At 35.8% G+C, this 72,089-nt stretch overlaps 1 pseudogene; it reads left to right on the plus strand.

Annotated features, from left to right (window-relative positions):
• Positions 1 to 7,484: 7,484 nt before the first annotated feature.
• LOC145131218 (chaperone protein ClpB1-like) lies at positions 7,485 to 40,869 on the plus strand (annotated as a pseudogene).
• The last annotated feature ends 31,220 nt before the right edge of the window (positions 40,870 to 72,089 follow it).

A 72,089-nucleotide genomic window follows, 5' to 3' on the forward strand; every position in this document is an offset into this window, starting at 1 on the left:
CGATAATATCATATGGTCTTAAAACCTAGATATATGGTTTGTTGTTTGCTAATTGGTTGTGCATTGATAATGCGTAAACGCATCAGTAACTTGATGTTATAAAACGCATTGTTGTGTATGATTTGATTAGTGGATAATAAATGCATATAAGTCGAAGTTTATCTGTTCCTTTTATCCTAAGAGGGTAAAAGCGATATCAGGGCCCCTCGATGATTTTATTTGACTTATGTGTCGGGCCCGGTCAGGACTGAATTGACGTGTTCAATTAAGTTCTATGTCAAATGAATCTGAGATCGAGAAACTAACTGATAGACAATAAGTATGACTATGTTCCATGTAATTGTCCACATGATATCTAGAACAGAGGATTATACGATCCCTTATCTAAAGGACAGGTTACTGATGAGATCAGAGTTCGACAGCATCTTTGAGAGCTACGATTGCTAATCGAATTGTGCTTGCATTTGTAGTTACTAGACTTATCCAAGTGGGAGACTGTTGGATTAGTGTCTAAGCCCGTAACTATATTTGGTAAGTACTTGACCCGGTTGTGCATGGTACTTTTGGGTTGCCTTCACCATAGCAACTTGACAGGGTGATTTATGAAGAGAGAGAGAATATTATGATTTATTAATATATTATGAGAATAATATATTAAAGGAATAATCATATTATTAATATTGGTCATAGATTAATTAAGAATTAATTTGGTGACTAAAAGAGATTAATTGAATAAAGGGGCTTAAACTGTCAAATGTGTGATAGTTGTATTTTGGGCTAGGAAACCCTCATGGATAAGGGGTGGACGAAATTGTGGGAAGGATCCCATCAAGATTTCGTCCAAGGCCTTACTCCAGAAGGTTCCATGGGCTGCTTGGTGATTAAGTTGTCCATTAGGGTTTTGGCTGAAACCCTAGAAGCTCATAGTATAAATAGATCCCTTGGGTTGTAGAAATCGGCTACACTTGATTCCTTGGAACCCTAGGGCCGATTTCTATACCTCTATCCTCTCTCCAAATCATCCTCTTGCTAGTTGGTGCTAGTAATCCATTAGAGGAGTGACAAATGTGACTCTAAGCTCCAAGAACAAGAAGACTCAAGCAAGCTACAAGAGGTAATCATCTAGATCTGAATTTCTTATATCGAATTTGAATTGTATACACTAGATCTAGAATTTGCAAGACTTGGATAAATTGCATGTTCAATTAGAGAAACCTAGATCCAAGCATTAGGGTTTGCATGTGCACATAGAAAAGTTCTTATGGCTCAAACCCATCAATAAGAACGTTTATATAACACCCAAACCTTAAATATTAGGGTTTCTATCTGACGTGAGTACGCCCAACGTACAAAAGTGTACGCACAGCGTACTAGGGCACGCCTAGTAAGCTCCACGTACCTAATGTACGCTTAGCGTACTCTCTTGATCCCCAAAGTTGCAACCTCAGTCCTTAGGCTTCTAATGGCTTCACTCCTCCAACTCCAGGGACTACAAACGACATAATTCACATTCAAGGGAGGAATTTGAAGTTACCTAAAAGATGAGGTGTTACAACTCTCCCCCACTTAAATTTGATTTCGTCCTTGAAATCATTCCTTACCATCCCCGGCAACTCGACATCTTTAGGGGCACATCCACAACCATGACACACGAAGATCTTATAAGGAGACTAAACTCGACAGAAAGTTTCCAATCCGAAGAAAACAACTCCATAATCCCACGCAACAAATCCAGCTCTACTTCACCTGAAAATTTGCAATCTGGAATCTCGAATTCGGTTTGGCTCCCCGACAGACCGCCCATGCTAACGATTTCTAATCTCGTTTCCCTTTATACCCTAAACTGACTACTCATCCTTGAATTCCTGAGGTTCCTACCGGAATACAGACCCACAGATCTTATTCTATTGCCAACAATTCTTTACTGGACAGAAGAGATTCGATAATCCTTCCAGAGAAAACTAATTCTAATGGAAAATTTTCCCAAGGATATGATGAACAATGGGAGGCAACCTGGGAGATGAACCCTTATTGTGCTGACATGATAATGCTTCCTTCAGCTACCGACTCTACATATAGTAACAATCAACTGCTAACGCATAATTACAAACACTGTGACTGGCCCGATCAGCCTCGGGCTGGAATATCAATATGTCGAATCCGATCAACCACCGGATTGAAATCCTCAGGGCTTGTCGGCATACCGCCCCTCCTGGCCTTCGTGCCTACGACTTACAGTTGGCCCGCACCGAGTATCTTGGCCTACTGCATCGAGCAGGACTACCTCACCCCTCCCAACACAATGTGTTGCCATGGATAATCAGGAGCAAGATCTAACCTGGTTCTCAGAACCTAACAGAAAGGGACGCTCTAACCCAGCAACCCTCGATTTCAGTAGATGATATCATACTTTTCGCCTACAACTCGTGATTCACCCTACAAGAAAGAGGTATCTCCTATTTACCTTACTGACCTCCAGAGTGCATGCCTCACACGGATACACTTGCGATCCCCCTAACACAAGTTTCTACTATAAGCCATCTTGAAATGGCCGTCCATGAATCCATCCCAAGATTCTGAATGAAACAACCGCAAATCATGTAGAGAAGACCCTCAAACAGGTCAATAGCGAACCTTTTACAATCTGAATCCATACGATCCACCAAAACCTTAGTATAACCTCTGACTCTTTATCCTGCCGTTACCATTCTCGTCGAAATAAGATGATCAACCAAGAACTTCCGCACTTCATCCGCTTCCTAACAACAACTCCGAACGGACACAACAATGCTGAAACTCTACCATGCGCGATTCACTTATAGAACAAGTTGTTACCCAAGATTTTTCAGACTCTCCTACATAACCACCGACAATCCCTAAGGGCATTCCATAATCAGCGAGCATAAATAACATATAGTTCTACGGGTTGTTGTTACCAAGCAACATGCTCAATACCCGACATAAATCTAACAGAGTACATACGGAGTCTTCAGTATGACTAGACCGCCTCACCGGGCTTTCAGCCTATCTGGACCACTCTCAGAACCTTCAGCATGTCTGGACTGCCTCTCCGAGCCTTCAGCCTGTCTGGATCGTTCTCCGGGCCTTCGGCCTGACTGGTTTGCCCCGATGGGCCTACAGTCTATTCGGACCACCCTAAGTCGGTTGAGCATAACCCTAGACCCATATTGGTGCCCTCTCCCATGTAGTTAGTTCTCCCCCACTTCGGGTTTCGAACTCCTGATCCAATCCGTAGACTATAATCCTGGCCTAACTCTGGACCTCATGTTGATCGCCCACCTTCTGTGGTCTGATCCCTGACCCGTGTATCCACCACATATGTTAAATAGCCCGCACACCCATGCTAAATGTACTGTCGAGCCCTGGAAGCTAAACAAAACCCTTAATGGCTGATGCTCCATCTAATAATTCCCAATTCTCCCCCACTTGGGACACTAACCACTACCTATTGGTTAGAAGTCAACTTGAGCATAGCAAAAAGTCAATCTAGGATATAACTTACCCAATACAGCAACATTCCAACACAATACAAATTCCTGACATCGCCCCGAAGAATACAGGAGATGTCACACTCTTAAGAGTATTCAAAAAAGTACTGACTTCTTCCTACTGGGTTACCCTAACCCTCCTGGGGTACGCAGGAAAACTCCCCCTTCGATCCCAAGTGACATGAACTGATCCCTGTTTGCACTCCAACTGATAATACGGCACCCGGCCTACCCGAGGATATGGTACCTACTTGCCTCGCAAGATGCTCACGACACATCAACACACCTACGCTTACCAGCGCTGAAATACTGTTGCCAACCCTAGCGACCAACAGACCCCGGGCTGGAAATACCACCTGACTCTGGGTCACAATCTTTCTCACTCCGGTGAACTCGGAAGAACTGAAAGGGTACAACCCTTGCTATAGATGATAAAATTCCAGTCCACCAATCAACCATTTTACGTCCCATCCTCTAAGGAATCTCTGAACTCTAACTACCTACAATCCTTTGATAATAAAATTCTCCTAACACTTCTAGAGACCTAACGACTCATGAAGTTCCGCCACACATAGATCAAACAAAACATGTAACTAACCCGAAGTTGTTGCTTACCCATACTCAACGAGATTCCAAGGCAAGACCAATACCGATTGAAGACAATTTGACCATGATATTATTACAGAATGGGGTTTCCGATTACATACCTGAGATTTCCTGCGGCTCGACTTTGACCTCCTGAGGAACGATGACCGTTGGAATCCGAATTCTTTCCGCTCCCAACGTAGGACAGCTGGACCTGAAATGACCAGGCTGGTGACAGTGAAAGCATATATGACCCTTCTTGCAATCCCGTTGCACATGCCATCTCTCTCCGCACTTGTAGCACCTGAATTTGTGACAAGCAAATCTGTGGGTACCCCCATACTTACCACACACCTCCTGACCCTCCTGACTACCAGTACCCAGGTCAGCGACCCCCGACTCTTCATCCTCTATTGAAAAGTTCCTCCTCCTCTTTCCTAGTTGTGGCCCCATAACTGGCACTTCCCCAGTAGTCATCCCCGTAGCAACGTCTCTTACAATTCGCAGGGCCTCAATTTGCTCCTCGAGCTTGGCGATCACCCTGGTGGGGACCTGGTTTACGATATCGAACAATTCTTCTTGAACAATCGGAGATACCTCCACGGGAATCATCTCCCGCATTTGATCAACGGACAATATCAGCCTATCTTGGCCGCTAGCTCCTCCACATGCCGCCGTAATAGCTGCTGCGGCAGCCGTCTCAGCAATGGCTGCATAGCGCTCGTCAAAGTACTCAACGATGGCGGTCTTGATAGACCCAAACACCTCCGGAATCTGACCCCGGACTATCTCAATCACCTCCTCCTGGATAATCTCCCTGACGCGATCCTCTGTCAATGCTGGCCTATCCTGGCTGCCAGCTCCTGATCCTGACCCGGATCCGGCCTCAAATCGTCTCGTAACCACCATACTGGAAATACATACCAGGAAAATATCAGACATTCCGTGCAACAACGGAAAACCAACTACCAACAAAACCCTAGGGGTTGTGACTTCCTTGCTACGCGTGTGGGTCCTGTGCTTTTAGTAGTACGGGCCCATACTACCTTCCACACCTACCCATATTTTGTCTCAAGTATCATCACAACTCCCTAACAATATACGTATGCATGGCGAGCGCTCAATCCTCACTCCTAGAGGAAGGCTAAATATCTCATAACTGGTCGACTGACCCTGCACTGCCCACCCATCCACCAACTTCCACACGACCCTCCATTGGTGCCAGTTAACTATTGCATGAATATAATCAAATGCCGCACGGCTTAAACAATCTTAGACTAAAAGATTTAATCCTACAACGGTTAGACTCAGACAAGAGCTGCGCAGAAGGACCAAATCCCTTACCCTAAGACCATTTAACCCATGTAGAATGTGACTTAGAGTATTCACCCAATAGTTAGTTCACACGCGAAAGAGTTATAAACAATCAATGAGGTACTCTACATAAGATAAGGCATCAAAGATCATGCAATTCTATCATACGATTCCTAAGGATCCCTATCTTAGTACTAGCATGTTGTTCTAACATATCACATAATCGAATAATTGCATGGTATTTTGGGGTCTACTTACTGGCTCCGACTGATCGTACACTCTGCATCCTCCTTTTCTTATTCTGAAAACCATTTAAAAAAATCATTTTGAAAATATTTTCGTTAGTTTGAGACTGGATTCACACGAGTGTTCCTCCAATTCACTCAAACCAAGGCTCTGACACCAACTTGTTACATCCATAAAATTCGAGCCAATTTAAAACTTTTTAAAACATTTATAACCATTCAGTTATTACAATTTGTTTTCAAAATAGTTTAAACATCAGAGTTCCCAGAAATCATAATCATAAATCGAGGAAGTGTACGGTCACGCCTTCGCCTTCCCACGGTCATCCACTGTACCTGAAACAATAATCGATAAATGTAAGCTCGAAGGCTTAGTGAGTTACCCCCAAAATACCAACGACATACAAATATAACCATATCATATAAACAAACACAACATGCATAATGAGCCCTCAGTCTGAATGGACCGCCTCGCAAGCCTTCAGTCTATCTGGACCGCTTTCCGAGCCTTCGGCACGTCTGGACCGCCTCGCAGGGCCTTCAGCCTATCCGAACCGCTTGCGGGCCTTCGGCCTGACTAGTATACCTTAACCGGGTCTGCAGTCTATCCGGTCCGCCCTGGGTATCTTGGCCTACAGCATGAAGCAGGACCTACCTCAACCCAATCCCCCAAACCAACAAACATGTGCACATATATAACATACGCTAGCATGAAATAACAGATAGTCATACAGATCTAACAGATCACTAACATGGCAACCATCCTATGCCCATGATACCGATCTAACCGATCAATAACATAGCAACCATCCTATTCTCAGGATACCGATCTAACCGATCTCTAACATAGCAACCATCCTATTACCAGGATACCGATCTAACCGATCTCTAACATAGCAACCATCCTAACCAGGATAACGATCTAACAGATTACTAGTATAGCAACCATCCTAAAACCAGGATGAAATCTAACAGATCAACAACATAGCAACCATCCTAAAACCAGGATGCAAATCATAAAGGGTCGGCCTTGGTGTCGTAGACCCTATTGATATAGTGAGGAGAACTCACCTCGCAAGTAGTGTTGAACTGGACTAAAAGTCTCCGACCGCTATCTCCGAAAATCCCGAACTATCCAAAATAATGAATACTAAGTCAGCACATGGGATATCAATCTTGACTAAGAATCCACATAGTCCATTTCTCCTTTTTTCTCTAATTTGGGCCAAGGCCCAATATCAAATTCACTATCCAAAAGTCCATATACATAAGCCCATTAATGGCCCAATTTTCCCAATTGGGCCCCACTCCGTAATTGGGCCTTATTCTAAGATCCATTATCAAAACTGGCCCAAAACATCATTGTTCAGAAAGTGGAGCAAGGCCCATGTCAAATTGGCCCAAGAGTGGCCCAACCCCGAAGCCCAAAATATCAAAAGCCCAATAGAGGGTGTACGCGGGGCGTACTCCTATGGTACGCTGGGCGTACTTCCATTTTGCGTTGACCACCATCGGGGTGGTTGACTCAGTACGTTGGGCGTACAGAAACTACGCGGGGCGTACGCGAGGTTTTGCCAAAACTCTAATAAGTGCTTAATGGCTTAAGCACTTAAGCCCAAACTTCAGATCCATTGACCAAATATGCCTAAGAATCATAAAGTCTCGAACTTTAAAACTTTGGACGTCCAGAAAGTTCTTAACACATGGTCTTAATCCATTAAGACCTTCCTACTCCATGCATGAGACACATTTAGCTATTGGGACATCATTTTTATCACTTAGGACCTCTTCAAGGGTCTGAAAGGACATCTTATCTCGTCCAACTCATATCATGCACCAACTTGGGACTTTTGGGACAAGAAATGCTTCCTTAAAGCTAGCATGGCAAGATCTACATCATACAAGTATAAAGTTTGGATATTTTTACCTTCTGGAGCTTCTAGAGCACAAAGGAACTTCAGATCTACAAGCTTGTCCTCCTTCTCCAACTTCTTGATGCAACACCTTCTTCTCCAACTACTCAAAACACACTATTTTAGCTCACACGCTCAAGAAAGAGGTTAGGGTTTGGGGAAAACGGCTCAAATCTATGGAGGTTGAGGTGATGGATGGTTTTGAGCTCATAAGAACGTTTATATAGCACCCAAACCCTAAATATTAGGGTTTCTATCTGACGTGAGTACGCCCAGCGTACTAGGGCGCGCCTAGTACGCTCAGCGTACCTAATGTACGCTTAGCGTACTCTCTTGATCCCCAAAGTTGCAACCTTAGTCCTTAGGATTCTAATGGCTTCACTCCTCCAACTCCAGGGACTACAAATGACATAATTCACGTTCAAGGGAGGAATTTGAAGTTACCTGAAAGATGGGGTGTTACACTACATATCTCGGTTCATCACGAAATCACATATTTAATATTGTAATCCTTCACTAACTACAAAAAATAACAATCATATTACACATTTAAACTTGATAAAATATATGAATACATACAAAAAATACAAAAATAACCAAATATTTATGACACTGCAAATCTATAGTGGAAGGTAATACCTTCCCATGTAACGCAGGGTACGCTAGAAAAACAAAGAAAAATGCATCAACTGATGTTACCGTAAAACCTATGTGATTACCTCACTCTTAAGAGCAAATAAAGCGGTTCCTCTTTGTGAAGGTCTATCACAAGTAACATCTCCATAAGACTGATTGGCCAACTTACAAGAATAAAAAATCTTAAGTCAAAAGAGTAACAACAGGAATATTGGATTATTAGATTCAATAAAATTCATAAAACTTCCGTAATTATTACTCTAATATACAAAAATGATGTCCTGAGAACTTCCAATCTCTCTATAAGCAGCACATGCTAAAGTAAATAATCAATAAGCGTCGAATAATTAACTGTTAAATCAACATTAACATATTAAATTGAAGGGAATTTTAGAAAAGAATCCATAAATCCATATGGAGTGACCAACAGTTGCTTACCTGTGTGATATTGAATATTACAAACTCACTCAAGCAAATGATCTAACACTTGGTGGGCAAAGGAAAATCCAAGACCATCTACAAATGTTCATGTGGAAAACTTTATAAACCACATCCATAAGACGCTGCGGTATGGGTCTGGAATTGCTCATTATGGGTGACGTGGACACGCCATAACGGCGTTGTAATGGGGGGAACACCCCCCCTTCTCGTTGCTTCTCGTTATGGCGAATCTCGTGCCCGTTACCACCAATTGAAACGCGAGAAAAAGATACGTTGGTGTAATGGACCGTTTGCAACGGTCAAAATTAAATTTAAAACAAAAAACTTTTACCCTTTTATCTTTTATATAAATACACATTTTAACAAAAAAAATTTAACCTTTCTCTCATTCTCTCTATATTTTATACTTTCTTCTCAATCAAAAAAATGGAGCAAAACCCTCCATCATCAAATCCAAACACACAACCAAACACAACCTCGCCTCTCGGATTTGCAGGTTATGAAAATTATTTCAACCTTTTATCCTCTCAAGGATCACCACAAATCCCATACCAAGGCGCCGCTTTCAATCCCGCTTCACCACCACTGCAATTTCTCAGCTCACCGTACCTTCAACAAAATCTATTTGGTCAAAACCCAAAATTACAACAAAATCTTTTCCCTACTTTTGCTTCGATGCAACAAACAACCACCCAACCACCACCTCCAACACAGCCATCGGTTGAAGTGGAAGCGGAAGGTAGTAGGAGAGGGAAAGGGAAAGGAAAAACGAAAGGGAAATCGATAGCTGTTGAAATGAAAAATGAAGACGTTCCACAATGGTGGACACCGAAGGAGGAATATGCTTTGACGGCGACATGGTGTACTACTTCAAAAGACGAACTCTGCAGAAATGGAATGAAGAAAGGTGCTTATTGGGGGGCGGTGCGCGAAAAATTCCAGGCTATGTTGAAGAAAAACCCGTATCGCAATAATGACATGTTAAGAAGCAAATGGAGTCAAACAACTAAGCAGTGCTGCAAATTCAACGGTATTTACAATCGGCTTGAGGCGCAACAGCAAAGCGGAACCAACGACTTCGATTTGTTCAAATCAGCAAAAGAACAATATCGGGTTCAAATGGGACATGTTTTCGAGTTTGAGAAATCATGGGAGTTATTGAGAGTGGATCCAAAGTGGAATAAAACTCCTACATCGTCGGAGGTTCAATCCAAAAGGTCTCGCAATTCGAGCTCGGTCGACGTGTCGGACGCACGGATTCACATCGACCTAAACACCGACATCGATGACATCCCGGATGATATCGAGGAGATATCCCCACCACGACGACCGCCCGGACGCGAAAAAACGAGGCATGCAGAGGAGGTTTAGGCGAAAGCAAAAGATGTGACGGAAATGAGAGCGAAATTCGACAAGCACAATTTATTAATAAAAGAAAAAAATGACTTAAAACGTCGTCGCTTGGAGTTCCTAGAAAGGCAAGCACGGGAGAAGCAGGAGCAAAAAGAGAGAGAACTAATGACACATCAGTTGTCAATTCTTCGGACTAGCGAGGAGGGTTTGAGGCCTGAAGATCTAGCGGTGCTACAAGCAATGAAGAATCAAATTAGGAAGAAGTATTTAGGTTAATTAGGATTAGTAGTAAAATGTTATGGTTTTAGGTTTAATTTAAATGTGATTTGGCTCAATTAGGACTTGGAAAAAATGTTAACTTTTGAAATTATGCCTTTTTTATTGTAATCTTAATTTTAGTTTTTAAATATTATGTCTTTTTTTGTTTTTTAAATATTATATTTTATAAAAATGTATTTCTTTTATTAATTTAAAAAAAAAAGACAAACAAAAAAAAACAAACTCAGAAAAAAAAATACAAAAAAAAATATGACATGGAAAAAAGTTGGTGTTACATCTTGTTATAACATGAAAATCATTTCCCCACTTGATGTTATAACACCATTGGTGATGTGACATGTGAGGTGACACCAATTTGGTGTTACATCTAGTTGCACACACCCAATGCTCTAAGTAAAAGATAAGAGAATGGCGTCGAAGATTTATCATAAATTTGCAATTATGAAGTTTGTAAAATTACCTTAGCATGGCTACTTCATCAGGGAATTTAATCTCCAAATTACCAGAAATCGAGGTAGCAGAAGGAGGAATCGATAGAAATTAGAGGTAAATGGAGTCCAACCGGTGAAAAGAACCATCCGTTCCACCATGGCAGGCGATGGTGATGGTGGTTTCATTTGAAGAATGACGGTCAATCGAGGTCGACAACAGCGTTTCTCTTCCCTTCTTCATATGCACTATAGTATGAAGCATGACAACTGAGAGGCAAGAAGAGGGAGTCGAGAATGAAACGGGGAAACCGCCGGCTAAACCATCGCAGTTGATTGATCCTTTCCTCTGGCGATGGTAGACGTGAGAAAAGAGGTAGTTTAGCCGACTTGAGAGCGATGAAGATACCGACGACCAAAGCAATACTCCTTATGTGGAGCAGATGGTGGTGAACACAAACCAATGACAAGCGGTGGGAAGCGATTTGTGGAAGAATTTCATTGGACAAAAAAAAGGTGGAGTAGCATAATGAAACACGTATCACTGAGCCGATTATTCACTAAAACCGTCAACATTTGAAAATAAGGCGGCATGCGTCAAGAAATGAAAATAAGGTGGCAAAAAGTCTAAAAACGGAAAATTTTGTTGGCCAAAAAAGGAAAACCGAAGAAAGTAAGGTGGCAAAAGTAGTAAAAGCAAAAAAGTCATGTAGATAAGGCTCCCCATAATTATGTTATATATAATAATAATATTAACTAAAATATTTTTTAACGTAATTGTTATTGATATCTATATCTACATAAATATATTCCTTAAATATATTCCTGCGGATTCACACAGGACACATTCGTATCCCAGGCGTATCTCTTGGCTATCACAATGCACAACTATAAACCTACGATCACACAGAATTTTCACGGCTTCACACAAGAATTTTTCATTCACTTAAAGGAATCACACAGGGGATTACATGGTTTCTAGTATGTCCATATCTTCCTAATCTATGCGTTTTTATATTGTGTTTATTGTATTTTTTAGATTAAGGTTTTATTGATACAGAGTTGATATTGCATTCTAAGTTGTTTGGCTTTGATAAATTTACACACGGTTAGCTTGCGTTCCCTTTGGACCAACTTTATTCTATGATGGTGATTTGGGGTTTCTTGGTTATTGGGTTTTACAGTTAGGGTTTTTGGAATCATAATGATTTAAAAAAGAAAACCACATGATTCACTAACTAGAATCGTCTGGTTAAACAAAGAAAAAAAAAACTAGGTTCAACCAGAAAAATAATTGTTTTATCATGAATAAAAATTGGTGTTGAAATGACCGAGTCCATACTTGGAGCTAGTCTAAACTAGACATCACCAAGATTATGTTGTAGAAATATGAAAAAGAAGCATCTATTTATACTATGAAAAACCCCTTAACCATTTTTTTTGTTATTGTCGATGTGAGACTCCTTAATCCTACTTATGATATATATGCCTTCTATTGTTAACATAGTCTTACCCTGCGTTTACCACAGTGTTTTTCACATTGCGATTTAGGTTAATTGATATTGATGAAATAAACTCTGTTGGTTTAGTAGATGGATCGACTGATTAACTCTCTGCTGTGGTGATTTGCAGTTTACTAGGTTATTGCGTTTTGTGAAACGTGCATAATGCTTTGGACAAAGTTATTTCATTTGAGGAGTCATGCAAAAAATTCTTGCGGGGAAATGGTTGAAACTGCTTCCGGAGAAACTAATGATCTGGTAGGTCAAGCAGGGAGTGTAATAGGAAGAGACGAAGAGGTTAGGGAAGTGATTAGCATTTTATCTGGAAAAACCAAGAAGAACCCTCTTCTCATTGGAGAACCTGGTGTGGTTAAATTCGGTGTTGTCAAAGGATTAGCTCAGTTGATTTTCAGAGGCGATGTCCCGATACATCTTCATAATGTACAAGTAAGATCGCTGGATATTGTATACACGAAGGACTAACTGAAAGCGGTGTTGAAAGAGGTGCGAGAGGCCCAAGGGAAAGTCATATTGTTCATTGATAACATCCACCTTGCTCTTTACTCTTGGCGCTGAATGGTCAATGGATGCAGCAGATCTTCAACATATGATTGCCACGGGTCAGTTATGGTGCATTGGTGGCACGACTTTAGAGGGTTACAAGAAATTATGTCTTGAAAAAGATGCTGTTGTTAACAAGTATTTCCATCAGGTGTTGGTTACTGAACTTAGTATTCCGGACACCATGAGTATTCTTTGCATGCTTAAAGAGAGATATGATGGTGTTCCAATTCTTGATCGTGCTTTGGTTGTAGCCGTGCAACTTTCGAGCCTATACATAACTGGTAGCTTAATTATAATATATATATGACAAATGTTGTTGATGCTAATTTAAGTGTATATATTAAAATTAGGGAAAATGACTTACGAGCCCAACGAAGTTTCCAAACCGTTCAAAAAACCTAAATCATGTTTTGTCTGTTCAGAAAAAACCCAACAAACTTAATATTTGTCTAAAAAGCTCAACTATGTAACATTTTTATTCAATTCTATGGAAGTCACCATACGGGGAAAATGACTTTAAAACCAACAAAGTTTTAAAACCGTTTAAATAACATCAATCATGTTTTGTCCGTTCAAAAAAAACCCAATGAATTTAACACTTTGAAGAGACAAAAAATGATTGGGATTTTTTGAACGGTTTGGAACTTCGTTGGGTTTTCTTGAACAGACAAAACATTATTGAGGTTTTTTGATCGGTTTGAAAACTTAGTGGGGCTTGTAAGTCATTTTCCCTTAAAATTAATCATTCATTTTCAGCTGGATGTCTGCCTAATAAGGCAATCAATCTTGTTGATGAAGCTTGTGTGAATATGAAAACACAACTTGATGAAATACATAATCTCAAAAGAAAGTTAACTCAGTTAGAGATTGATGTTCAATCTTTGAAAAAGGAGAAAGACAAAGCAACCGTAGCTTGCCTTGTTGAGGTACTCTGATTTTTAGTTGCAGGTAAGAAAAGAGCTAATAATTAATGTCTTGTTGGCTTTTGCAGGTAAAGAAAAAGCTTGATGATTTGAAGGATAAAGTTGTGTACAAGAAGAAGAAGAAGAAAGACGCAAGAGACGAGATCCGTAGGCTAGAAGCAGAAAGAAATAATTTAGCAAGGGCTATTGATTTGAAACTTGCGTTTATAAAAGGTGATGATGAAAACGTAACAACAGTAGGACCTTATGAGATTGCTGAGGTGGTCAGTCGATGTACAGGCATACCTGTGACCAAACTCCTGAGAACCAATGATGATAAAGAGAGGGTGTGTGGGCTAGCCAACAGGCTGCATCAAAGACTGGTGGGACAAGATCAAGCCATAAACGATGTGGTTGAGGCAGTGCTCGGGTCCAGAGTTGGATTTGGAAGGCTTGTGCAACCAATTGCTTCAATCCTTTTCCTAGGACCCGATGGTGTTGCTAAAACTGAGCTTGCCGAGGCTCTTGCAGAAGAATTATTCTATGACCAAAAGTTTCTCTTTACGATTTATATGTCTGGGTAAAATCCAAAAACTATTTCAAGTAGTAGCTTTTTGTTTTAAAATAAATGTTTTAAGCTTCAAGTTTTTTTAATATCTTTGAAAAGGTAGTTGCAGAACATATTGGTATTAAATGTCTTGTTTCCATTAATATTTCAGATATTCCGGAGACGCAATAGACCTGGGGGAAGTCATTAAGCGAGATGATTATGGTATTATATTATTTGATGGAGCAGAGAAAACTCATGAAGCTATGTTCAATACTCTGTTTCGAATATTGGATGACGGATGGTTGAGGGACCCCCCCCCCCCCCGACACCGTGCTCATTCTCAACTGCAACTTTGGAACCCAGTTTTCAGCTTCCAAGGTATATATAATTATAAGACTCTCTCGTGTGTGTGTATATATATATATATATATATATATATATATATATATATATATATAATATAAAAATATATGTTTGTTTTCTTGTTACACCTTTGCTTTTCACGATGCAGGTAGTAGTAACACACTACTTCAAAACAGATCTGATAGACAGACTCGATGAGATTGTGGTTTTTGATGCCCATCCATGAGGCTGATGAAAATTGATGCTAGGATTGCATTTTTTTTCTTTTTATTTTTTTTATTGGAAACACACGTACAGTCAAATTCATACACAATTATAACCTTGTAATTTCAAAGCACCATGTATAAAAAGAAAAAAAGTTGGAAAAAAGAAATAGAATTCAAAGTAAGATGTTATATCATACTTTAAAATTAAAGTACATTGCTGTATATTGCATTTAACCCATGATTGGGACTAATGCTAGAAAGAGTAATGTACACACACAGTCAAATACTTACATGATTATAACATTGCATTTAATAACTTTAGAAATAAATGCCTATATCACTACTAATTTTGGAATCATTTTTCAATCTTAATCTCAAGTCTACGGAGAAAATGATGAATCATTGATGTAAGTTGCATCTAATATTGTGCATCTGATAATGCATCCATAACTAATTTTCGCATCTGAAATCCACAGAAAGGGGAAACATAAGGAAGATGACTACAAATGAAAATTATAATGTGAAAAATCAACCATTTAAGTACTTGATGGTAGTCGCTTTTCATTTTTAGTATGATGCATTAAAGTACCCCAACAAAATACAGATCTGAAAGACAGTTAGTTTGACACCAACTTCATATGACCTTCAAAACTCATCTGATTTAGTGAAATGAAAGTAGACCTGGCAAAATCTGGCACGACATGACAACCCGACACGAACCTGACACGAAGTTAGCGGGTTAGGGTCAGAGATTTTGACCCGTTTATGTACACGGGTTGACACGATACGACACGATAATTAAACGGGTAGGGTTAGGGTCAAGACTTTCAACTCGAAGATGACCCGTTTAACCCGTTTAATTTATATATATATATATATATATATATATATATATATATATATATATATATATATATATATATATATATATATATTTCATATTTTTATATATATTTTCAATATTATACATTTGTAGTGGCCTAAATTCAAGAATTAAAAGTAAAATTCAAACTTTCAAAGTGACTTAATTTTACTCCTCCTCACTACCTATCTCATTTGCATCCTAACTCTTAACTCTTTCCATTTTTCTTTCTAAACTTACCACTACCTCCGTCCCATGTTTATTGTCTAATTTTGACTGTTGAAGTCTTTATTCTTCAAATTTAACCTTAAATATTTTTGTTTTTTATTTATATAACACTTAATGCAAAATATATGAATGGATTTTGTTTGAAATGTCTTTTCATTGTTATAAGTTTTATCAAGTAATTTATAACACAAATAAACTATTTAAGGTCAAAGTAGAAAAATAAAAACTTCAAAAGTCAAAAATGGACAATAAATATGGGACGGAGGGAGTATAATTTTTTTTTCCGTTCCACCTCCCAACTCCAGCATTTCACTTTCTCAGTTTTTTTCCTCCATGAGTCTTATTTTTCAACCTTTAAAATGTTTCAACCCGACATGACACAACATATTTATAAGGTTTAAACCTTAACCCGAAACCCGACACGAAATTGACACGAAAATAAACGGGTTGAAACGACACGACACGATAATTAAACGGGTCGGGTTAGGGTCAAGCACTCTCAACCCGTTTAATGTCTTGACACGGCACGAACCCGACACGACACGACACGTTTGCCAGGTCTAAATGAAAGTAGTAGGCCATGGATTTTGAAGAAGATGTAACTGTCATCACTAACTCCATTTTTGTTCTCTTCCGTGTCTATATCCAAAACTTTACTCCTATTATTTTTCTCCAATTCTGAATTACTTTTACTTATAATGCCCTCTGTTGTAGCAATTTTGATAATAATCTCATAAATCAAATCAACAAACCAATATGTCCTGAAGAAGAAGACGTGAGTGATTAGTGATGGAAAGATGATTTCTATAAACTTAGGCTACCAAACAGAGAATAATCAGAAATTACAACCCACAATATTTGAAGAATGAATCACCAACGTATGCTTCCCCTTTATAAACAAAATAAGAAAAAGAACTTGATTTGAGTTAGGCTTTTTAGTTTTTACAAGTCTAGTCGGTGGTTTAAAAAAGGTTCAAAGAATAAAGAAAATCAAATCACTGGAGAAGAAGATAAAGGATAAAGTAGTACATCGGAAGATGGAATCAAACCAACTTCGAGCGTCTCCATCTTGATATCCAACTGTTCAGCATTATTGTTGCATCGAGGCAGACTGAAAAAGAACACCAATGGCATCATATGGGAGGGATTGAATTGCAACACCAAAAAACTTGCCAGATTTCATAAATAAAATCAGTAATCGCGTATATTAAGTAATGAAATCAGTAACCATGTATATTGCTGATCTCTTGAAAACAGACAGCTGATTTTATGGGAGCTAGTTATCAAATTGAATAGAAATGGTATCCAAATTATAAGTTTGGGGAGGGCTCAGGATATGCCAGGTGGCATTAGAGGTACTATATATATATATATATATATATATATATATATATATATATATATATATATATATCTTTACTATCTTATAAAAGAAATCTCACTATTTCTATAAATAGACTGAATATAATAATATTATTAATATAATAATATTATTTTTTTAAGACGTCCAAACATTTAAGCTTAAAGTACAACGAACTATCAATATAATAATATTAAATTTAAGTTGTCCAAATCTTCAAAGTGAATATACAATCAATCGATGCATATTTTTCCTTAGTTTGACCCAGCCTCTTTAATCGATGAATGAGTCTCGTTGGATCCCTATATATCGGATGATTAATTAAGTTCTCTAGGTTTAAATTTTGAAATCCCTATTTTTCGTCCCTTATCGATATATCTCGATCTTTCCACTTTTTCTATAGACGTATAACTTTTCTTCCCATTAAAAACACACGCTTTTAAAATGGGGGAAAAAGGTGTTTCCTATCAATCTCTCTTGCATCTCTTTCGCTCACAAACCATAGCCGTACCCCTTACTCTTACTCTCTTTCTACGCACCACCTAAACGCGACCATCACCACCACCACCACCATCTCCCCCTCTGTCACTGTAAACTGAAGACGTCGCTGCCTTCTTCGTATACCCTCTGTCGCAGACAAACGTTTATTACCACTCACCGTCGTCTCAAACTTCTGCTAACGACCGCTAACGACCGGAAGTAAGTGTCACTCACCGCATCTTAATTCGGTCGACGCTATCATGTTGATAATGTAAGTATCTAGATCTGCATATATTTTTAGTTGCGTCTTTGCTAACTGTTTACCTTCTCCCACTCTCTCCCTCGAAATCCTATTTCTAATTGCGTATGTGTTTTTAACTGCAGGTATCTATTTAACTATGTGTGTTTGTTGATTTCGTAGGTTATAGGCCAACATGTTTTTCGCCCGGAGACACCTTAATCGGAGACAATACAAAGTAAGTCCACCACCACTTTCCTCTCTGTATATGTCACCCTAATCTCTGTATATGTCACCCTAATCTCTGTGACTGTGTCTACAACTAATTTATCTTTGATGAAGCTTTAACACAAAGTAAATCAAATAGAAGTGATAGTGACGAGAAGCAAAAAGGTCTTCATTGTGTAAGCATTTCGGTATGCAGAACAAATCTTCATAAAAAGGAACTACATCCTCGCTCTTTGGAGATCAGAGACAGCCCATGACGGCCATGGACTGTTGCTTTCTTGTCACCACCCTCCAGGTAAGATTGTACGTAAGTTTTTGATCACACCCTCTATATCTCACCTTTTTACTTACAAAAATCAAGTTTTGACTTTTATCAAATCATCTGCTTCTGTTTTATGGTTTAAGGTGAAACACTCATAAGATTCAAGGTGCTATCGTTTAAAGACACAATTCTCTCTTTCTCTCTCTCTCTCTCTCACATAATATATGTTGATTATTTGTTGTATTTTTTTTTTGTTTATGAAAACGACATTCTAACAAAGCAGGACATTAGCTACGGTCACACAGTGGTTAGTTTATGTACTTTGAAAACATATTGCTCTAACTTCTTTCTTCAAAGATAATACACTATCAACTAATAAAATGTCATATTTGAAATCCCAAGTATATCACTATTATGGTTATGGTTATTTGAAGCCTATGATGTTTTTTTATAGTTATTTAATTTTATATTTGAAACTAAATTAACAACATTTGTTATTTTTTTATTGTATGGAGTAAAAAAGAAGATATAGATGGCAGTCATGATGATTTTGTTCCTCATGTTTGGACCAGTTGAAGGGAGAGTTGGCGTCCATCTTGGCTTGTCCAGAAGGAATATTTTATACAGGCTCAATTCGTATGGGTAGATTGCTTAAGAAATAGATGCATTGTATTTTTAAGCCCCTCGGTCCAACTATGTTAATTGTATTCATATCAAGGTTATTGTGTAGTTGCTTACTCTTTTTTCAAGTAGTGTAAACAAACTGTAGGGAAAAAGTTGTTTTCTGGTTTACAATCACAGACACACACATATGGACATAAATTCCTAATATTTGAACTTACGTTTTGCTATTTACTCATGTTCGGATCAACAACCCAACTGAGGGCTTACCTTTCTTTACAACAAGGCCTATGTGACAAGGAGTAATGGTTGTAATATGCTTTAAAATATTCTCTTTACTAAGTTTCTCAACAATTTTGTCTATATCAAGTTTTGCATAAAGTTTTACACAATATCTAATCGTAAGTTATTCATATATCATATCTGAAATCTTATATTTTTTTTAGTTTTTGTTGATCTTGAAATGTTTAGAGGATGACCAATCTAATAGATATCCATATGAAGCACATCACCATGTCGATTTGCTTCCTAATGAGAGATACTTTTTTTGTATTAGTTTTGATCGAATTGTTCCGATATACTTTGTTTATTTATAGATAATGAGAAAAAGACATTTTACTTATTATTTTTTCATTGAATATCATGTGTGTATAAACTTTGTGTTTCATGTATATATTAAATTATTTTTACTTGTTTTATTTAAATTTATTTATGTTGCAAGTATATTATGTATTAAAATTAAACTCATACACTGTTGTGACCACTTTCCTCCATGAAATCTACCATCGCCTCCTTATTCCATGAAACCGTTGGCTCCATGAAATCGACATTGCACCTAGGAGCCCGAACAAATAGAGGATGGGATTAATGCTAGAGAAATAAAGAGGATGTGGATATGAGAGAAGGATGGTGACACGATAAGATCATCGAAGGGGTGAAGGTAGCATTGTTCTTACAAATGTTTTTCTCCAAAATGTCAAAAGGAAATCATTTGAAGAAAGAAAACTACTTAACTTTTGAAAAGTATTTTCCGAAATGAAACTAATTTTCGTCTGTTCTTAAAAACCCTAAGAACTTTATTATTGTGTCGTAGTTCGAGATAACCAGTAGCATGCAAGAACATTGCGTCCGACCTTTAAGAGATGCAATCAAATTCCGATACATTTCACGTTCTTTGGAAGATGACTTGTTTCCGTATAGAAACTAATATTTGAGACGAATATAATCTCCAAAAGAAACTATTTGACGAAATGAAACTATTCTTGCTGCAAAACCGACTGATAGCAATATGTATTTCTTTTGTGTTCCTTGAAATATAATATAGATTTTCGATGAAAACTAATTGCCGAAAGAAACTAATTGTCCAATGAAACTATTGTTGCCGCCGCATTTCGCGGGTAGACGGCTAGTATATATATATATATATATATATATATATATATATATATATATATATATATATATATATATATATATATATATATATATATATATATATATATATATATATATATAGGGAGTGGTTCAAATGAGAACCACAAAAGATTAAGAACCCTAAGAACCTCCATTTCATAAATAAATATGTATTATGAATATTATTACATATGTTCAAATCCTGATTTTTTTTCTTTTTGGTAAGAAAAGGGCAAAATCGTAATTTTTTAGTCTAATATTTTCATTCATTCATATTCTAACACAATTTATATAAAATACAAATTTATACAGTCCATTTATAGTTTAATATACAAAATTCACAACTTAATACAATCAATATTATACTAATTCACAAATTCAAAGATTTATCAAACTCAAACTCTACCACCACTAACACACCACACGCTGCCACCAACCACATGTGCCAACATTGTAACCATCATTCCTTACAAATCAGATATGTATATAAAGTAATGCAATGACAAGTTAAATACTATATTCATAGTTTAATAAACCTATTACTTTAATCATTTTGAATTTAATACAAAACAATTATAAAAAAATTAATGCATTCTTATATAAGTATACAACACAAAAAATAAAAATATTCACAACAACATTTATACAAAAATTCATATATAAACCATTCATATTTTAACACAAAATTTATTTAAAAAATCACAACAAAATGTAGTCAATTCACAGTTTAATATAGTCAATTACCATTTAATACATAAAATATACATCATAATATACTAAATTATCAATTTAATAGACATAAATGTCATATTCTTAACTTGAACATTTATACATTCAGATCTGGTGGCTAATGTTTTGTTGAAAGCTTAATTTACATAATAATCACAATTTAAATGTTATATAATTTATTTAAAATTAGAGAAAATCATATATGTGTATAATGTTTATTTCTTCACATATTTCATAAGCAAACACAAAACTAATTCATAAAAAAAAATCACAATTTAATACAATCAATTCACAGCTTAATACAGTCAATTCACAGTTTAATACACAAAAATCACAGCTTAATACAATAAATTCACAATTTAATACATAAAAAATTATATATTCACAACAATATTCTCAACTTAAAACTCACATTTATACGTTCATATCCGGAGGAATGTTTGTGTATTAAATTGTAAATTTATTATATTAAGTTGTGAATAAAATTTACAACTTAATATACAAAATTCACAATTTAATACAATACCTTTACAACTCATTGGCAAGTATAATCTCATATTTCAGTGTATAAATAGCTCGTTCACAGTTTAACACATAGATAAATTATCACTTATTTAGAGGCAAACATCAAAATAAAAACATATACATGAATTATAAAAGAGGATAACTTATCTTAAATTGACGAAGAAGATGAAGATGAGTGAGAAATATAACATATCTTTACTCTACCACCACCATTAGCATCAACACCGCCAAGTACCATAGACTACCATCAACCACCTTGACCACCAACCATTTATGCCAAAACCGCCAACATATTTCCCTAAAAAACCATATTTGAATATAAAAAAATTAGAATTCACAATTTAATTCATCATTTTAGACACTAATTCACAACTTAATTCAATATTTCAAACACCAATTTACAACTTAGTGCATCAAAAAATACACATTCACAGCTTAATAACTTATATATTCACAAATTAATACAAAAAAACACATATTCACATTTTAATACATTATATTCACAACTCATTTACATGTATAAAATTCAGATCTGGATAAAAAAAATCATAATTCACAATTTAATACAATATTTTAGACACTAATTCAAAGCTTAATTCAATATTCAAAAAACTAATTCACAAAATAATGCATAAACAAATTAGAATTCATAGAATAATATGCATTTCAAACACTAGTTCACAACTTAATACAAAATTTTAAACACTTATACATAACTTAAAAACTTCCAGATCTCGTTGAGGCATTTCATCAAACACCTTGTGTGCACATTGTTTCCATCGCTTAATTTAATATTTTAGACACTAATTCACAACTTAATAACAAACATATTCACAAATTAGTACATAAAACACATATTCACAGCTTAATAACTTTGCAAATTTCGTTGAGGCATTTCATCAAACACTTTATGTGCACCAAACATACTTTATTCAAAATGATAGAAAATCATATTTATACATAATGTTTCTTTTCCAAACATCAAATAAATAACATCTACATATATAAATAAAATGATAACTAATCTAAATGTTTTGTATTAAATCTGTATTAGATCATAAAAACACATATTCATGCTTAATAACTTTGCGAATTTCGTTGAGGCATTTCATCAAACACTTTGTGTGCACCAAACATACTTTATTCAAAATGATAGAAAATCATATTTATACATAATGCTTCTTTTCCAAACATCAAATAAGTAACATCTACATATATAAATAAAATGAAAACTAATCTAAATGTTTTGTATTAAATCTGTATTAGATCAAAAAAACTTAAAGCACAAAATCAAATTTGAAGTCATTTTACCTGATTTGAGTTAGAGTGTAACATACACGTTTTGAAATCGTGTTTTAAGTAAATAATATTATGAAATATTATGTGATATTGAGTATTGAGTTCTAACGGATAGTTTTTACTAGAAATGAAGTAAAACTAAGTTTAGAATCACTCAGAAAATATTGGAAGTCTTATTAGATTCCAATTAAAAGATAAATATCGAAATTTAACGAAAATATAAAATTTGAAATAAGTAAAATTTTATTATTGAAAGTTGTAGATAATTTCGTTAGAAACATTTAGGCGAAAACCTCATCAAAATCTGAGTTATAACGAAGAAGTTATGACCAATCGAAGATCCGCGACAAAACCGGCACGACGCCGAATGACGTAAAAAGTGAGTTTTTGATAAAATACTTTTTAGCCTTGGTGATCTAAATGAAAGTCATAGTATTTGTTAAACCGAGAATTTTTCATAAAAAGAACGCCCAAATCTGACTTCGTATGAGGAAGTTATGATTTTTCTAAGTTTCAGCTTAGCAGTAGACAGCTAAAAACTCGAATTTTAGATCGAGTGATTTTTAGCCGACACAACCTAAACGAGAATTGAAGGTCTCGTCAGTAGTAGTACAACGGTAAAAAGACAGACGAAAACGGACGTCGGATGAAGAAGTTATGAATTTTTAACGGATTTTCCTGTCCCGATCTGTTAAAAATAATAATATTAAAAATAAAGTCAAAATTAGCCGATGAAATCTAAACGAAAGTCGTAGAGCATAATTTTACCTACCGTGCATATAAAGAACGTCAAAAACGGAGCTCGTATGCGAAAGTTATGGATTTTAGAAGTTTTTGGCACAAAAACGAGAATAATTGCGAAAACCGAGAAAAATCGCATGAACAGTACCCGGACACGTCACCCGGATGCTCGCATGCGTGCCCCGTGTCGGATTGTGATACGACCAAAGGGAGGCCCAACCGAAGCATGCTGCGTGGCGCCCCGTGTCCGACGTCGAAGACCCAGCCGATGACGCGTCCGACGCGTGCCAGGTCCGGAGTCCGAAGCGCACACCTGTTCCGACCCTCGCATCCGAGCCTCGCCCTTCTGTCACGTGTACCGAGCCTCGCAGCTTCGCAGCCACCTGCCCCTCTCCTCTTGCTTCGGATCCGAGGCTCGCACCTATATAAGGGGTGCGAGACCTCCCAGGTAAATGTTAGAAAATGCCTCTTTTTCACCCTTAAACTCATATTTCTACTATTTCAACTTCCCCCGAAGCCCCGGAATTATTTCCCGAGAAGCCTGAGAAATTTATCTTTTCGGTTTGAAGCCCAACCCTCGCAGGGCCCGGTTTTCAACGAAGAAAGCTAATTATAGTAGCGAAGTGTTGCCCAAATTACTATTTTAACCCTCGGTTATTTCACAGTGAGTTTAATATATAGGAACAATTGTATGTTATGTGTTATATGTGTTATGTGCTTTTCAGTGTTATTATTCCGGGTTATTTTCCTGTGTTATTTTTATTCCTGCTATTTATGATAGCAAAGCTATACCTTTGACCATGTGATCAGTGAAAGGACTTAGATTCACGGTGGTACTGGTACGTAGCCTCTGGCCATGTAAAGCATGTCTCCGTAAGAGAATGACTTCTATTCTATGGCATTGGCAGATGGTTAGACAGGGCTATAAGCCTGAAATCTACCGAAATGTTTAAATCAGAAAGTGTATGTCTTCTGTGCCATTTGGGCCGAAGCTTTATTGATGTATATCAAGTATGGAAATTGTCATGTCTCATTGTTCGTATATCCTTGAATCAAATCATTGATTGATATGGAAAGTTTGTCACATGATTCACATATGCCTTTGTTGTTCCTTGTTCCTCTTTGCTTCTGTCATATTGAAGTATATATGGCATAACATTATATTGTATCTATTATTGAACTCACTAAGCGTCACCGCTTACCCCTCTCAATGTTTAACAATTGCAGGCAATAAGCAACCAGTATAGTTATATACTGATAGAAGATTTTGAATAGTTTGAAACTATTGTATATAGTAATCATGTATGTATAACTTATAGTATCCTGGGAAGTTATGTAACATATAAAAATTTGTAATAGTCGGTTTGTATCTAGTCTTATGTAAACAAGTTATCAATGTAAAATATTGTTTTTATGAATATGCAAGTAGCATGTTTTGGGGTAACAATTGTCGAGTATGAAAGTTTGGGTCTTTCAGAAATACGAAAGTTTAGAAAGGAGTTCTTTCATAGAGCATCGAAGTAGTAGATCAAAGATCAATGGCATGTGATATTCTATTAATAAATCACAGGTAATAATAATTTAATAGATACTAGACTCTTAGGTTGTGGCAAAAGAAAACAAAAAGCACGTATGAACTTATGACGCTAAGTAATAGCTAGGAGCTAGGGAATAGTGACAGTACATAAATAAAAAAAAGGAAGATTACCTCTTATGTCTCTGTAATGCAAATTTTCGATCATTTGTTTTCTTCAAAAATAAAACCATTGATAAGCCAACGTGAACTGTCTCTCTCTCATCCAGCATAAAAGCTTTGAATTTGCTTCTTCTCCGACGAGAAGTAATGGCGAGGGGCGATGACTGGTCTAAGGTCAGTTTTGGATTTTTGTAGCTCTGGTTAATGATTGTATTCAACATAACTGATGTTAATCCCCCTTCGATTTCGACTGTATGCAACATAACATTGGTGGTAGAGTAGCGTTGGGGTGGTGGTCGGAGATGAAGCAAATCTGGAAAGAGGCAATTACGGTGGATCATAGCCGTCAGAGCTTGTAAATCAGGCGTTTCCACTCACCGGAGATAGTAGATCTGGACACTCCGGTCGTCAGTGCTCGTGAATCTGGCATCACCGCTCGTCGGAGTCTTATATCTAGCCTCGTATGTCGTCGGTGGTGGCAGTTACCAAAAGAAATCACAGATGTCGAGATGCAAAAGGAGTTACCTGGTTTTGTCTCCGATTGAAGTGCTTCCGGGACAGGAAACCACCGGTGCCAACCTACACAATGAGCTCGGGCATGAATGGTTAGGTGGGTGTCTCCGTCGTTATGTCTAGAGTTAGGATGAGGCAGAGAATGGGGTGTGTATTCATAATTTAAAAGGAACATATGTATCAGATGTGGGTTAGTGGGAATATGGAATTCGGGTAACTAGTATAGTTATTCGTGATGGCCATGGAACTGGAGAGCATCTAGAGGAGGCAAATTTGGGAATTGACTAAGGTTCATTTGAGTTACCGACCAAATCATAGCAATCATGAAATCGATTTAGGTTTATTAGTGGCGATGGATTTCTCCAAAACCTTACAAATACGATGAGAGAAAGTCTGATGAGAATGGATTTGGGATTAAGCTGTGGCGGCATTGACTGGTTGTAGCGGTGGAGTGTGGTTTTAGAGAGAGAGATGCCAACGATGATGGTTTAGTGGTTGCGGTGCGGTGGTTTCTAGAGGCGGAGAAGGAGGAAGAGAGATGGTGATACAGTGGTTTATATATATACCAGAGCTAATAATGACAACAAATGGCCGATACAACGATGGTTTGTTTGGAGATGACTGGTTTGTACCTTTGTGTTCTTGACTTTATATATTGGGAAAATGACTTAAAAAGGTAACTATGTTTCAATTTTGTACAAAAAACACCATTTAAGTATACCATGTTCAAAAAATACCATCTAACTAAAGAATTAGTTCAAAAAATACCATCTAAATTCACATTTTGTTGTTTGATTCTAGTGTGGTAACCAGTTCTGCCGGTGAGGAGGTAAATGTTACCAGGAAGAAAAAAATAAACAATTACGTGGCTTCTCCCTGTATTACGTGGAATAACCCTTTCGCAAAAATCAAAATCACAGAGAACGTTGGAGGTTTTTTCACAGACTGTGAAATTAGGGTTCGCTTTTCACGCCGATTTTTCACTCAAGGCGCAAGGTATGCTTACTGTTGATGTTTACCATGGTGGGAACTTTGTCCCTAAGCCATTAGTGTACTTCAATCCTTTGAAAAAATCTGTTACGGGAGTTGATTTAAAAAACATGGGGTTTAAGGAGTTCATCTTACAGCTTCGAAAATTAACCAAGGAAAGGTGCACTGATGTATATTATTGTCTTCAAAATCGATCTGTGGTAGATGGATTAGGAGAACTAAGAGATGATAATGACTATGTAAGGTTTCTTGATGCTGGGTATGCCAATGATTTTAAAATCAATGTGTACATTGATGAATATCAAGAGCTGGCATGGAGTGGATTGACGAAGAAAAAGCTTGTCACAACTAGGAATTCTGATACATTGTAAACACTTAACAAAGAACGGCATTGTAGCTAGAACTTGAAAACGTGTATGGTGTTTATTCAATGACAACAAAATTCCATCAAATACCCCATACAAACATTCAAATAGTCAACAAAAAATTTGGAAACCCTAAAAATCCCGGTTTAAGTCCATTTTGGACTAGGATGTTCTTATTGGACCCAATGGACCAATATGCTTCCAATTTTGACTATTTTGGGCTTAGAACTCTTAAATAGGCTCTAATTGGACCCACTTTCATTTATTTTAACATTTTGGGCCATAATGGGCCTAGAATGAAATAAAATACCCTTATTGGGCCATAACAAATCTAATTCGCCCTAAAGGGCCATAAAACTCATTCTTTATACAAGTTGGGCCGTAAAACCTCTTAAGGGCCCATTGGGCCGAAAACCATTAGCTTGGGCTTCTCATTAGGAGACTCAAGTACAAAAGGCCAAAATCCTTTTCTCTCTTCTCTCTCTCTCTCTCTCTCTCGGCCCAAGTAGAAGAAAAAAAAGGGAAATTAGAGGATTAAGGAGGATTAGCCACCTCCTTAATACCTATAGGATCTCCATGCAAATCTCACATGTTTCCATGCACCATCCTTTCATCTCTCTCTCTTCTCCTTCTACTACTCTCGGCCGAGAGTATCGACACACACACACACACACTTATTTCACTTAAGCTTCACTCAAGAACTCACAACAACTTCTTCATTTCTCCTTCCAAATTTTCGAGATTTAGAGCTTTTCAAGAAGGTTATTCCACAATAATCATCATCATTGGTAAGTTATTGTTTAGATCCATAACCTAGCCTCTTTATTTCATCAAAACCTCTTCCTAACTCACACAATTTTCGTGATCTACTCCTTAGAAGCTCCTTAAGTTCGAAATCAACACAAGAAAGCTTGCTAGGGCCGAAAAATAGCATCAAACTCTTCCCTTTCTTCTTCAAATCGAAAACAACAAGAAAAGGTGAGTTCATACCCCTCTATTTTTGGTTTTCACAAGTTTTATGGGGGAGAATACAAGTAAAATGTGTAGATCTATGTGTATGTATATGTTATGTGTGATTTCATGTATGCATGTGTGATTTTATGTGTTTATGTGGTAAATATGTAACAAAAAGGAAAGAAATCTCGAGATCTATGGCACAAGAAGGAAAACAAACATGATCTAAGATATATTACACTAAACAAGTCAAGAAAAATTACCCTCTAAAGTTATAATAAACATATTGCAACATAAAACTCATTTTTGGACTATAATTGTCAAATAAACAAAAGTTGGGTTAAAAATTGTCATTTACGGTTTTCCAAAGGACCAAAAGAGTCAAAACAGTTAAAATAAATGTTTTTATGAATATTATGCTCTTCAAAGGACTAGATATGTAATTTGTAGCTTAATGGGCCAATTTTTGGGCTTTTCGGCCCATAGGCCCAAAAATTGAAAAAATATAATTTTCAAGGGACTGAAATGGTACAACTCTCAAAACAGGGGGTAAAAAGGGGTAAACAAAACTATTTCAGGGGTTAAAATGATTTTTTCCAAAAAGGATCAAAAATGTAAAGTTTTTGGAATTTGGGCCAAAATTGTAAAAGTTGCAAAAAATTTAGACTTTAACCGAAAAACTCCTTACTGAAGGGGGCTGAAACTGCCAAAGAGTAAATTTTGAGCTAAAAACATTACTTAAACAAGTCTATGGATCAAAAATGTCAAGAAAATGGTTTAAGGGCCTAAAATGTCTTTTTTTTTAAATAAGGGACTAAAATTGTCATTTTTATTAGAAAAAGGGCTGAATGGGTCAAACCAATATTTTGAATCAATTATTTTATTATTAAGATATTTGGGTCAAAAATACGAAATTACAACTTATGAAAATAGAATGAAGAGTATACATACATTTTCAAATAATCGTTATAAACAATCGACAAGTTACGTGTCGTTGCGAATTTAACAATTGTTCAATCAAACTTCCGACAATTATACTACACCTAAAACAAGTAAATATTCGAATAGTTGGGCTTGAAAGATCCTAATCATGCCTTTTGGGCCTTCTTGGCCCATTGACATGACTTTTGGGCCTAACAATAATAACACATGTCTATTGGGCCTCCTGTGACCCAATTACATGTTTAAGGGGCCCTCAATGGCTTCTATGTGTTATTGGGCCTCAGTGGCCCTTTAGCATTGCTAGTAAGGTCCAATTTAATCAAATGTGAAATGAGCCAACGCGTCCTTCGTACAACCAACAGCCTTAAATAACACACGTAATTAGTAGGACTTTGTAATCCTCTTCTCCTCGTTTGTTAGGCTTACCTTCAATTCAAGTAAACAATTACAGGTTGTTAATCAATGGTAATCAATTTCGTTTGGATTAAGTGAGTAATAACGGGCGACACCTCTAAGTGTCATTCGTAGTCTGTAGTTATAATCAAAGTCTCCTGGAGGGAGAGCGAGAGTTTGTGTATAGATCTATACGGGGGTGACTCCCTCACACCTCAGCTGTTCGCTACAGTTAGACTCGGCCAGTCTAGGGTGACAAAGTCTTAAGATCAATTCCGACGTTCGCTAGAATGCTAAGACAGACGAACTAGTCATTATCATGCATGGTTATAACGACTCACATAAATAAATAAATCCAATACTATCCGAGTAATCAAGGAAAATCATAATCATTCGTTGTGGCGGTATAACAATTTGAAACAATCATATTATATTATCGGAAAACATTGGGTTTTTCGAGGAGATCAACACCATTCACTTGTACTTTCAATAACTATAATGCAAAACTTCCCATTTATACACGTTTTGAAATCATTCATGCACAAACTTATGGATCTTCACACTTTGGTATAAACAATTGTCTTTTCAGAAAATATCGGATTTTCTGGGTTTCATAAACTACACAAAACATTTTTATAACAGCCCTGCTTATGAACTCACCAACATTCCATATGTTGACCTTTTCAAAATAACTTGTATTCTCAGGTAACAAGTAAGCTGAAGAGTAATACCAAGTATGTTAGGATGTTCTGTTTTGAAAACTCTCAAACAATTTATGCTATGGATATGTAATATTTAGACAATGTACTTGATGTGAACAATGTCAGTTGTAATGTATTAATGCATGGTGAAGTTTATGTTGTGTTTCATGTATAATCATTGTGATGATATTCAATTTGAGTCACGCGAGCCCTCGGACGTTTCCGCCGTCTGGTTCGGGGGTGTGACAGGTTGGTATCAGAGCTCTGTTTATAGTGAACTGGCATATCTAACCACACATTGATATGCAACTATAAACCAAAGAGGGACTAAAACAACTCTGAACAAAACAAATAAAACACAACGATAAAACACCTCTACTTGTGCGATATAGGAAAAAGAACATAATCCTAAATCAAATAAGATAATACTGACATCTCTGTTAAGTCGGGACTGTTCCTAGTTGTATTAAGGGGCGAATGTAGCCTGATCAACTACATTTTCTCCGAAGTACAACTATCACATGCCCCGGGGAAACCTCGATGGTCGGTAAACCTAAAAACATACCCCTTTGTTACCAAGAAGAGAACATCAACTCAATTTGCATAATGATTAGAACATCTTAGGAATAATATTAGTACATCTATACACTCTCGCAGACAGTATGGCCGGCTTCCATCACCCCGGAGATCCGTATTTCCCTAATCAGGGGAATAACGGATGGTTGGAGGAGGAACCTGAAGAAGACCCTGAGGAGGAGTCTGAAGAGGAACCTGAGGCGGAGGTCGAGGGCGGACCTGCTGAGCCAGTGGTGGACCTGGAAGAAGAGGAAGTCGAAGAAGACCTCGAGGAGGAACCCAACGACGACGGTGATTCGGACGTAGAGTCCGAAGTCATCAACCCCCTTTACCCAACTAGGGTGCCCGCTCATCGGATGGGCCCGACTGGCCCTACACCCCCCCTGGGGTATCGACCTTTGGAGGTGGAGCAGGCAACAGGGACAGTGACCCCCGTTTGGCATGGCACGCGAGTTCTACGACTTGAGGGAGGGAGGACCAGCTGATCGCGCGCTTGGTGAGACGATTGCGGAACACTGGCGACCTAGCTCAGAGCACCGCCGATCTGATGCACCAGATGCGAACTAGAGTTGAGCGTGCAGAATAGGAGACACGAGAGGTTATCCGAGAGTTCCACATGAGGCAGGTGAGGTGGGAGACTAGACTCCGAGACGCGGAACGACAGGTGGCTCGCCTTCAAGGAGCGTCCAATTCCTCAGCACCACCCCCTGGCACATCCCACCATGACTAGGACTAGTCATATCCGTCTTTAGTATTATGCTTATATGATCTATGCTATGTACCATCGACTCTATGTTTAAGTGATTACACTACTCATAGAGTCGTTACGCTGCCGAACTCGCACCACTTATGTAGGCTCTTTCGAGCAAATTTTCATGTATCAAAGTACGGATATTATTAATGGAGAAATATATGTGTTCTATTGTGATGTTGTTATCTGTTATGTGTAAAGTATCCATGATTGAATGTTAACATGTGAAACTACCTAAGTACGTGCAATACACCTAGTTTATAGGACCACAAACTCACAAGAACCATAGGCACTCAACATCTTTCCGTTCAATGGCAGAAAGATGCCTCAACGACCAACCCGTGGAAACCCTGAGCCAACCCCACCAGAAATCAACACAGCTGCATTTCAAGCAGCTGTATCTGCTGCAGTCACCGCAGCCATGGCGCAAATCCACCAAGGGAACAATGGTGGAGGCAATGGACAAGGGGCTGGAAGTTCGAACAACGGAATAAATCAAGGACCTACCAAGACATGCTCTTACAAGGACTTCACCAACGCCAAGCCACGAACCTTTAATGGCACGGGTGGAATGATAACCCTAAAGAGATGGATTGAGAAGGTGGAATCGGTATTTGAGATATGCGTATGCCCCGAGGAGATGAAAGTGAAGTTTGCCGCATGCACATTCGTTGACCAAGCTCTTACCTGGTGGAATGGACACGTAGAAGCCATGACTCTCCCCGTAGCCAACACCATGCCGTGGGCGGAGTTGAAAGAAATGTTGATGGTCGAGTACTGCCCACGAGGCAAAATTTAGAAAATGGAGCAAGAGTTATGGAATCTTACCGTCCGCAACTCCGACATTGATGCATACATATCAAGGTTTAGCGAACTGTCACTGTTGTGCCCTGGCATGATTACTTCAGAGGGAAAGAAAATCGAACGATTCATCTGGGGATTAACCTCCCCAATTCAAGGGAATGTGATAGCTGCAAATCCTGAAACCTTCGACAGTGCCAAGAGGTTGGCCAAGAAACTATACGACCACAACAACAAGAAGGGCGAGAAGTCAGGGGAAACTGAAGGCAAGAAGGAGAGTGACAACAAGAAAGGAAAGAATAACAAGAGAAAGGGGCGACAGGGCTCAGAGTCGTCAAAGAAGCAACAAACAGTGATAGTCAATGCTGCAACCACCCAAGTTCCCTCCACACCACATGCTCCAGTCTCAGCTACTCCAAGTGCCCCTAGGCAGTATTCCGGGAATCTCCCAAAGTGCAACAAGTGCAGTCTCTAACATAATGGCGAATGCAGGGAGATGCATTGTACCAGTTGCAATCGAAAGGGTCACATGGCAAAATATTGCAGGACCTATCCTCCCCAGAACCAGCAACAAGGAAACAACAACAACAACCGCAACAACAACAACAACAACAACAACAACAACAACACCAACAACAGCGGCAATAATGCGGGACCAAGCCACACCTGCTATGGATGTGGAAAGACTGGGCATTTCCGTCGAAACTGCCCCAACATCAACAACCCTGGGAAGGGAGGAGCAGGAAGAGTGCTGACCATGGGTCAGGGAGAGGCGGTTCAGGATCCCGCTGTTGTCACTGGTACGTTTCTCCTAAACCACACATATGCATGCATCCTATTTGATACTGGGGCAGAACGAAGATTTGTAAGTAATAGATTCAAACACTTGTTAAAACAACAACCCCAGAAGCTTAATGAAACCTTTACGGTGGAAATGGCTAATGGGAAAACAGAATCCACTGGGGAAATCTACATCGGATGTACCCTGACCTTGAACCATCACGTCTTTCAAATAAACTTAATGCCTGTATCCATTAGGAGTTTTGATGTGATTATCGGCATGGACTGGTTAAGCCCCCACCATGCTGAAATTATGTGTCACGAGAAGGCCGTTCGCCTTTACCTCCCAAATCGCGAAACCCTAATTATATACGGAGACAAACCCAGCACGAACCTCCGTCTTATCTCGTGCATTAAGGCACAGAAGTATCTACGAAAGAAGGACTTGACGTTTCTGGCTCATATAGTGGATAAGTCCAAGGAAGAGGTCAATATTCGAGACATCCCAGTGGCTTGCGATTTCCCGGATGTCTTTCCTGAAGATCTTCCGGGGATACCCCCAGAAAGACAAGTCGAGTTCCGAATTGACCTCGTGTCAGGAGCTACACCCATCGCCAAATCGCCCTACAGATTGGCTCCTGCGGAAATGCAAGAGCTGCCCAGCCAACTCAGCGAACTTTTGGACAAAGGATTCATCCGACCCAGTTTTTCACCTTGGGGAGCTCCGGTTCTCTTTGTTAAGAAGAAGGACGGTTCCTTCAGGATGTTTATTGACTACAGGGAACTAAATAAGCTCACTATCAAAAATCGATATCCACTTCCGCGAATCGACGATCTATTTGACCAACTCCAAGGAGCAAGTTACTTCTCTAAGATAGATCTGCGATCCGGATACCACCAACTCAAAGTCTGGGAAGAGGATATCCCCAAAACCGCCTTCCGAACTCGTTATGGACATTATGAATTTGTTGTAATGCCCTTCGGTCTAACGAATGCCCCTGCCGCATTCATGGACCTAATGAATCGAATCTGCCGACCATTCCTCGACAACTTTGTCATCGTTTTCATAGACGATATTCTGGTTTATTCTCGAAGCGAAGAGGAGCATGGCTGACATCTCCAGCAAATCCTAGAAACCCTAAGAACCGAAAAACTATTCGCAAAACTCTCTAAGTGTGAATTCTGGCTCCGTAGTGTGAACTTTTTAGGTCATGTTGTTAGTCAAGAAGGGATACATGTGGATCCTTCTAAGGTCAAAGCCATCGAAGGATGGGCGATCCCAACGACACCCACTGAAATTCGTCAATTTTTAGGTCTCGCATGCTATTACAGGAGGTTCATTCAGAACTTTTCCAAAACAGCCAAGCCACTTCCCTTGCTTACGCAAAAGGGTGTACCCTTTGAATGGACGGATAAGCAAGAAGCTGCATTTCGAACTCTGAAGCAAGCACTCTGCAGTGCACATGTATTATCACTACCAGAGGGAACAGAGGACTTCGTAGTTTACTGCGATGTGTCGAATCAGGGTTTAGGTTGTGTACTCATGCAGCGTGGGAAGGTGATAGCTTATGCGTCCCGACAACTAAAGACACATGAGGTGAATTATACCACCCATGATCTCGAATTGGGAGTTGTGGTCTTCGCCTTGAAGATTTGGAGGCACTACCTTTATGGTACCAAGTGCACCATCTTCACTGACCACAAGAGTCTCCAACACATTTTAAATCAAAAGGAGTTAAACATGAGGCAACGAAGATGGGTTGAGCTGCTGAACGATTATGAGTGCGAAATTAAGTACCACCCAGGTAAGGCTAACGTGGTAGCTGATGCCTTGAGTCGAAAAGAATACTCGAATCGTCGTGTGAAGACTCTCTCCATAACCATTCAATCCCAACTGACCTCACAAATCAGAACAGCCCAGTTCAATGCCATGAAGACAGAAAACAAGACAAGCGAAGTGTTACGTGGAATGGAAAAGAATTTCGAAGTGAAGGAGGAAGGAGCATATTATTTCATGAACCGAATTTGGATCCCTAAACTTGGGGGATTCAGAGAAGTAGTCATGAATGAAACCCACAAGACACGATACTCCATCCATCCGGGTTCAGATAAAATGTACTTGGATATCAAGCAACATTATTGGTGGCCTAACATGAAGGCAGAAATTGCCACTTACGTTAGCAAGTGCCTCACTTGTGCTAAAGTAAAGGTAGAATATCAGAAGCCCTCAGGATTATTACAACAACCAGTAATTCCCGAGTGGAAATGGGAAAGGATTACTATGGACTTTGTGACCAAACTACCCAAGACGACTGATGGTTTGGATACCATATGGGTAATAGTTGACAGGTTGACAAAATCCGCTCATTTCCTGCCAATAAAAGAGTCATACAAGATGGAACGATTGACAAGGACCTATATCAAGGAAATCGTGAGACTCCACGGAGTGCCAATATCTATCATCTCAGATAGAGATAGTAGGTTTACTTCACGCTTTCGGCAATCGCTTCAGAAAGCTATGGGAACACAACTTGACATGAGCACTGCCTACCACCCACAAACGGTTGGTCAAAGCGAGCGAACCATTCAAACGCTAGAAGATATGCTTCGCGCATGTGTGATAGATTTTGGAAGGTCGTGGGATACCCACTTGCCTTTAATCGAGTTCTCGTACAACAACAGTTATCACTCAAGCATCAAAGTTGCTCCTTTCGAGGCATTGTATGGGCGTAAATGTAGATCACCGTTGTGTTGGGCTGAGGTAGGTGACACTCAGCTAGCAAGAGGACAGACATCGGGCAATGCATTAACGGGACCAGAAATCATACGCGAAACGACCGAGAAGATAATTCAGATCAGAGCCCGACTGCAATCATCACGAGACAGACAAAAGAGCTACGCCGATAAATGACGAAAGCCCTTGGAAGTTAAAGTCGGGGATCGGATGTTGTTAAAGGTCTCTCCCTAGAAAGGGGTGATTCGTTTTGGGAAACACGGAAAGCTAAACCCACGATACATTGGACCCTTCGAGATTCTTGCCCGAATCGGTCCAGTGGCTTATAGACTGCAGCTACCCGTTGAGCTCAGCAGTGTACACCCCGTATTCCATGTTTCCAATTTAAAGAAGTGCTTATCCGACGAAACTCTCGTCATTCCATTAGAAGAAATCGAAATCAACGAGAATCTCCTGTTCATCGAGGAACCGGTCGAAATCATGGACAGGGAAGTGAAGCGTACTAAGCAAAGTCGCATTCCGATTGTGAAAGTTCGGTGGAATGCGAAACATGGACCAGAATTCACATGGGAACGCGAAGACCAGATGAAGCAAAAATACCCTCACCTACTCTCGCATCCTCAAATCTAGCTTTAAAAAGAATTTCGGGAAGAAATTCCCTCTAACGGGGGGATGATGTCACAACTAGGAATTCTGATACATTGTAAACACTAAACAAAGAATGGCATTGTAGCTAGAACTTGAAAACGTGTATGGTGTTTATTCAATGACAACAAAATTCCATCAAATACCCCATACAAACATTCAAATAGTCAACAAAAAATTTGGAAACCCTAAAAATCCCGGTTTAAGTCCATTTTGGACTAGGATTTTCTTATTGGACACAATGGACCAATATGCTTCCAATTTTGACTATTTTGGGCTTAGAACTCTTACATAGGCTCTAATTGGACCCACTTTCATTTATTTTAACATTTTGGGCCATAATGGGCCTAGAATGAAATAAAATACCCTTATTGGGCCATAACAAATCTAATTAGCCCTAAAGGGCCATAAAACTCATTCTTTATACAAGTTGGGCCGTAAAACCTCTTAAGGGCCCATTGGGCCGAAAACCATTAGCTTGGGCTTCTCATTAGGAGACTCAAGTACAAAAGGCCCAAATCCTTTTCTCTCTTCTCTCTCTCTCTCGGCCCAAGTAGAAGAAAAAAAAAGGAAATTAGAGGATTAAGGAGGATTAGCCACCTCCTTAATACCTATAGGATCTCCATGCAAATCTCACATGTTTCCATGCACCATCCTTTCATCTCTCTCTCTCTTCTCCTTCTACTACTCTCGGCCGAGAGTAGCAACACACACACACACACACTTATTTCACTTAAGCTTCTCTCAAGAACTCACAACAACTTCTTCACTTCTCCTTCCAAATTTTCGAGATTTAGAGCTTTTGAAGAAGGTTATTCCACAATAATAATCATCATTGGTAAGTTATTGTTTAGATCCATAACCTAGCCTCTTTATTTCATCAAAACTTCTTCCTAACTCACACAATTTTCGTGATCTACTCCTTAGAAGCTCCTTAAGTTCGAAATCAACACAAGAAAGCTTGCTAGGGCCGAAAAATAGCATCAAACTCTTCCCTTTCTTCTTCAAATCGAAAACAACAAGAAAAGGTGAGTTCATACCCCTCTATTTTTGGTTTTCACAAGTTTTATGGGGGAGAATACAAGTAAAATGTGTAGATCTATGTGTATGTGTATGTTATGTGTGATTTCATGTATGCATGTGTGATTTTATGTGTTTATGTGGTAAATATGTAACAAAAAGGAAAGAAATCTCGAGATCTATGGCACAAGAAGGAAAACAAACATGATCTAAGATATATTACACTAAACAAGTCAGGAAAAATTACCCTCTAAAGTTATAATAAACATATTGCAACATAAAACTCATTTTTGGACTATAATTGTCAAATAAACAAAAGTTGGGTTAAAAATTGTCATTTACGGTTTTCCAAAGGACCAAAAGAGTCAAAACAGTTAAAATAAATGTTTTTATGAATATTATGCTCTTCAAAGGACTAGATGTGTAATTTGTAGCTTAATGGGCCAATTTTTGGGCTTTTCGGCCCATAGGCCCAAAAATTGAAAAAATATAATTTTCAAGGGACTGAAATGGTACAACTCTCAAAACAGGGGGTAAAAAGGGGTAAACAAAACTATTTCAGGGGTTAAAATGATTTTTTCCAAAAAGGATCAAAAATGTAAAGTTTTTGGAATTTGGGCCAAAATTGTAAAAGTTGCAAAAAATTTAGACTTTAACCGAAAAACTCCTTACTGAAGGGGGCTGAAACTGCCAAAGAGTAAATTTTGAGCTAAAAACATTACTTAAACAAGTCTATGGATCAAAAATGTCAAGAAAATGGTTTAAGGGCCTAAAATGTCTTTTTTTTAAATAAGGGACTAAAATTGTCATTTTTATTAGAAAAAGGGCTGAATGGGTCAAACCAATATTTTGAATCAATTATTTTATTATTAAGATATTTGGGTCAAAAATACGAAATTACAACTTATGAAAATAGAATGAAGAGTATACATACATTTTCAAATAATCGTTATAAACAATCGACAAGTTACGTGTCGTTGCGAATTTAACAATTGTTCAATCAAACTTCCGACAATTATACTACACCTAAAACAAGTAAATATTCGAATAGTTGGGCTTGAAAGATCCTAATCATGCCTTTTGGGCCTTCTTGGCCCATTGACATGACTTTTGGGCCTAACAATAATAACACATGTCTATTGGGCCTCCTGTGACCCAATTACATGTTTAAGGGGCCCTCAATGGCTTCTATGTGTTATTGGGCCTCAGTGGCCCTTTAGCATTGCTAGTAAGGTCCAATTTAATCAAATGTGAAATGAGCCAACGCGTCCTTCGTACAACCAACAGCCTTAAATAACACACGTAATTAGTAGGACTTTGTAATCCTCTTCTCCTCGTTTGTTAGGCTTACCTTCAATTCAAGTAAACAATTACAGGTTGTTAATCAATGGTAATCAATTTCGTTTGGATTAAGTGAGTAATAACGGGCGACACCTCTAAGTGTCATTCGTAGTCTGTAGTTATAATCAAAGTCTCCTGGAGGGAGAGCGAGAGTTTGTGTATAGATCTATACGGGGGTGACTCCCTCACACCTCAGCTGTTCGCTACAGTTAGACTCGGCCAGTCTAGGGTGACAAAGTCTTAAGATCAATTCCGACGTTCGCTAGAATGCTAAGACAGACGAACTAGTCATTATCATGCATGGTTATAACGACTCACATAAATAAATAAATCCAATACTATCCGAGTAATCAAGGAAAATCATAATCATTCGTTGTGGCGGTATAACAATTTGAAACAATCATATTATATTATCGGAAAACATTGGGTTTTTCGAGGAGATCAACACCATTCACTTGTACTTTCAATAACTATAATGCAAAACTTCCCATTTATACACGTTTTGAAATCATTCATGCACAAACTTATGGATCTTCACACTTTGGTATAAACAATTGTCTTTTCAGAAAATATCGGATTTTCTGGGTTTCATAAACTACACAAAACATTTTTATAACAGCCCTGCTTATGAACTCACCAACATTCCATATGTTGACCTTTTCAAAATAACTTGTATTTTCAGGTAACAAGTAAGCTGAAGAGTAATACCAAGTATGTTAGGATGTTCTGTTTTGAAAACTCTCAAACAATTTATGCTATGGATATGTAATATTTAGACAATGTACTTGATGTGAACAATGTCAGTTGTAATGTATTAATGCATGGTGAAGTTTATGTTGTGTTTCATGTATAATCATTGTGATGATATTCAATTTGAGTCACGCGAGCCCTCGGACGTTTCCGCCGTCTGGTTCGGGGGTGTGACAAAGTTGAAGAAGGGGACACATAAAGTGATGAATATGAGGATGATGTAGACTCAGTCATCTCAGATGATATATCATTGGACCATGAACTTGATGATGAAGTTATTCCATTAAAGAAGTCTACAGATCCATTTTTGTCCCCCACGAATGTTATTCCAAAGGAAGGGGTTAATGATGAAGATGGTGGCAGCACAGATGAAGTTTACTTTCCTGTTCATGATCCTAACCAACAATGGGACACAATGAAACCCGTCTTAGGTATGAAATTTTGTGATCGTTATGAACTTAAGCAAATGATTACCAATTATGTTGTTTCTAATGGTTACAAATTGTGGTATGAAAAAAATGATGCAAGTAGATTATTAGTTAGGTGCTGTAAAGTTGAAGGAAAGGCATGTTGCCCTTTTAGATTGTGGGCTACTTGGATGAGCCAAGAAAATTCATTCCAAATCAAGTCACTGATTGATGAACATAATTGTTGTAGAGAAGTAAATCTGGGGTCAATTGTAACATTTAGGTGGATTGGAAAAATGTTAATTCGTGACATATTGGAAAAGCCCAGGCTTAGTTACAGGAAAATGAAAGCATTGGTGAAGACTAATTTTGGTCTTAATGTGAGTGTCGGGCAATGTAGAAATGCTAGAAGGTTTGCATTGGATGAAATTGAGGGAAGTTTGGTGGGGCACTATGAAAAGATATGGAACTATGGTGTTGAGTTGTTGAGGGCTAATCCAGGTTCAACAGTCCAAATAGATGTAGATATTATGCCTGATTCTACAGTGTACTTTTCGAAGATGTATGTTTGCTTGAAGGGTGTCAAGGATGGCTGGATTGAAGGGCGTAGGAGGGTGATTGGTATTGACGGATGTTTTCTGAAGGGTATTTGTAGAGGTGAGGTTTTAGCAGCTGTTGGTAGGGACTCCAACAATCAAATATATCCTCTGGCATGGGGCTGTAGTTGCAGTTGAAAACAAGCAAACTTGGAAGTGGTTCTTAGATCTACTACTTGATGACATTGAGATGGGAGATGGGACAGGGCTAACAATCATTTATGACCAACATAAGGGTCTATTTGAGGCTGTAAAGGAGAGAGCACCAGGAAGTGAGCATAGGCAATATGCTAGGCACATCTACGCTAACTTTAAGAAAAAGTTTATGGGTGTTGAGTTTAAGAGGCTTTTTTGGACTGCTGCAAAGTCTACAACACAAAAAACATTTGAAGCTACAATGAGGGAAATTAGGCAACTTAGCATAAATGCTTATGACCACTTGATGGAAAGAGATCCAAACACATAGTGTAGGGCAATTTTTTTTGGAATATAGGTGTTGTGATGCCGTAGAGAATGGCATATCAGAATCCTTTAATTCTGCAATTGTAGAGGCAAGGAAAAAACCGATAATAACTATACTTGAAGAAATTAGAGTCTATGTCATGGAGAGAATGTTCAATCAAAAGAAGAAGGGAGAAAAATGGAACTTGCCAATATGTCCCTCCATCAGAAGGAGGATTGAGAATTTGAAAAAAGCACAAAGGTTTGTTACTTACTTCAAAATCTAATTTACTTAAGGTAAAATAATACCATCCTCATCTGTCTTCATCTTGAACGATTTCATCGAGTTTCTTTCTAAAACTCATACCATCCTCATCTGTCTTTATCTTGAACGATTTCAAATCATTTTCCAATATTGAAATCTTGACTTCCATTAAGTTTGTTTCTAGTTCTTTTTCATCATCATCAACCCATTTGCAGAACTTACAACTTTCTTTATTTCGATCCTTCATATTCAGGAAAATAAGTCACATAACCAAGAAATTATTTAGGAGATGGAAATAAAAAGCTTTAAGCTAAACTTACCAAGGAGTATGGACAAACCATAAACTTTTTTCCAGGATTAGCTTTGGTTGTTGATGTCCAAATTCGAGCAATGTACCCACAATCACAATGCTTTCTACCAGGATTGGCTTTTGAAATGTTGGTTCTTGACTTGGATATGACGGATTTAGAGGAAGAAGAAGACGTCATAGAAGAAGAAGGAGGAAGTCGTTACAGAGGAGTATAGATTTTTTCCCTAATTTATTTCAACGATGGGTTATAATGGGAGGGGTATATCCTACATGTAAACTCCATGCCAACTAGATAATCCACACATTAAGAAAGATGCCAAGTCAGCCATTCCCATCTCCACCCGGTTACCACACTCGAATCAAAGAGCAAAATATGAATTTAGATGGTATTTTTTGAACTAATTCTTTACTTAGATGGTATTTTTTGAACAGGGTATACTTAAATGGTGTTTTTTGTACAAAATTGAAACATAGTTACCTTTTAAAGTCATTTTCCCTTATATATATAAGGAAGGCTAACCAAAATCACAATATTTTAGGCGAGATCTCGTGATTCCTAGGATTTGACTCTATCAAGGATTAAAGGGCTGGGTCAAAGCCCGATTTGAAGGTATTAGGCGATAAACTGGGGAGATTGTTGGGCGAACAGGGTGTTATTGGGTCAAAACATTGCATAAAGTGATTGTATGTATTGCAATTTGGTTTCTACCTCTTAAAATTCAGCATTTGGTGGTAAATGCTAATTAAGGTGTGTATATATATATATATATATATATATATATATATATATATATATATATATATACATACTAGGGAAGTTCAAGGCTTGTGCTAAGCACGACCCAATAAGGGTATTTCATGCATTTCTTTTAATAAATCTTTGCAGAAATGTAAATGCATTGGTATTACGAGTAAGAATTTCTAAGTGCCTTGCTATTATCGGAAACAACCAAGTACATGCTATATTCGTAAGGAAATAAAAGAAAGAGAGTTAAATAACAGTGCTATTACTGAAAAAAAGTAAAGCATGTTTCTTATATTGGTAAAAGAATAAAGTATATGGCTATTTGGTGTAATTCTTTCCTTGAAATGTGAAATCGCATTCATAATCTCCTTTAGAATGTCTTCTATGCATATAGTTCCATGATGATTCCATGTTTGCCACAACACCCATAAACTGACATCTCTTTATCATCTCAATCTCACTAGGATAACTAGGGGTGAGCATGGTGCGGTTTGGTGCGGTTTTAAGGCCAAACCGAACCGCAAACCGCAAGGTGCGGTTTTTCTATTCTTAAAACCGTTGGGTGCGGTTTTCCAATGGTTCGGTTTTGCGGTTTCTAAATGTGGTTTCGGTTTGTATCGGTGCAGTTTCGGTTTTAAACCGATTCTAAAATTTGGTGTGGTCTTTGATGTTTTTTGGAGTATTTAAAAAAAACACTATAACAATGTGCATGTAAGCTTGTGTGGTGCAATTTTTTTCACTTTTTGAAACCGTTTATTTGTAAAGGTTTATTTTCAATACAAAATAAATTATATAAATCAAAAGTTCTAAGTGACTTTATATACAACGGTTGACTAAGAAAAAAAAATTGAATTTTGGTTTACTTGTTATAACCTTATAACATATAGTTAATTAGTGACTTACTATGTTGTTGTTTTAACTACAAAAATAAAAACAAAATAGAAAATAAGTTTGGAAAATGATTTGGAATCCCGATTAAATGGCTAAAACCAACTATCAAAGTCTTAAGTCCAAATATAATATGTATTAATATTTATTAGTATTTTAAAAAATATGTATATATTATAGAATATAAATATAAATTAGTGATTTATTATTTTATAAATCTTCGGTGCGGATCGGTTTTGATGGACTGGTTTCTTGGTAAAAACCGCACCGACCCGTAGACCTTCAGTTTTTGCAAAAATGAAATCCGCATCATTGGTTTTTGCATCGGTTTCGGTTTGTTGGTTGCGGTTTGTTGCGGTTTTGTCGGTTTATTTTTAGTCGGTTCGGTTTTTGCTCACCCCTAAGGATAACCAACGCAAAATAATAAATAAAGACAAAAGTGAGAATGAAACTTACTATGCACAAAGCATCGTACGACAAAACAAGTAATGCATATTGCCAACGGCAAAAAATAGGACAACTTATATTAAGAAAATCATTTATAAATAACATAGCTAAAATTTAATTGAAATTAAATGACTCAAAATCTCCTAACAAAGAATGAAGACAAATACTTATTAAACTTTGTACAGATTAATATTATAACTTCTCAACAATGATATCTAAATAAAGTATAACAAACTCAAATTAAATTTTAATAAAGATAAGTTTTAGTTAGAATAATAGATAATTAAATAGAATGGCAATATTATGTCTTTGAAAAGTAAGATTGAAAAAAAAAACGATTTGATATGTGAATAAACATATCATTATATTTTATGAAAAAATAATCATAACCAAGATTTGCACATATACACCACTTTTTTTTTTTTTTTTTGAATCTAAATCTAATATTGGTTATCTACTTTTAATTAGCTGAAGCACATATTTAGTACCAAAGATATTAATATGCAGTTGGTAGTTTCACTATTTAGCAATTACAAAATAAATAGAGACAAAACATGAAGGAAAACTTCAGTTAAGCATTTCACCAAACATCTAATATACACCTGCTGATTTATGTCAATATGTAGGATTAATGGGAAGATGAGTTGCAGTATATGACCAAGTACATTAGAATTATGATCCAAATAATCAATATCCAGCTTTAAAACGGTTAAAAAACAACCCTCATCTTTGATTGCTTGCCAAATAACGCTACTCATTTTATCTCCTGCATCTTAGAACCTAATACATTCAGAAAATATAAACAATGTAAACTGATCAGATTTAGAGGATTGGTTCGTTAAACTGAAACAAATGAAAACCAATAATTATTTTTAGGAAGAAAGTAACATGAAATTCAAATACCTACTTTGTAGTGAGTACTTCTCCACTTGCCTGTAAACACTTTAGAAATTTTGGTTATTCCTTCTTAGATGAATCTTGTTTAGCTCCTTTGACGATTTTGTTTCAAGCATGTGTGATGTTTACAATAATAGATGGTGCTTGCAAGTTTTGGATAGAGAAATCAATAAGAATAGCATCACGTCAAATTATTTGGATAAGTGTGCTAAAAAATCACTAGAATAGGTAGAAAATACATAACATATATCTACAAAAATGGTCACTCACATAGCTACTTCAAGTAATGGACGCTAAAGAAGTTTCCCAGGCTGATTTGTTATACAAACCAAGGCCTAAGAACTTAAAAGTAGGATTAGATGTGCGTAAATTAGTTTTGTAGTTAACCTGTTGAATGTCCGAGTTTGTGGTGGGCAAAATTTGTAATTTAAAAGTAGGATTAGATGTGCGTAAATTAGTTGTTCTAAAAAAATTATTACACAAACATTCAGTAACTCCATCATTGGAGAGTTAAATTATGAATTATTGGGTTGCATCAAGTATATCTTTGACTATTTTTCTAGATTTCATTTTTGTGGAGCATAGGATGCTTACAAGGGCTTATGTCAATTGTTTAAGTGCTTTTTTGCTAACTTTAACAGAAATGGGCTCCCCATAAAAGCACATCAAATTGGTCTTATAAGGGTTCAAGCATATTCAAACAATAAAGTGTCCATTCCAATAATGAACAAGTACTAATAAAAGAATTTCACATCAAAGGGTTTCAAACTCTAAAGGAGAGGTTAAACTTCAGAATAAATATAAATTTTTAAATCACATGGAAAAGCCTCCCTAGAAGGCTAGAACACAACTTTTGTCATTTATGAAATGTCTTTTGCACCGTATTTGTCGTATTATCCAAATCGGTATTCTTAAAATACATTTTTAGTTGTTAATTTATTTTGAAACTAGATTATGACCCGCGTAAAACACGGAGGAACATATAAAATTGTACACATAAATGTATAAAAAAGATGGCACTACAAAAAATAATAATAATAAAGTAACAGAAACACACTTAACGTTATTGGTAACATTGAAATGTCTGGAAAAAAAAAACAATTAAAACCTGAATATCTATAATCGTCGAAGGACCTCTTTATAGACATAACTTTTTGTTTTATTAGTTGGACGACTTTTCTCGCCATATATGAGTACCTTCTGGCCTTTTTCACTTGTGACGCTAGAAACAAAAAACATATAACTGACAATGAGTGAAGATAGGCCTACGCAAATATAATCTGACATTTGATAATTATTGTCATTGACTTTTGTTAATGGCCATAACAAAATAAACAACTATGGGGAATTGCCTCCGTTGAAAACAGAATGAGATTCTTTTATTAGATGGGGTTAACTTCATGCAATGTATATAAGTAGTCTCGTTGAAATCTAGCATATATGATTCAGGCTTTAGTGACGTGTCTTCCAAGTCTAACAATCTGTAATCTAGTACCATTGCATAGTCCTTTGGTTTGGTCGATATTACGAAGTAACATGACTGAAACGCCTATTTTTAGTGTAAGTTTATGGTTGGAAATTCTATATTCCTTAAAACAATTCAACACTACTAAAGAGTAGATTGATTCCTCAAAAAAATCTCGTAACTCTGTCTCACGTAAAGAATTTGAACTCATATATGTTTTCTCTTCATCTTTCATCAATCCTAAAATGTAGTCATTGGTAGCATCAACTCTTCATTTGTAGGGACCAAAATAGCTTTATCTTGAAAACATGATGGATCATCAAGATGGTTTTCAAAGGATGGATAAATAGTGGATACAATTGAATGAATATGGTCACCTGTAGAGTAAACGACAACGTCTTCTGTAAATTTAACTTCAATTTCACCATCATTAGGGCCACCGGTATTACCTTCACCAATTTTAAGAATTCACTTATTAAATGCTTTTGTCTCATCAAAATCATTAGTTAGACAACCAAACTAAAGCTTCATGTTTACGGTTAAACTTAAAACTGTACATTCATGCCATAATTTGGATGAATATGATGCCTACATAATATCCGAACGATTGCCTCTTTGTATTGCTGGAAGAATTTGTCTAAAGTCACCTCCAAATAAAATGGTCTTGCCTCCAAACGATTATGGAAGATAAATACCTACGAAGCAATGATATCCTCTTTGTTGACCATATTTGATGCATAGACTTCACTGTCATTGAACTGTTCGTCAGAGTTTACTAATACTTTTGTATTGGCATGTGATATCCCTCTAGACAATGCCACATAAAGTTGGCCAGGCGAGAAACCGATTATGGGAGATAAATACCTACATTTGGATTTGTTTTTCCCCGAGCTTTATTGATTTTCATTGCGAAACATAATCAAATTAGAAATTGTTTTCTTATCAGCTTAAATGGAAACATGTCATCTTCATGCGGACATAGAGGAATCCTTGGACTGTAACACCGAAATTTTTCAAACCAAAATTTTCATTTCAAACATAAAAATCACATGTCATATTTCCCAAAAATATCAAGTATCAACATTAATACAATTTATTTATCAAAATTTGTTTATCACATAAACCAGGACCCTCCAAAATATATCTCCAAATGCGAGTGTGTGTACAATCAAGTCGGGGCCTTCCCGTGATCATCGGAAGTACCTGAAACACATAACACATAACACGGTAAGCGCGAAGCTTAGTGAGTTCCCCAAAATACCATACACAGCTCATTAGCCACTCTAGGCCATAACTCAATAAGACCCTCTGGTCAAAGTGTCTCAATGGAACCCTCCGGTTCCAACTCAGTAAACTCATAGCAACAATATTCAGCAATAATCACAAGACATAATGCAGAATATAACAATACACGGATAAACACATAAAACAGCTCAATCAAGTAAAGATACCACTCTTGGTAAGTATAGTGAGAAGACTCACCTCGTAAGTAAGCTAAGTGAATGAATACTCTCGCACACGAATCACCAAGTCTATCCTCCTCCTAATCACATAAGATAACTATATCTAATTAACTCTTTAAATTACACATTTTACTAAGTTATCTCTCTCTCTCTTGCAGTGGGAAAAGACCAATTTACCCCTTCATGGTTTCCCAAAGACAGGGTTGACCAAACCCTAAGTCAACAGAAGTCAAACTCGAGTCAATAGTCCATGTTGACCCTACTCGTCGAGTGCACTCATGGGACTCGACGAGTCTGCTCGCCATCCACAGAATCACTCAAAAGTCTGGCTTAACTCGCCGAGTTGCTGCACTATCAAAACCATCGGGACAACCCCATCCGACTCGACGAGTCCATTCAAACTCATCTCTCATTCAGTCGTTTTCAAAGTAGAGAACCTCCCCAAACTCTGGATCTACACTCCTAAGGCTCATCTATCACGTAAAGTCACAGGCTTTACGTTCATGCATGACATTTTGAGCTTAAAATACCAAAACACACCCCAAAAAGGGTTTTTCACTCAAGATCACTATTATGGTTGGATAAAGCAGGGACTTTTGGACTCTAGGGACCTCACATGGTCCAGATCTGAAGTTCAACCCTCTCAATGAGCATGGAACACTCAAGGTCCTCTTATTTGGGTGGAAAAACCCTAGTTTCACAAATCATGAGATCTATACAAAATAATGAGAAAGGTGCAAGCTTTATACCTTTCCCAGAAGCTTTGAAGCAAAACAACCTCAGATCTAGCAGCACCCTCTTGTCCCTTTGCTTGGAAATCTTCTCTTCTCTTCACAAAATGCACCAAACACTCACAATTAGCAAAGCACTCTCTCTCTCTCTCTCTAGGCTCACAGGTCGTTTAGGGTTTGCTCTCAAGGAAGGGTAGCCTCAAATGAGGCTATAAGTGCCTTTAAATAGGCCCCAAACCCGGGGATTTAGGGTTTCTCATTCCAGCGCCTACTCGGCGAGTCGGTTCTCGGACTCGTCGAGTAGGTCATTAATCCTATGTGGCACATCGCGACTCTACTCGACGAGTTGGGGCACCGACTCGTCGAGTAGCTCAAGAGATAAATAATAAACAATAACAAAAGATATACCTGGAAGCTCGGATGTTACATGGACCAAATCTGTAGAATAGTTTATTTCGACTATTAGTGATGCAGCGGTACCAAATAGTTTCTTTCGATGATTAGTTTCACACGATTATTTAGGGGTTTAAGGTTTAGAGGGAGGGTGTGTTGCAATAAATATTAGCAAATTGGTTAAAAAAATGAGACTTATTTATGAATGCAAATTTGTATATGTTCTTAGCAGGAACATGTTATTCTTTAAAGAACACGGAATATATTGTTCTTGTATCATCTCCCATTCATATATAAGTATACATTAATCCTAAACAATATAAATAGTTATTTTGTCAAAATATATGTTTAAAAACTAAAATAATATGTGAAGTTTCTTTTAAAACATGTTGATGCTAGTACTCTTTTTCGTAATATGATTTTCATATATGAAAAACATAAACCATGATTACTTTTATAATTTGACAAATTAAAACATGATTACTTTTATATATTTAGACAAATTTTTTGTATAAAAAAATTTTAGAACATAATTAATCGTTTAAAGATCATAATGAAATAGAGAATCGATTAATTGGTTGCTATACTATTTTTTTATAAGGTGGTAACCTCGTTATGTCTTATTTAAAAACTTATATTATAATATATATATATATATATATATATATATATATATATATATATATATATATATATATATATATATATATGTGATAAATACAAAATAAATTAATATATTGCTATAATTCTACTTTTATTCCACAAATAAATAAGTACGATTATAATGTAAATTATTTTAAAATAAGTTAAATAAGTAATCAGATTTACATAATAATTATATAAATTTTAGAATTAAGAGAATTAATAAAATAAAAAGATTATGGTTTAACTTTTGCATTATTAACGTAATAGTATATAAAGAGGAATAGTATTGGTTTTTAAATGATTTTACAAAATGATTATTTAAAACCAGTCATTCAAACCTTATTATTGTAAAAAAAACGCTACTGTCAAAATAGCTATTAGATATTTTACAAAGAAAAGACAACATTCTCCTATATGTAGGTATTATAGGTATTTATCCTTTATACATGTTAAAGTAGTAAAATCAACAGGGGAAGCTAAACAATTTACGATATACCTAAATAATCAAATGCATAGAAACTCGATAACATTAATTGAAAATGTTCAAGGTTTAATGTTGGAAGTTTGATGTACAATTTGGGAATTGATTCAAGATTTACTACATTTCAAAGTTCGTTGCCTGTTTTGGAGGATTACTCAAAGTACATTGCTATTCTCAGTGGGGTCACTAATATGGTTGATGGTCTGATCTTGGTTGATGTGATGTGTTATTCTCAATCATGAAATCAATATGGATAGTCCACAGGCCATATGTTGAGTAACACCTAAGTGAAGCATTTTGACACATTTAGAACAACATAAATCCATAACCTTGCATGGGAGAGTTGGGTAGGGTCAATCAATTTTTACAAAAAGACCTTATTACAGTAAATCAAGAACATCAGGTCCTGAATATGCAACATTGTTTTGTATATTGATCACATTCTTTCTGGTAAAAAAAATCCTTCAAAGGTTTCATGGTAATGATCATTAGAAAGTACAAAACATGTCAAATAACTTTTTAGCTTTATTACCTCTCGAAGTTATTTCATATGAACATCTAAATGGTGTGTAAGCTATTAAAATGAATAAAGATTTTGAATAAATTGGGTTAGTCAAAACTGGGTTTTTCTTTTTCTTGTTCGGGTTGTCATATTAGGATTTTATCATTTTCCAAAAAGATTTCTCCACATATGTTCATCAAGGTAGGAATTCAAGGAATCTACCTGCAGTTAAAGAATTCCAAAAAAAGTTATTTTGAAAACTACGATGATATTCATGAATTCTTTTGCAAAGTTCAATGCTATTAATGAAATTCGCTTCCAGAACACTTTCCTACAAATGAGCTTCAATGTAGGAAAAAATGAAACGTTTCAATATCATCTAAAAATAATCCATATATATATATATATATATATATATATATATATATATATATATATATATATATATATATATATATATATATATATATTAAAGTACAATGTAGTTAATGATTTATTTTTTTTTGCAAATTTCAATACTAAAAACAAATTTTCCCTAGAAAATTATCATATTAATGACCTACTAATTAAAATTAAAATTTATATACTACATAAATGGTTCGCTTGTGAACAAAAGTACATAAATGATCCATATTTGAAATGTTTTTTTTACATAAATGGTCTATATGCAAAAGAAAATGAAAATGTATTTTCCATTAACAAATATTAAAAAAAATCCTATACCCTTGCCTCTTTCATAAGGAACAAAAAGTCAAAATATTTGTTTGTACCTGATCCTAGACATGAGTGATCACACCTTGTAGCCATCACCTGTACAACATTTAAAAAAAATACAAAAAATGTTATAAAAATAAACTATAGTTATGATATCTCTTCTAGGGTACATATTATTATTAAAATTAATGCCAACAAAAATCTTCAATATTCAAGTGGCTCTAAATACAACTACTCTCCAGTTTTATGGCCCTTGACTTCACCCCACTCACAAGCTGAAACGGTGCCTCAAATATTCTAAAAAAACCTAAAAGATTAAAATATACACACAAAAAGATGACAAGGGTAAAATGAACTGTCAAATATAACAACAATATTTTATAGACAATACTACAAACAAGCTAGAAACATGCAAATAAGAGACGAAAGAACATCAAAATTAGATTAACACCATACACCCATTTATTCTTATCTTTCTTCTTCCCTTATAGGAATTTATAAAACATTTTCTGTTTTGTGATGGATTTCTGAATTACTTATTTGAGATATGTGAGGTTGCAATGAATGGAACAACAAAAAAATGGAATGGGGGTAGGTAATCATAAAAGCAAGATAATAGAATGAGTAATTCCATTCCATAAACATGTTTGTGAGGCATGGAATGGAACATAATGAAAATTTCATACTATTTTTATGTTATATATTGCAATTTAAATTATAAAGATAATCCTTCACATATTTTTGTTTAGTTATTATTATGTAATTAAAAATGGTTTATATTGCAACTTTTATACTAATATCTTCTCTTATTTCTGAGAAAACCTTGATACTCACAATATTCCCAACCCTATTTTCAAGAGTGTAGGGTGTACCCATTTATCCTTGAGAAAGTAAACTTAATAAGAAGATTCAAACCAGTTAAACGAAAGAATAAGGTTGTGCAAGGTTCTTACTATACTTCTCGGCATGCCCGGACAATGCAAGTTAACCAAAAAAAATCTGCTAATTAACCAAAACTAATCAATCCCAAACATTTTCCAATAAGATTTATCGATGTAATCTATTTACATTGTATACTAAAACTTTGTCTTTTCTTTGCTATTGAGTCTAAAAGATGTTTTTTTTATAATATTATAAAAGGATTGGTGAATAACTTATTTTTGAGACCCCAATTTGTATTTTTATAAAAATATGTTTTTTACAATAAATCAAAACACATATCGCCACTGGGTTTTGCTGAGTTGTAGAATATGTGGATCACTCACTAGTATAAGGGTTTGAATTTCATCTCCAAATCCAGGAAGGGATCGAATGGGTAAAGCATTATAGACATTGACTCGAGTATATCTTCCATTCACGACCCGATAAGCCATAAAAAAATCATTGACTAAATTCATATACAAAAATGTAAAAATAAAAAACTAAATCGACATATACAAATTCACTACCTAGTGAACATATCTTCCAAATCGAAACAATGGATGAGAGGTAGTGGTGTTGCTGTTTCCATCCTTTTGCTCTCCAGATACCTATAACTTAAAAAATCAAAATCAACAATACAGATCATAAGAACAGAAATCGAAGCAGATTCAGAAAACATAACCATTATGGATTTAAACTTAAATCGAAATGTTTTATAGATTGGAACTTCATAGTTGAAACAGAATAAAAGAAACATAATCTAAAACGTACCCATAATCGATCTAAACTACGATCAAATTAAAGTAGAATCCAAAGAAAGTTTATCTCTATATCATTCATTCTTCTTCCATGATGATCGAACACATGACTGATCTACACGGATCGAAGCCCACATATATTCTATTTCTTATTTCCCCCATTTTCTTCTCCACTACAAAACTTATGTTAGATAAATTATGTAAAGAAATGAGGGAGAGAGCGTAAGGGTACTGGTAATGAGGGGTGGGGCGTATTTTTTCATTTTATTTTTGGTGAGATTTAATTGTCACTAATAGAATTCCTAATTTAATTTATTTTATTTTTGGTGATATTTAATTATCATTAATAGAATTCCTAATTTAATTCATTTTATTTTTGGTGAGATTTAATTGTCATTAATAGAATTCCTAATTTAATTCATTTTATTTTTGGTGAAATTTAATTGTCATTAATAGAATTTCTAATTTAATTCATTTTATTTTTGGTGAAATTTAATTGTCATTAATAGAATTTCTAATTTAATTCATTTTATTTTTTGTGAGATTTAATTGTCATTAATATAATTTCTAATTTAAAACGTAATATACGTTTTATAAAATTTGTGGACAAAAATAAAAAGGTTCACAAAGATGATGTCAGCAAATAATTCAATGGTGGAAAATATAGGATTAAAATATCATCAATGGCCCTGATTTTTTCAATTTAAAATAAGAGTTTTCTTTTAATAATATTTAGAGATTTATAAGTATGGTCGATTGTTAGTATGTTTTACATTAAAGCTTCAAGTGATCTTTGATATTAACTTCAATAAAAGAAATTTGATAATACTATATTGTTGTCATGCTTTCCTGTGTCAAATATAATAATATTGAGCTTTAACCATCATTGCAACCTTTCTATTTATAACAGTTTGGTTTATCAGTTTATCTAAAAACCACAAACAGTAACATTCTGATGTCGATGGCAATCTAGTTTAATACAAGATAAATGATCAAAACACTATGGTATCAAATGTAAATTAAAATAAAACTTATAAGTTGGGGAGTTGTATCACTTGGACTTTCCTTTTTTTAGGGTGGCAAATATTTATTCATTTATTGTGTGACTCATAATACTTAGATTTAATTTTGACTTTACTACTTTCAATAGATATTTTGACTTTTCTTTACACCAAACTTCTTCATCCTTCGACCCTTGTTATCTTCCTCATAGCCTTAAATTTCTTTGCCTCTTCTTATTTTCCCCTTAATCTCTTCCTCGTCCGAGAAAAATTCAAATATTGTCTTCTAATGTCAAATTTCTTTCTATACGTAACTACATTGTTTGGCATTAAGTATTATGAAAATCTGTACTCTAAAAAAAAAAAAAAAAAACTTTTATATTTTGGTTCTAATGACAAAAAAAGTCACCCATGATTTTTCTTTTGCAATTTAACTATTGGAACCAGCTATTACTTGCAATTTGACTTTGCAGGTTACCGTAAACAATAGCAGATTTCGATAGTTAAATTGTAAACAAAATATCAATTGGCCAAAATATAGATTTTTTTTTTCATTGCATAATAATTTTTAACATCAACTCTTATATATTTGAAGAATAAGAGGGTGTTGGAATTTCATTCTGAACCTCAAAAGGATTTTTAGGCAAAATGGTTTACTGACTTATGGTGATAAGAAAATGAGTTTTAAAAATTGTTTGGATTCGCTTTTGTGATGGAGAAAGCCAATAAGTTATTTTTTTTAAAACGTTTGTCTTAACTTATAAATGTTTTAAGGAGTTTTTGACTTTTACAAACTAAAAAGTTTTAAAAGGTTAGAGATCCCGACTTATTGAAATCTCATTTTTTTTATTTTTTATTTTTTATTTTTATATTATTTTATTTTTTGTTGAAACACCCTCTAAATTATAATCTATTTTTGCTGAAACAATCATTACAATTTGTTTGATTTTTAATATATAATAATAAATAAATTATACTTCTATTTAATAAAATATAAAAACGAATTAAAATGTAAAAATGTATTGTTATGAAATGTATATTTCAATTTTTTATGATGGAACTAATTTGATACAAAATATACATCTACATATCAAGTACTTGGTTGAATATATAATATATATTACAATATACCATGTTGATACCAATATGTCTACGATTTTAAAAATCCAAACAATAAACGGCATACGATCTTTTTTCTCTTTTGGATTTTCATAATGGTTACCAATGTCAATAGTGGTTTCATAGTTGTCTAAAAACATATTTATGCAACTGACAAAAAAATTCCATCTGCAAATCATCTTCATTTTAATCGTATTTTTGATACACACCAACCCACATGAAGATTTTTCAACCAAGTACTTTGTATGTTGATGTATTTCGTATCAAATTTTGATTTAGTTCCATCTTCAAAAACTAACGATACATTTCATAACAATATATTTTTACATTTTAATCGGATTTTATATTTTATTAAATAGAAGTATAATTAAAATATTGTGTTTATTTATTATCATATATTAAGAACAACAAATTGTAATGGTTGTTTCAGCAAAAATATATTATAATTTAATTTTAAAATAGATAAGACTTGAGGTTAAAAAGTATTATGCATTGAAAAAAAATTTCTTATATTTTGACATATTGACTAAAAAAGTCACCCTTGATATTTTGTTTATAATTTAACCATCAAAACCTACTATTGTTTGCGGTAACCTGCAAATTGAGCCAAATTGCAAGTAATAGCCGGTTCTAGTGGTTAAATTACAAATAATAATAATAATAATAAATCATGGGTGACTTTTTTGTCAATAGAGCCCAAATATAGAGACTTTTTTTTAGCATATTTCCCTTAGTATTACTATAGCACACTGATATATATCTTGATTGCTAATTTCTTCATTTTGTGCAAAATACTCATCTATATATTATATGATCATTAATACATGAAAACAATTGCCTAATTAACAATCTCTTCTCATTATATATCCTAATAATATATGTATGCTCACAAGTTGATCCCAATATATACTGAAAAAATAGCTATATAAGTTGCATGGTTATGCACAAACTCCATTTACGAAAGAGATATATGTGGTTACTATTAGGCCTCCACAATTGGAGTGATATGACTCTGAACACCCAAACCAGCCCAGAAGTTATGAACAATTATTGTGGAATGTCTTTTATAAAGACGTATGTCTAATGATGTTCCAATTGAACATAGAGAAGTCTTAATTATTCAATCTGAACCTCATAAAAATAAAGTGAATGTCCATTTTAACATGCTTCATAGTGTTGAACATGGTTGCCAGATAGATAAATCGTTAAAACATTGTCATTATAGAAAAATAGTTTCTTTATATAATGCTTAATGGATCTCATGTAGTAGGTTTTGCATTAACTAAGTTTCCATAACCGTATTTTCATCTAATACATCAATATAAGACGATAAAAGTGTCATTTAGATAACTAAGAAACAATATTGTCTCCAAGGAAGATGCAATAACTAGATGTAGTTTTGCATACATCCAAATATCCACCATAATCAACATTTGAGTATGCGATGATAGGGTGCAACTGATGGTGAAATATGAAGACCGCAACCAAGGATACCTTTGAAGATACCATAGGAGTCGTTTGAGAAATTTACAAAAAAGGAAGATTGATAACAATAACAAGTTGAAGTGTGTCGGCCATGTTATGATATATAAAGGTTTAGTGTTTAGGAGGTTTTAAATAATATGTTAGGATTAAGTTATCATGAGTTGTTGTGGTTTGATACAACTAATTGAGTAAATGTTTTATGTATAAAAGTAGGTTGTTTATAAGTAAGGTATTTGTTTAGATGCATTTTCATGAGGTTTGATTAAATATAATGGGTGAGGGAGAGGTTGTGATGGGTATGGTTAAGTTAAGGGTTATTTTTATCAAAAAGTAATAGAGATTGAAGGTCATTATCATGTTGTAGGAAGATCAATAGGTTAGGTTTACAGTTGTACATTATGAAAAAGGAAAGTGAATTTATCAAACATGACATGTATTGAAAGGATGAATCTACTAAATAAGAGTTTGGTACCTTCATGCCCCTAGAAATTGAGGCGTACCTAAGGAACATATATCATATGGATGAAAAAAAGAGTTTGTGAGGACAATTATTGTAATGACCCGACTTTTCTCATCAAATGTTCTGGGGATTTATCAGAGTTTTCTATTAAAATGTGGAATTCTAAATCTCAAAAACATTTGCATCCCAGGATATTATCGAGTTTACAATATATCATAACCATAATATAAAGCAACAAGGAAATACCAAAAATAAAATCTACTTTTAGCCCAAGTCCTTGGTGCTTCTATCTCATCTCGTACAATGACTACCACCTGAACCTGCAATACATGAAAAATCTACAACATCAGACCACGGGTCTAGTGAGTTATATCATATTATGCTTTAATGTCATCATATTATACTTCCATTATTTCTTCTTGTACTCTACTCTTTTATTCTCATATGTCCATACTCTTTTGCTCTATTTTCATCTTCTCATCACATCTACTTTAGTCATGCTCTATCTTCACCTACTCTTATCTTGTCTATTCTTTTCACCTCATATATTTAGTCTTCTCATACTCATCTCATAGTTTCTCATACTCTACCTGTCACACCCCCAAACCAGGATGGCGGAAACGTCCGGGGGTGGATGAATTTCATGTATTGTATCATAACAGTTGAGTAATAGTAAAGAAAGCAAACATGACCATCATATATATAACTGAAAAAGTTACATCATTGTAAGTGTTGCATGTTTCAAAAGTTAATTACAATATGTTGACAAAAGACTTGTTTGACGCATTAGCGCCCCATCCTCAAAAGCTGGTGTTTACCTGTTTTACTGATTTCCTGAGAATACAAGTTGTTTGAAAAAGTGTCAACATTTATGTTGGTGAGTTCATAAGAGTTAGTTATGAAAAATAGTAAGCCTTTTCGTGAAAAGATATCGTGTTTGTTTCCAAAAAATCCAATATTTTCTAATAAATGAAATGTAAGTCATTCACTTGTAAAACAAGGGTGTTTGTTCCATAAAATCCAATATTTTCTAAAGAATGAGATGTAAGCCGTTTACTTGTAAATTGATAATGTTTATTCCAGAAAATCCGATATTTTCTAATGAATGAGATGTAAGTTGTAAAAGTTCCAAAACTGAAATGTACCAATGTTTTCCATACATTAAAGTAGTAATATGTAGTTTTATTCGTATATAAAACCGTTTGAATAAGTGTGTTTTCGTGTAAAATAAACGTATCATCGTTTCACTATGTGAGTTTTTATAACCGTGCTTTTAATATGTGGTTCCTGCCTCGTCGTTCTTCAGGCGTCGAGATATTTATGACATTTGCCACCCATAACTTGCCGGTCTGACTGTAGCTAGTAGTCAGGGTTTGGGATCATCAGTCCCGTATAGATCTATACACAAGTATCACACTCTCGTATCGAAGGTTCCGGTAATAAATACAGGACTTTCTGTATACCTCAGTTAGGTACGATGAAGACAGTGTCTCACAATTTCCATTCAACGAGTGTACGTGTTTTTGAAATGAAAACGTATGTAAATGACATTATCCCATATTTCCAGGATAACGTCGAAAATGTCGTAAAACAATTATATATGCACTTTATATAATTTTACCCTTTACTCAACGGGTTACAAAGGGGGTAGAGTTCCGTAAATTATATTTGTAAAACTTCGATGAAATGAACGTTTTGTATATGATATATATATATATATATATATATATATATATATATATATATATATATGAATAATATAATGTTTATCAAAATGTTGTTCGTGAAATCATACGCGATTGATAGTAAAACCGTTTCGTGTATTTAACGCTTTTCGTAAAATAGTATAGTAACGTATTTAAAATGTTTGCGTTATAACGAAAATATTATTGTGTGTTACTTGTATTCCCCCCCTTAAAAACATAGAAAAAGTCTTGAAAAATTGTAGGGGTATGAACTCACCTCGAGTGTGATTGCGGTTTGTTAACGAGATGACGGTGACGATCTTTAGGTTACGAACACTTGAAGATGATTGAATCCTAAGAGTTTTTAACACATACTAATGTGTGAATAAGATGAAATAACATAATAAGGTTTGCATAAACACTAGATTATAAAGAACTTACAATGATCCATTAGAACAACTTTGAAGGAAATGGTTCCAAGGGATGTTTGATGTGTTTGGATGAGGAAAGTAAGGTTTGATATTTGAGAGAGAATTGAAGTGAGATTGCTAACTGTAAATGGTATTGAGAATACCTCTAACTCTTATATATATATATATATATATATATATATATGAAAAAAATGAGATAAGGTGAGTTGATGTTTCCATTGAAATGCACAATTATCACATTGGAAAGGTGAATATCGAATCAAGTGGCACCACTTGCCTACTTTAGTGGTGATTCCGGCCATAACTAATCCAAAGTCAAAAGGGTTTTCGGTCCTAGCATGCTCCAAGAAGGAGTTTTCAGCCTTAATGGGCTTTAGACAATGTGTTTTCGATCTTGGTATCACCTAAGAAAGTTGATTTCGGTCCTAGCCTTCCAAAAGCACTTGATTTCGGTCCTAGCCTTCCACAAAGCACTTGATTTCGATCCTAAAGTGTTCCAAGATTCTCAAAACCGAAATCCCTAAAGTACTTTACAATTTCACGCTTTTTGTAAGGGTCGAAATGTTGTAATAGTCGAAGTTTGTATTTAGGGTCTTCGAACATTTTTATAATGTATTTTACTAGGGCATAATATTCGAAGCTTCATGTTTAGTCCTTAGTATATTTTTTGTACGCTTTTCTCTTTTATAAATAGGAGTGATTACTAGTGTCTTAGCAACGAAGTCTTTACAGAATATTCATTGTACTCTGTAAAATTTGCAAAAGCGTAATAGAGCCAAACAGATCATATTTACATCGGTGTTCAAATCTTTCAATTCTATTTTGAATTTACTCTCTAAGTCGTTAAATACTTGATTCATTGTCTCTACAATTGGTATCAGAGCATGAATCATATCTCTGATCTGATTTTCACTTTGTTCAAAAGGTTTTTGAGTCAACTTTTTGATTCAAAAGTTTCCGCACTTTTTGAAAGTGAAAAATTGTTTAGATCTAAGTATGTGATTCGATTCTGCATTAAATTCATTGAATCGAGTGTTCTAAGAGTGATTGTGATTTGAATCATACAGTTAGTTGTCAAATTCTCAAAGTTTATTCAAAAATTCTCAAGGATCTATTCCGTACAACAATGGCGTCATTCAATCTGAATTCCATGACTTCATTTTCTCATCTTCTAGGATCATCCACCAAAATTCCTATGCTCATCCCTGAGTATTACGATCAGTGGGCTGATCGTATGCAGGATTATCTCAATGGATTGGATGAAGAACTGTGGAATTGCATTTCTGGCAATCTCAATCCACCATCGAATGTTCAACCAATTGGTTCTTCCTCTGGAAACTCTGAAGTTGAAAATCAATTTGATCGTCTGAAAAAGCTAGAGAAAAGGTGTGTAATAGAGCTAAGAGGAGCTTTGCCTCCAGTTGTTTACAACTACGTGAGGAGTTGTACAACTGCAAAGGAAATCTGGAACAATCTCAAAGAAAAATTTCAGGGAAGTGAGAAGACGAAAGTTAATTCTGTGAAGCAATGTTTAGTGGAGCTGAAGGACTTCAGACAGAAAGATGGTGAAACAATTGGAGTTTATTATGATCGTCTTAATGAATTGATATATCGATGCAATCGATATGGTATCACTAGATCAGCCATGGAATTCAATCTGATATTTGTTATGGGACTTCGAAAGGAATGGCGTAGTGTGAGCATGATGGTGAAGAATCAACAGAGCTTTGATACATCAACATTGAATGACTTGTACAACCAACTTAAGACTCATGAAAGCGAAGTGAACGAAATAGCTGAAGAATCGAAGGCTATGTTGGGAGGTCCACTAGCTTTGGTTTCGAAGATCTCTGAAAAGGATGCTGAGAAAGATGTTTCGGATGAAGATGAAGGGTTCATCATGAACTCAGATGATGAGGCAGTTGCCTTTTATTCAAACAATCGTGTGAAAAAGTTCTTCAAAAAGCCTTTCAATCCGAAGGCAAAGTCGTCTGAGACAAAAGGGAACTTTCTGAGTAAAAGTGTTGGGGAAGAGAAAAAGAAAGATGAAATGAAAGATTCGAAGCCTGTTGAGGGAAAATCTGAGAAGAAACTGAAGGGAGATGTTGGGATTGATTGTCATTATTGCAATGGTGCTAATCACCTTGCTAATGACTGTATGCTTCGAAAGAAGAATGAGAGAAAGAATAAGGTCAAGGATGAGGCGTACTATGCTGAAAAGTTGGAAGAGGTTCGTGCGAAAGCTAAGAATTTGTCTCTGGTTGCAAAGGGTGTGAATGAGGATGAAGATGGTACTTATCAAATCTGGTCATCTGGATCAGATGATGAGGAAATGCGAAATCCAACCCATGGAGCTATATTTGCAAAAATGGAGGAAGAATCAGAGGGGGAAACATACGAAGTGCATGGAAGATGCTTCGTATCAAAAGCTGCTGACAAATCACCAATGACCACAAAGGTACGAAACATTCTTGAATCTTTTAATATTCTAGTACATGCTTATAATTCCGAATTAATATCTTTTGATGAAACTGTTACTTATTTTGATTCGATTGTGGTATCTGCTAGCAATGAGGTTAAGAAGCTGTCAATGCAATTGCTAGAGACACAGAAGAAATTAGATTCGAAAATCACTAAGATAGATTGTCTAGAACTTCAAATAACGAATATCATGGTTGATAGGGACAATTTATCTAGTGATAATAAACTGTTGTAAGCACAAAGAAACATTTACTGTAATGCTGCTAAAAGATTATATGGGAAAATAACTGAACTTCATCATTCATGCGAAATCAGTAAAGAACAACATAGAAAATTGCTGCCATTTTTAGCTTATGAAAGAGCTAAGGTAGATAACATTTCGTATGACTGTGAAAAAGAAATAGCTGATTTTGACAAAGTTCCGAATGACAAGTATAGATATGGAATTGTCAAAGTTGATGAATGTCTTGATTCAAATGATTTAGTTAACATTGTAAATAATACTTTGACTAAATCTGAACAAATTCACATTTTGAAAAAGACTGAGAATTCATCATCTGATTCTCAATCTAATTTTGCTGATATTGAAGATAATTCTGACAATATTAGTGAAATTAGTGAACTTGAAGATGTTGATTGTTCTCAATTGTCTATTGTTAATGTTGCTTCGAGTTCTAAAGGGAAAGAAAAAGTTAAGGATTTGATAGTTGAGAAAGAAACTGATATTCCCACAACTTCGAAAGTTAGTGAAATGAACTTCGTGGATCTCAAAGATTACCAAACTGATGATAGTGATGATGAAGATGTAGAGAAAGTTTCGAAAGAAAACAAATCTTCAAAGAAAGAAGTAATTCCACGAATAGTTGTTGACCAAGTGTATAGTGATACACAAAAGTTCGAAAAAGTTATGAATGAAAAAGGTGAACATTATCTTGAAACAAACACGGTGGTTTTTCCAAATTTCAAATGCACAGATGATGTCATTTTTCCAAATCAAGTTTTCGTAACTACAGGAAATGTTGAGAATATCAAACCAGAGTTCAAGAAGATGGTTGAGGAGGATAATTCAAAAACAACTAAGAAAGGTTTTTTCGCAAATCAAAATACAGTTGAAAACAACTTAACAAAGAATACATATATATTTCAACGACAAAAACCACAAAAACAATGGGTTGAAAAATCAAAAATTGAAAAAGAGAAAGTAATTCGTGTTGAAAAGGAAAATGAAAAAGTTGTCAAATTAAACTCTAAGGAATTTAAAGATCAAATTGACAAATTTTCGAAGGAAAACAACATTTCAAAAAGACAAGCACGAAAGAAAATATTTTGGCAAAATATTGAGTCTCAAAAGATGTCTGAATCACAATCCATCAAAAAGGTTTTCAAAGTTAAAAATGATTATTTTTCAAAAACTCATCAATCATCTCAATCAAATCAAACAAGGTCTGAAGTAAATAAGCAAACAAAGTTTTCAAAAGTTTCAGAAAATAACAAAACAAGAGATTTTTCAGAAAAATCCAATTCAAATCAAAAAGTTTTTCAACGTCAACATTTTAAATCAAAAATTGATACATCCTATGCTTACTCTTATGTTACCAAACCCAAAGTTGATTTTGTACCTCAAAAGCCAAATTTTCCTAATTACACAAAGAAAGAAACTATAAGGATGTCACGGGAAAAAGGAATGACTTCAAGGAAGAACATTGATCATTGGCTTGACGGAAGAGGAAAAATGTATCAGTCAAATAAATATTCAAAAGAGCAAATTCATGAAGCATACGAAAAGTATGTCAATACTTTTTCGAATGGCAGCTCATCATCTAAGGATTCGAATATCTCAGTCAAAACATGGAGACCTGTCACAAAAGCAAAGGCTGTTCAATCACAAACTCAAGATGCGAAGGGAAAAGTCAGTGAACATTCGAAACTATCAAACACTTATGTTTCAGTTCCTTTAGATGATGAAGTGAACTTAATTAATAGTCTCAAAACCAAAGTTTGTGATTGGGTTAAAAGTTCTTCATTTCATTCGAAATTGAAATCTAATTTCCAAGGACCCAAAAAGCCTTGGGTACCTAAAACTTTTCATTGATTGCAGGTATTATGTGACGAGCAATATGATAACAAATGGTACATTGATAGTGGTTGCTCTCGTCACATGACTGGAAAGAAGGAGAATTTAAGAGATTTTCGAAGTCTCAAAAATGCTGGAGTAGTAAAGTTTGGGAACAATCAAAAGTGTCAAGTTATGGGATATGGAAAAATCACAAATGGACAATTCACAGTGAATCGTGTTGCATATGTTGAAGGTATTCAACATAACTTGATTAGTGTTTCTCAACTTGTTGTGGGCACTGGCAATCAAGTTCTTTTCAACCAAGAAGGAAGTGTTATTTCGAATGTCAACACAAACGAAATATTACTGAAATCTAAAAGGAAAGGTGACATGTTCACTTTGGACTTCAATCCAATTGTAGGCAAACCAGCAGTATGTCTTCTTTCGAAAGCTACATCTGATTTAAGCTGGTTATGGCATCGAAGACTTTCACATCTCAACTTTCAAAACATAAATAAACTTGTGGTACAAGATCTGGTAAGAGGTTTACCTATACTTAAATTTTACAATGATTCTTTATGTGCAGCTTGTGAAGTTGGAAAGCAACATAAACAAGGTCATCCAATCACAATTGATTCGAAAATTGTTGCACCTCTTGAGTTGATACATATTGATTTGTGTGGTCCTTCGACTGTTTCAACTCTCAACAATAAACGGTACATTTTAGTTATTGTTGACGATTTTTCCAGATTTACGTGGGTTTATTTTCTAAGGCTCAAATCTGAAGTTGCACAAATTATGATTGACTTTATCAAAAAGATAGAAACCATGTTGAAGAAGACTGTTAGAAAAATCAAGAGTGATCATGGAACTGAATTTAAGAACAAAATTCTTGATTCATTTTTGGTGGACAAAGGAATTTCGCATAATTTTTCATCACCATATACACCACAACAAAATGGTGTTGTAGAACGAAGGAATCGCTCATTATGTGAAGCAGCAAGAACCATGTTGGCTTATGCAAATTTACCTCAATATCTATGGGCTGAAGCTGTTTCAACTGCATGTTTTACTCAAAACAGATCATTCATTCATCGTCGATTTAATATTACACCATACGAAATTCTGAATAATCGTAAACCTAATGTGAAGTTTTTTGATGTTTTCGGATGTAGGTGTTTTATTATGAATCTCAAGGATCATCTTTCGAAGTTTCAAGCAAAAGCTGATGAAGGAATTTTTCTTGGATATTCGCACAATTCAGTGGCATATCGAGTGTTAAATAAGCAAACACGAAAAGTGGAAGAAACGTTCAATCTCACATTCGATGATTATTATGTTAAATCTAATGAGCATAGATTTAAGAATCATCCAATTTTACAAGAAACACAAGTTGAAACTGAATCTATACAAATGGATGATATTGATTATGATTTGATTTTTGGAATTTCAGATCATGCAGTTGATGCTGAAGTTCATGCTCCTGATAATCACATACCAGAATTTTCAAAACTTACTGATGATTCATCATCGACTCCTCAAGAAGGTGAAACTATGAGTGATAGTCCACTGGAGGGGGAGCAATTGGATTCGAATACTTTAGATGATGAAGAGCATTCATTCGAGGGGGAGAAAGAACAATTGAATGCTGAGATTGAGGGGGAGCATAATGTTGATGATGCTTGTTCGAATGCAAGCTCAGACAATGATGAAATATACAAAGATGCCCCTTTGGAATTTGACCCAGCATATCAACCCATGGAAAAATGGACAAGAGACCATTCGAAGGATCAAATTATTGGGAATCCACAAGAGGGAGTTCTGACAAGAGCTCAAATTCGTGCAAAGAATGAGGTATTGAATACTCATCAAGAATTTTGCATGTTTAATGTTTTTATCTCTAAAATTGAACCAAAAACAATTAAGAATGCAATGGAACACTCAGATTGGGTTGTTGCAATGCAATCGGAGTTGTCTGAATTTGAACGAAACAAGGTTTGGAGATTAATTCCTAAACCTGAAAATGTTTCGATTGTCGGGTTAAAATGGATTTTTAAAAATAAAACCGACAAATATGGAAACATTATTAGAAATAAAGCCAGACTTGTTGTAAAAGGATATTCACAACAAGAAGGAATCGACTATGAAGAAACTTTTGCCCCTGTCGCAAGACTCGAGGCGGTTCGAATATTTTTGGCTTATGCAGCTCACAAAGATTTTGATGTTTATCAAATGGACGTGAAATGTGCATTTCTCAATGGAGAGCTTGAAGAAACAGTTTATGTGGAACAACCCCCAGGTTTTATTAACGAAGTATATCCTAATCATGTTTATATTTTAGATAAGGCAGTTTATGGTCTGAAACAAGCACCAAGAGCATGGTATGCAACACTTACATCATTTTTGAAACAATCTAAATTTAAACAAGGATCAGTTGATCCCACATTATTTCGAAAGAAAGTGGGGAATCATCTAATGCTTGTTCAAATTTATGTTGATGATATTATTTTTGGCTCGACTGACCCTGCTTTGTCTAGAGAATTCGAAGAATTGATGAAAAGCAAATTTGAAATGAGCATGATGGGAAAAATCAATAATTTCCTTGGATTGAATATTCGTCAAAACAGAGAAGGGATTTTCATTAATCAGGAAAAATATACGAAAAATCTGTTAGAAAAGTTTGGATTGACGAATAGCACAAAGCTTCGTGTACCAATGGCAACAGGCATAAAACTAACACCATCGTTAGACAAACCTGCTGTTGATATAACGTTGTATAGGAGCATGATTGGTTCATTACTTTATCTAACAGCAAGTAGACCTGATATCATGTTTTCCGTGTGTAATTGTGCTAGGTATCAGTCTAATCCACGCGAACCACATCTTACTGCAGTGAAGAATATTTTTCGTTACCTTAAAGGCACAATTTCGTTAGGATTGTGGTATCCTTCGAAAACTGGATTCTTCGTTCAAGCATACTCAGATGCAGACTTGGGTGGTTGTAATCTTGATCGAAAAAGCACAAGTGGAGGATGTCAATTTCTTGATGGCAAATTAGTCAGCTGGCAGTCGAAAAAGCAAACGTGTGTGTCAATTTCCACAGCTGAAGCAGAATATGTGGCTGCTGCTGCTTGCACTTCGCAAATAATATGGATCCAAAGTCAATTGCGTGATTATGCAATTAATATGAAAAAAATTCCATTATATTGTGATTCTCAAAGTGCAATAAGAATTTGTCATAATCCTGTGCAGCATTCAAAGACTAAACACATAGCTCTTCGTTATCATTTCATTAAAGATCACGTGGAGGATGGAAACATTGAAGTACATTTCGTGAAAACAACTGATCAGTTAGCTGATATATTCACGAAAGCTTTGGATGAAAAATCTCTAATGCGAATAATAGAAGGTCTTGGAATGATCGATGTCAATTCTGTTCCATGCGAAAAAGAAGAATGATAGGCGAAAAAGAATGAATCAGAGGCGCTGAATAAAAGATAACACAAAGTCATTCAGCATTCATAGGTTACTGTTCATGGTCAACGCTTCAAACGCTTCGAATTCGCATGATTGTCACTTATTTTCAGCGTTGAGTTAATGGTTACTGTTCATAGTCAACGCTTCGAACGCTTCGAATTCGCATGATTGTCACTTATTCTCAGCGTTGAGTTAATGGTTACTGTTCATAGTCAACGCTTCGAACGCTTTGAATTCGTACATTTGTCATTCTTCAACGAATGCCAAATAATCGTCTGTTTAAATCAAAAATTCAAAAAGATTTTCTTTTGTTTTGTCTTTTAGATTTTCGAAAAATCAAAAATTCAAAAAGATTTTCTTTTGTCTTGTCTTTAAATTTTCGAAAAATCAAAAATTCAAAAAGATTTTCTTTTGTCTTGTCTTTAAATTTTCGAAAAATCAAAAATTCAAAAAGATTTTCTTTTGTTTTGTCCTTAAATTTTCGAAAAATCAAAAATTCAAAAAGATTTTTGTTTTTAGACTTTTGTTGCAGATTATGATGATAATTCAGAGGGGACAATGCAGACAGTTTTAGGGTCAGGTAAAATTTTTCGTATGAATTAATATGTTTTTCATTATTCGAATTAGTTAGGTTGTCCCTAGAAGCATGCTGCTGCATGTCGTCCAAAGCCTCCATGACTCAATGTGTGTGTACGAAAGCCTTAATGAAATGTTTCGTACGAAAATTTCTTCCCAATCAGGCTTATATTCACATTAGTCTCTGAGCTACCTTACTCTTCTCACAATGAGTTAAGAGTTTCCTGTTTGGTCCAAAACATAACAGAGGTACTTTTCGTGTCTTACACCAATCTTTTTCATCAAAAACATTCTTACACGATCACACACAAAGACGTATATCCGAGAGGTCTCTGATCAAACCCATCGAGACTTAGATATATAAAAACTCTGTGTTTATGATCTGACATCATGAGTTCGTGATGGAAGTGAAACCAAAAAATCTTACAAACTAAGGAATTGACGGGGAACATTGTTCCAGATATATACGAAACTTTTGTTTATGTACCAATGTTCGAAACTCCAAATCATATTCATTTCGAATGAGTGGTCTTGATCAAGCATTCGAAACCCACGATGTTTGTTATCCAACAAGATCCAGTATATAATTTTTTTTTATGAATATGATTTCCGTGTGAGTTTTATTCGAATGTACTAGTCATGTTAAAATTTTTCAAAGTCGACTTGTCACTGACTACACTGGTCATACAAGTAATTTCTGTTACACTTTATCACCTTATGCTTAGGTTGACATGTAACGAAATTTTGAACCTACCCACGAAGCATTCTTAAAAGAAGCCCTTTGATACTTATCAAAAAGTATTCGATTGTAATTCACGGGAACATACACAAGCTGTTGCTCATCTCTCTTGATGATTAACGAAGCAACCTTTGCCCGGGGTTTAACTGCCTTTGTGTCAAATTAAATTTTTGACATCACAAAATTTTCTAAACTTTTTGTTTCTTGTCTAAACTTTCTTTGGCACACTACACACACGAAATCCTTGAGGTTCTGAGTAATACCAACTCAGGCTGATGATTTCGAACATCTGACATATGACTTCGCTTTTTATCCCAAAAGTGAAAGAGCCTTGCCTCCATTCGAAGGGTTCTAACGGTTACAATTCTATTAAGGGGATAATGGCAGGCTGTGTATACGTGACGTATGGTATTTTGTCCGGTTTTCCAGGTGATGTGACAGACACTTTTTGACGCATGGCTACCTTTCCGCTGTACAGGTCCGATTTTCAAGGAGCCACGTCGGATCTCATTAAATGCATCCCGCTTCAAATTCAAATCATTTAGGGTTACATATAAAAGGGGGTTCAAGAGTACTTTATACGTTTATGTGATCAACACTCAAAACTTCCCAAATTCTCTGTTCTTCATCTTTTTCAAACCCTAACAATGGCGACTACTGCTCATGTCGATCCTTCTACTGAAGATACTTCTTCTGCACCAGTTATGAAGATTCAATCTACCAATTATTATGTGGATGGTGAACTTTCTCAATGTCCAGAAGAATTCAAGATGCTTATTGTTTCTTTAAAACACTCTGTTTTATCCAAAGCAATGTTCAATTCCTTTTCTGTTCCGGTATCCTGGCTTTCTCAAGCAGGATCTACTGCCACATACAACAAAGCCTCTGATTCAAATACTTTTCACCTAATCAATGACAAAAAGGTTAGGCTTTCCAAGAAACTGTTTTGTCAGATTCTTGACATTCCAAATACACCTCCTTTTGTTGAATTTCAATTCTCCCAAATAATTCATATGTTTAATGAAATGGGATATCAGCCCCCATTGTCAAAGATAAGTGACTTTAAGAAGTCTGGTCTTCCAAAAGTATGGAATTTTTTGTTTGGAATATTTTTACGTTGTTTAACCGGAAGAACAGTTGGATTAGATAAAGGAAGGATGGAGGTTTATGCCATGGTGGCTGGTTTATACTATGATCTTCCAGCAGACTACTCTACACAGCTATGGAAGGAATTCCAAAAAGGAGTAGAACATACAAATGTTGTTCATGGCATTTCGTGTGCTAGGTACTGGAGTCTTATTCTGCAACATTTTTATAACAAGGAAGGCATCTTGGTTTCAAATGAAGAAGAGAAGGTTACTTTTCAATCTTATCACTTTCCGAAGGAAGTTGTTGACAATGATGATGAATTTCCAAAAGTTGCTCGGATTCCAGACGCAATGCTTAAAAGGGTGGATCCTACGAATCCTGTTTTGATTGCATATCTGAAAACATTTGATTCTTCTATTCCTACGGGAATTTTGTTGCCACGCGAAGAAAAGAAGATCAAAAAGTCGAAGAAAGCTGATCCTGCTTCACCTGAAAAGAAAACGAAGGGTTCAACATCCTCTAAATCTTCAAAGAAGAAGACAGAAAATGTTGCAGTGACAGTTGAAGCAACACAAGTGATTGAGCCAATAATGGAAGAGACTCAAGAGAATGTGATTATTCCTTCGAAAACAGGGATGTTTCGAAGAATCAAGATGAAATCCACTCACAAACGAAAGTCACCATCACAGAAGTTGATTCGCAAGCCTCAAATTACTCACCAAGGAGTTTTAATTCGTGAGGTACCTGTTCCTGTTTCTCCCGGATCCAAGAAAAGAACAGCAGAAGATATGGCAAAACACTTGTCACAACGGAAAAAGAAGAAGACGAAGAAGACTCGAAAGATTGTTTTATCTACTGAGTCTACAGAAGAGGATAAACGAATACCAGAAACTCCAGAGTTCACTTCTATCATTACAAGTTCAATTCCTGAGAAGACTGTTATCATACCACCCGAAGTTTCGATTGCCAAGTCAATTTTTGAGGAGGTTCGAACTTCAGGCATCCCTGCACACGTATCTGATACGGATGCAAATGTCAACATGGGTGAAGGAGGTTCGAAAGATGCAGATCAAGGTCCAATTATCTCTACACCTTTCGAATCATTGGTTTTTGTTACACCAACATCTACTATTCCTCTCACAACAACCACTGTTTCACCAACCTTTGAACATATCATCAATCAACCAATTACTTCCATTTTTTCCTCTTAATCCACTGATACACCCAAACCATCTTCACCCACTGAAACTGATAATGAAGGGTTTGGTGGAACATTCGAAGACCTAGAGTTTCATGATGAAGAAGAAGAATTTCCTGATCATATGTTAATGACAATGAAGCAATACAAAATTCTTAATCACAAGTTGAACTCCATCATTCAATCTCAAGCTGATCTTGGCGGAGGTTCATCTATTTCAAGTTTGGAGGTTGATTCTATGCTCAAGATGTTTGAATCAAGAGTAATCAACAAAGTTTCTGGAATGATAAAAGCCTCAGAGTCTGTTATTTTAAAAAAGGTTGATTATACAGATCAGAATTCTGAGCTTCGTGTTAAAACTCTCAGATCTGATTTTATGGGAGAAGTTAAGGATCTGCGAAGCATAACAAAAGAACGACATGTTCTTTTTGTTCAGGAAGTCAAGAAAGTATGGGAGGATGTTAACTCCCAAATTCACGAACTGCGTGAAGACATGAAAAAGGAAATTTTATCTGTTCAACATGATTATGCGTCCTTGAATCAGAAGGTCGATATCATTTGTGATGCTGTCACTTGATTTGTCAAGCTATACGAAGGTTTGAGTCCTCAACTAACTCAAATCTCCAAGTCTGAAAGTGAAAATTTTGAAGGTGTGATCAAGTTGTTAAAGGAGTTGAAGGAGATTTCAACAAAACCGGTTTCGTCACCGTTGATTACTCCAGAATTTTTGTCCCAGAAGTTTGTGCAGTTCGAAGCCATACTTAACAAGCAACTTGCTCCACTATTTCGCATATCTAGTCTTCTTCCCACAACTACTGCCCCTCCTGTTTTCACAGGGGTGCAAGGGGGAGAAAGGAAGTCAACAGAAGAAGAAGCGAAAGTGGTGGGCAAGGTATTTCCATCTAGCATCCCTTCAACAAAACCAGTAATTGTGACTGCTCAACCAGTGACTTCAACAATCGTAACAACATTACCAATTACAAGAACAATTTCGAAAGGAATTGTAATTGGTAAACCTTTGGAATCTGGTGGAAGTGGTTCGAAGCTAAAAGACGTAACTGAAAAATCTGTTTCGAAAGACAAAGGAAAATCAATTCTGGTTGAAAAATCTAAAGAAGAAAAGAAGGTTGAAGCTGAAGCTGAACTCGAGAAAATGAGGCTTATTCAAAGCATCATGACTCTGAGGGCTGGTGATCCGAAGGGCATGAATAAAGGTGATCAAGCAAAACATTACAACTATGAAACAATCGAAGCCTTGGTTGCCTTTAATCACATGTACTCATTTGATAAGAAGCCAAAACAGAGTTATGTGGTTACAAACACTGATGCATGCCAGTTGGATTTCCCTATAAATGAAATGATGTTCATCATGCCTCAGTTCAAAGCTGAAGGTAATTTCAAAGAAAAAGATGAAGGGACTCATATGAAAATTCATTTTCATGCAGTACTTGGCAAAGCCCCTGAGGATGTATGGTCACTGATCAAGATCAAGAAG

This window comes from Lactuca virosa, chromosome 8 (genome assembly GCF_052849685.1).
Source record: "Lactuca virosa cultivar CGN04683 chromosome 8, Lactuca_virosa_CGN04683_v6, whole genome shotgun sequence".
NCBI lineage: Eukaryota > Viridiplantae > Streptophyta > Magnoliopsida > Asterales > Asteraceae > Lactuca > Lactuca virosa.